We start from the raw sequence: 72,089 nt of genomic DNA, 5'->3' as shown, positions 1-72,089 counted from the left end.
CTCCCTGTATTTTACCCCTGCCACCTTCAGAATTTGAAAGAGAGTATTCCAGTTAACGCCGTCAAAAGCTTTCTCTAAGTCTACAAATGCTAGAAATGTAGGTTTGCCTTTTCTTAATCTTTCTTCTATGTCTAAGTGTTTAACGCTATAAATTTCTTATCAGCATGTCGTCGTATCTTTTCCTTACAGGTTCTTAACACCATACAGTAGATCTTCTCGAAGTATGATTATAATGAATACGCTACAAACCTTTTACTAATGTTTATGGAAATGCCTTTAGCAACCCTTTTTAATTTAAGCTTGGTTTAATATTTGCCACAACAGTACCAAACAAAACAAACTTAGTATCTGTGGCCCTAAGGGAGATTCTCGCGGGACAAAACGTATAATAAATTCTATGCTGGATATTGACTGGAAGCTATATTTACGAGTTTTCACACTGAAGCTCATTGTTCCGTGCAAGAAACGTCTGAATTGAACCATAGTGGAAATATTTCCTGTGAGGCTGTAACATTCTAATTTACTTTAGAGGATACCACGATACGTGTTGTTTCTGACTGCTACAGCTAACAAACTTTTGTTTGTGGATTTTAAATACAAATTTTCTATCGACACGTGCCGGAACGGACACAAAGCAGAAACAGTAGCACTGTTTTATACATTGAAAGAATAGATTGCATGTTATTGTTACAATAGGAGAAATAAAGGAGCAGTATATCTACCTGCAATACAGAGTCGAGAAAAAAGTGCGTACTGAATCTGTTTCAAGCGGGAGTATTGTTCGGAAATGTATAACGGGAACTCCAATTCTGCCATACATAAATGTTTCGTCGCTATTTTATTTGGGTTGCTATTTTCTTTTATACCGGCTATTCGTAAATCATAAACCGTTCTCTCAACAAAGTTCTACGTGACTACACTTCTTTTCTAATAAACATGAACAACAAAAATAAAATATTCTCGGGTTTCAAGCCGCGTCAAGTCGTTTGCTGCCCACGAGCTTTCTGCAGAGATCTCCTCTGCGACTGTCAAGTGGTTGACTGTTGTGTGAATGCCCGCTGCCGAGCGTGCCTTGATGTATGAACACCAAAGTCTGCCTTTGTAAGCTGTGAGTTAAATGGAGCAGTAGCATTTAAAATAACGAGACGATTGGATGCGACTTCCATCGCATATATTGAGGATCACACCAGCCATCATGGTGCCGTTTTTGGGAAAAATAAAAGTAATGGGTGGCTCACCTGGTCGCATTCATGTCTGTGACTTCCTCTTCATAGACTGCACGTCAGTATCGCTGTTTATTAATTTAAGAAGGTTCTATCCTCGATAAATCTGAGAAGGGCGCCGAGATAGAACCCGAAACCCGCTTCTCTGTAACCAATTATACCAATAACTACACTGTCGAAGTAGTTAAATATTTGCCAACATAAACATTAATCTGGGGATGAAATATTCATTAAACATTGACATCGCAAACAAGTTTTGCTGAATATTTACTGATCATCTGCCATCAAATTATGGTGAGAGAGAAGCGTACTCCATAGAGAAAAAAATAAACTGAATACCATCTTCCCTCGGCAGTCACAAATTGCTACAGCATCCAGTAACATTTGCTTTATTGCTTGAAATAGCGGTGGCTTAACTAAACAAATTTTAGATATAGTGTATTTAAGTCAACATTCAAAAGAAGTTAACCGCATCTGATTATGATGAATGCTGTTCCGGAAGGGCTCATAAATAGATTTCAGTGAATTGATACTAATAACGAAAATGATTTAAAGGCTTACAATTTTCTTTTGACAGTCACTGTAGGTCGTACTTTTCACCTTTTGGTCTCTTTTACACCGTACGAAACGTCTCTCAAGTTAGCATAACGATCCAGACAATGCAGACAACACTCACAACATCCCTACACGCATAGAGCTGCTGAAATGAATAAAGAGTAGACTACTATGAGGCTGCCATTGTTTGTCCTGACAAACAGTGCCAGCCTGGTTTGGTTCCTTGGTCATTAGCTGCGTCGCACTAATAGCAGAAAGTTTATTTACAAATTTCTGTATTGCTGTAAGAAGTTGGCAAAATGTTCTAAAATACTCCACTGACGGAAATAATGCAACACCAGGAAGGAGTTGATTGACATAAATGAAAATCTGTCGGCTCTTATCTACATCTGGAAGATAACGTGTATTCAAAATTTCGTGTCAGTCGCCGAAGAGTGGCGCTTGTAGCGTCGCTATGAGGATGTAAATCAGGTTTGCTTTAAATAGACGCTGTAACGGTCGTGAGCGTTACTTACCTTTGAGACTGGACGTCGTGAGTTCATGTTGTTAAAAATGCCTTTAAGGCGACAAAGGCCCCATTATCAACACTTCTCCGAGTTTGAGCGAGGTATTATACTAGGGCGACGAGAAGCTGAATGTTCCTTCTGCGATACTGCAGAAAGACTTGACAGGAATGTAGTTACTATACGTCACCAAATTCAAATGGCTCTGAGCATTATGGGACTTAACTTCTGAGGTCATCAGTCCCACAGAACTTAGAACTACTTAAACCTAACTAACCTCAGGACATCACACACATCAATGCCTGAGGCAGGATTCGAACCTGCGACCGTAGCGGTCACGCGGTTCCAGACTGCAGCGCCTAGAAACGCTCGGCCACTATACGAGACAGATGGCAGCGATGGACTGAAGAATGTACGAACGCTGGAAGACCGGGCTCCGGATTGCCCCGTGTAATTACCGAAAGAGAAGACCATTGTGTTCAGCGTAGGGCTCTGGGGTATCGTACGGCATCTGCAGCAGCGATTTTAGCAGCAGCTGCCACCACAGTGACACAACGAACTGTTACATTCGGTTACCTCAAGGGCAGTTCCGAGCCAGACGCACTGTAGCTTGCGTTCCACTGACCCCAAACCATTGCCATTTGTGACTTCAGTGGTGTCAAATGAGAGCTCATTGGAAGGCACGGTGAAGGTCGGTTGTGTTTTCTGATGAAAGCTGGTTCCGAATTGTAGCCAATGATGGCCGTTAGGAAGAGGCTAGTTGTTGTCCTGGAACCGACCTGTCTGCATGCTAGACACACTGTACCCACACCTGGAATTGTGATCTGGGGTGTGATTTCTTATGACAGTAGGAGCACTTTCATAGTTACCTCACTCACCCTGACTGCAAATTTATACGTCAGTATGGTGATTCGACCTGTTCTGCTGGCATTCATGAATAGCAATCCAGTGATTGTTTTCCAAGAGGATAACGCTCGACCACAAACCGCTGTTGTAACCCAAGATGCCGTACCGAGTGTCGATATGTCGCCTTGGCCTGCTCGTGGTCCACGAACAGCATTAACTGGCCCAGTACTGACCGACCGAGTGCAAGAGGCATACCGCAAACTGACATTCGTGACTTGTACAGCACAATGCATGCACGTTTGCTTGCTTGCATTCAACGTTCTGGCGATTACACCGGTTATTGGTGCATCAGAATTTCCACATCTGCAATGGCTTAGCCCTTGTTTGCATTAAGCTGTGATCTTGCAGTGTGAATCACTTAAATTTGTTACTTAGACAAACGAATTCCCGAAATTTCGTTATTATAGATTAATTATTTTCTGGTGTTGCGATTTTTCCCACCTGTGTAGATACAGCAACGAAACACAATTAATGTCAAAGATGATTTCCAAATGTCTGCGTTTTCACCTAAGTTAGTGTTTTCATTTCCCTGACACCTGGAAACAATCAGTTTCGGCGGAAAAGCCAGAACATCACAATGTCAAGGATGTCTCGCGAAGAATGCTTCAGGATAAGAGGTAGTGAATTTAAAATATTTTTCATTCACTAAGGAGAGAGACAAACTGAAAAATACACATAAAAATACAGGAACAAACGAGTTGTTTTAACACAACGAGAGTTACATAACTTCTTTCTGATTGAGCAGTGAGCGGGTTGATATTATCACGGTACAAAATGAGAATGGCATTAGACAGCATCGATAACATGAATTGCAACAGAAATACGGCGCATCACACAGCTTTCAGGTTAACTATGGCGTAATTTGCAACAGAGAAATCGAATGGCTGAAGAGAAGAATTTTTATTCTCAGACACCTTTAAATACCACTGAATCGTTGAGCCGATGGGACATTAAACCCTAAAACTTTACTCAAAGGTACTAGCAAAGAATTTATAATAGATTTTAAAAGGCCATGGAAAAACAAAAATGACAAAACCATGCGAGAAATTTAGAACATCTTGTGGAAGTTATTTTCACAGGCTACTCGTTGAAATCCTTTCGAAAGGAGAAATAATACGTGACCGTGTGTGAGGGTAGTGAACTGAAATATCTTTGCAAAATCATCAAGTATTAATCTAAGCTTTGTATCGCAAGCTGAATGGAAGCTACAGAGCTCCTGCAGCCTATGCTGAATTGTACGTCATCTCTGTATTTCCAGTTATTCTAGGAATCGGGGAAGTAATTTCTTACCCAGCTCCTAGATTACGATCCTTCGTGTAGAGGGTCTCCTCCGATACGAGTTCAGCGATAGCGGATAATCTGTCGGGAACTTGTAAGTTCTCTCAAAGCTAACAGAATTTTCTTGGGAGAGCCGTTTCGCGGAACGCGGAAAGGTCGATGCGACCGCACAAGGAAAAAGAACCTCATATGAGCGACTGTGTTGTGCTTCACTGGTTTAATTTTTTATGTAACGGTTAGACTCACGCTTCTTAGATATATCCACGTTAACATGCGTCTGTATTTTGTTGTAGATGCATAAGGTGAAGGAGTATTTTTTTATTTATAGAGAAAAAGAGTAGGTCCTGCGAGGTTAGTCATAAAATTTTAATTATCGTCTTGAAAAAATAAAATGAAGCATGCAAAATGGGAACACAGACGTCTAATAGGTAAGATTGACGACAGGTGCAAAAAGGGTAAGGAGTAATGACTAAAGGACTAATGCAAGGCAATAGAAACATACATGAATATGGGAAAGGCAGATGCCGCCTATAACAGTAAGGGAAAGACCATTCGAGAAAAGAGAAGCGGCTGTATGAATATAAAGAGCACAGATGGCAAACCCTAACAAAACAAACGCGGAAGGGACATAGGTGGCATATACGAGGCAACGAGGCATTTTTAGCTAGGGAAAACTTTCGACAATGTTGACTAGAATATACTCTTTGAAATTACTAAGACAGTATGGATAAAATAAGAGGAGCGAAAAGTTGGCTATGACGTGTAGGGAAAGCAAACAGCAGTTGAGAAGAGAGTGAAACAGGTTTGGGATTATTACCAATTAATTCAACGTGTATCTGAGCAAGCAGTAAAAGGAACGAAGGAGAAATCTGAAAGGGAACTGAAGTTCCGAAACAAAAAGTTCTCTCAGAGAAAGCAAAGCACTCGGAGGAGCGGTTGAACGGAATGTATAGTAGCTTGTAAAGAGGTAATAAGTCGAAAAAGAACAAAAGGAAAACGAGGGTAATGGAATGGGGTCCAATAAATTAGGGCAATGTCGAGAGAATTACATTAGCGAATGAGACACTCAAAGTGATAGATGAAGTTTGCTATTTGGGCTTCAAAATAAATGTCGGTGTCCGAAGTAGAGAAGTTGTAAAATACTGCTTCCTAGCCATCTGAGAATACTATAAAAAAATGTACACTTAATAGCACAAAAACGTGGCCACGGCTGAAATTCTAATCAAAAAATGGTTCAAATGGCTCTGAGCACTATGGGACTCAACTGCTGAGGTCATAAGTCCCCTAGAACTTAGAACTACTTAAACCTAACTAACCTAAGGACAACACTCACATCCATGCCCGAGGCAGGATTCGAACCTGCGACCGTAGCGGTCGCGCGGTTCCAGACTGTAGCGCCAGAACCGCTCGGCCACCAGCGGCCGGCGAAATTCTAATCACCCTCCACGTTATGCAGGAGCCAATCACATTACAAGATGTACACAACTGTTCATAAAGGTAAAAAATACTTTTAAATGTGACTGTCGTAGAAGGATTAACACTGTTTTGATACTTAGCATAAGGAGGCACCGTTTAAAAGCACACTAGAAAACTGTGCCGCATCGTTCGTAGTGTTGCAGACCTAGCAAAGGCACTTAATTTCGTGATGTAGAGTCCAGCACGGTCAGAGGTATCTAAATTTGGGGGCTGTAGCATAAGGAATTCTTACCTTAGCGGTAAGGAAACAACCTACTGGCTTGGTTTGGTTCGTACGATGCCTAGTGCATTTTTTGTTACTCCGTAAATTTGTTTAATCTGTACAGGTCACAGATTAGTAGAACAAATAGCTCACGGTTTTTTACTAAAATATTTTTGGCTATCAAAAGAGCAGAGCATAAGACTTCTTTACCACTCAACATCCCGCACAATCCTTCGACTCCAGACGCTTTTTGCAATCTGCAGGGAAGAGTCTATAAAGTAGGTGATATATCTCTGTTTCTGCCACCTACTTCCAGGCAGCTAGGGCCATCACGGGTTCTTCGCGCTAGGTCAGACCAACTTTGTCGCATCGCCTGATTTATATTTAGGCCACGTGCAGAAGGAGACCAGTCAAGAAGAGAAATCTCATTCTGTTTAGAAAACCTCTCCTGCACCATCGCTGACAAGTGTATGGGAGGTTGGTCCTTCTGGAAATAGATTCCTGCCTCAGAACATAATTGTAGCACTGATGGGACTATAATTTTAAACATAACATGCGTCTACGGCCATTGCGAGATGACTCGTCGATACATTTGGGGTCGAAAAGGCACTTTGCGGCATGTGTACTTGTGCAGGACCATTCTGATCCTTCAGAAATGATCGATTCCCGGTAGCCAAACGACGACATTATCCCCGACAAATGCTGGTCTGTAGACGCATCATCAAGGAGAGCTAGGAAAGGTATTGACAAGCGTTCCGGGAATCTGCAAGTCGCTCCACTTTGTCTACTGAATTATGAATATCCATCAGGAGGATTTCTAGTAAAAGTAGTCGGTTTCCTACAGCAGCGGTGCTGGTGCAGATGTTTCTCCAAGCAATGTCCAGAGATATCGCCCAGTGACAGAGCATCTTGCGATGAATACTGCCACTGCTAGGCAGGCTCCAGCGTTTCAGCGCTACCACACAGCCACTGAGAGCGGTGAATTGGTCATCAGATACAACAATTCTGCGTCATACTACTGCCGTTTCTCCGTGTGGGAACTGGATTCAGCACTGTCTCAGGCTCGTGATACTGCGACCGATCACGACTAATTTCACTACATCGTGCTGTGAGACTTGTAGATGGCGTCGAAAACCGTAGTTTTAACACAATATGACGGACAGGACAATTTCCAAATTCGTGGATGGAGACTACTCTGACACCAAACTACGCAAGGGGTGATCGTGTCACAGTAGCTAAAGGAGCGTCACCTTAACGGTCTTTGTAGGAAAAGCCCTAGAGCGAATGGTTAACCGTCGTCTGATCTGGATATCAGACCACACGTCTCTTTAGTCGCTCTCAATGTGGGTTCAGCTGATGTCGAGCCACTGTCGACAACATGACCCCACTAGAGGCTGCAGTCCATCGGGCTATCCGACTTAAACAGCATTGTGCACGTATATTCTTCGACATCAGTTAGGTATGCCACTTTACTTGGATACATTATTCTAGGGCAGCTCCACCAATGGGTCTTTCGTTGCCACCCTCCATATCAACCGGTCCTTCTTAAGTAAATGCGTTGTTTAGGTACAGAGTTGGTGACGTGTCGTCAAATATTTTTTAGCAAGACAACAATGTTCCCTAGGGAAGTGTTTTAACTGTTAAATTCTTTGACATAGCCGTAAACAGTATAACGTCCACGGTAAGGTGTCCTGTAAAATGTTTTAGTGGTTCTCGTTTTTTGCATACGGGGTTCATTATTCTACAATTTAAAGATTTGGTGACATTTCTGGGCCTTATCTGTCGGTCTTGGGTAGCAGACAGCGAGCTTCTGCTCCAATTTTATAGGATTTTCGACATACTGGGCTAGACTATAGATGCACAGTATACGGTTGTTGACACCTTGTGACACGAAGATCACTGACGCTATCCGCCATGAGGGGTTCAGGCTGTCCAAGGATGTTTCCATCATTAGTTCCATATCCACAATACACCACTAACCAACAGGCGGCAGCCTCTCATCGCGCATCAAGTATTAGATCCGCACTGCTTTTGCTCGTCCAGCTATTTGACGCCTTTTCTCCAGTCGTCCACGAGCGAGAAGAACGTTTAGGATCCGCGAGAAGCATATACAGCAGTCACCAGTGCAGACACAAATGTAGGGCATTCCCTAACTGCCACCTTGGTTACTGCGCAGAGTTAGATTAGTGTTGTACAGGAGGGTTATGAAACACGTATTTATTCATTGCCAGCGATGGCGAGGCATGACAGAATCTCTGACCAGAGAGTTATTTATCGTTGCTAGTCTGCGCTTGACCGCGCGAGTGGACAGTTGGAGAGTAGTAGCAGTCTGGTACAGTTGCGTGTACCGAGTCGGCAGGAATAGTTGCGAGTGTGCTCTGCCCACGAGTCTGGTCAGGAATGTGGTGCACGATATGTATATTATTGTAGAAGGTAATGAAGCAGCATTGCGCTCAGCTAATAACGTATGTTAATTGTAATTAATTTGTTCAAAAAAATGCCCCAATAATAATGTTTGCGCACATCTAGTAATGTATGGTAATTGTAATTAATTTGTTCAACAAATGCCCCAATAATAATTTTTTTATAAAGTAAATCTTAAGGAAAAGTAATCGTTTCAATTTAAAGAATTTTTCCACTCTTTTGAAGAAAAAGCATTCATTTCAATTTAAAGAATATTTCCTATGCATTTCCTCCAAGAGTCAAAATTAAATATAGGCCAGCATTGCACGGAGCTGTGCCGAAAAATAAGAGCAGATATAGATGCAGTTTTACTGAGGTAAGAATTTATCAGGTTTAATTATTTCACAGGGCCGAAGGTCAGCGCTGCTGCCCTTATAAAATTTATCCAGTTTAATTATTTCTGTTCAGATGTTACATTCAGTTCATGGTTCATTACTTAAATTATATTATTATGTGGGTTTATGATCAATTATTATTCTAAAATTTTGCGGGGAGTTTACATATGGGCCATTGATAATAAAAAAATATTGCGGGGAGGTTACAAACTTCCTGGCAGATTAAAACTGTGTGCCCGACCGAGACTCGAACTCGGAACCTTTGCCTTTCGCGGGAAAGTGCTCTACCATCTGAGCTACCGAAGCACGACTCACGCCCGGTCCTCACAGCTTAGCAGGAGAGCTTCTGTAAAGTTTGGAAGGTAGGAGACGAGATACTGGCAGAAGTAAAGCTGTGAGGACCGGGCGTGAGTCGTGCTTCGGTTGCTCAGATGGTAGAGCACTTGCCCGCGAAAGGCAAAGGTCCCGAGTTCGAGTATCGGTCGGGCACACAGTTTTAATCTGCCAGGAAGTTTCATGTCAGCGCACACTCCGCTGCAGAGTGAAATTCTCATTCTGGGAACAGAGGACTCCTGTTTACATCGAACCGTGAATGTTGTTGGTGCACATTTAAAATTACGTAAAACAGTGCTTGAAAATCATATGCAGGAGTGCAACTTCTCCTGGCACTCATCGCCCAGTTACTAACATTTCTGTACCATGTATGTGGTATTACAGAATAATGTTCATGAAATTAACTGAATATAGTAATTATTCTCATCATGGGTAATCTTATTACTATAAACAGTGGCATTCACATTGGCCAGTTAAAAAGCATAATTTTTTTTAGTATTATTAAGAAGTCATTATTGGAAATGAGTTAATTATTGGCATAGCATTTATACATAATTAGTCTAATTATAGTAATCATGGGCATCATAGGTAATCTTATTACAATAAACAGTGGCATTCATTGGCCAGTTACAAAGCATCAGAAGTCATAATTCAAAACATAACCTAATGAATGGCATAGTATTAACATAATTCACTTAATTATAGTAATTATTGGCATCATGGGTAATCTTATTACTATAAACAGTGGCATTCATTGGCCAGTTACAAAGCATCATTTGTTTTTGTATTATTAAGAAGTTATTATTGAAAATGAGTTAATTATTGGCATAGCATTTATACATAATTAATAATCATGGGCATCATAAGTAATCCTATCACAATAAATAGTGGCATTCATTGGCCAGTTACAAAGCATTTTTCTCTTTGTATTATTCAGAAGTCATTACTGAAGTGACATACTATTCAGAGCTGATCAGTATTATTCAGAATTCTCTTAAACTAGTAGCATTATTTGGGACTGGTAATTACTTTGTTTGCTTTTCAGTTATTGCTGCAAATGAAGATATGTAACGTCATTCGTCATGAGTCAGCTGTATCAAGATTATAAAACAAGTAGAGTATATGTAATCACATTCATAAATGACATGGGTTTAATGAACAACTGCTTATAGTACATTAATTTCATGAATAATTTCTCCTGCAAAATATACAAAAATGGGTTATTAGACTGAAAGAAGAAACGCATTTTATGCTGAAAAGTAGTGAACTTCGAATTAACAGGTAGTGAAATGTGTATAAAATGTGTTCTCTAGCTGTCCTTTCCAAAACCTTCAGTCATCATACTATGCAATACAACACATACTGTCAAAACGAACTGCAACAAATACTTAAATAACTACAGAGCATAAATACATAAACTTCAACATCATCCTCATCTGTAAAGAAAAAACTTCATTATCCATCACTTCATTATCATAACTCCATTATTATCATCACCTGTAAAGAAAAACTTCATAATCCATATTAGCATATTCTTCATCATTATTCATCACCATTCATTATCATCTGCAAAAAAGTCACTTCATTATTCATTATACAATTATTCCTTACTTCTAGCATATTTCCTCACTAAAACTAAGATGTGAAGTTCTGTCTGAAAGCCTGCATCAATCGCTTCGTATTCTGAAAAAAAAAAAATTAGTTAAGACTGCTATTCTACGATGTGTATAGTATATTCTTGTTAATGCTTCTTAATTCTAATACATTTACTCTTCCTCATAAGGTTTTTGCATCTTCTTTCGTTTATTCCGTAGGTGAAATTCCATTTCTGTTTAATTTATTTCCTTTACACGTTATTTCTTTCTGAAAACGATGAACAAAGATTAATGTCTTGCATTTAATTCATATTCCCATTAGATAGGAACTGGTTTATAGTGATATAATTAAGCATACAGCATAGCATGACAGAAAACGTATTATGTCAAAAAATATAGACAGTGTTCAGATGTAAAAATGTACACAGAATATCAAAAAGCAGCAGCAAAAAAAATGTAAAACAGTCACGATGTAGAGATATCATAGGGCAAAAATGTCAAAGTCAACTGGTGTTTGTTATAAGTTAAATATTTCATAGTACATACAAACAAACAGGAAAACAATCGTACATACATAAAAATGGAAAATATGCACGGTCTAGGGTGTATAACGACAAGAAATGTAATCTTGTTTGTGTACAGCTTGTATGTTGTGTAGTTAATAGAGGCGAGAATTAAAGACTTTAATGGGGAGAGAATTTAATAAAATTAATATGTCACTAGATAAAATTGCATAATTATTCATAAGATACGTAAGTTTATCTGCAAAAAATATGCACAGTCTGATGTGTAACGACAAGAAAAACGACCTGCTAACCTTACCTTGCCGGACACGTGCCAAGAAAAATACGACAATCATCAGTAAGTAGTTAAATAAATATAATTGCATAAGTGGTCATAAAATGTGTAAGTTCATCTGGAAAATATGCACGGTCTGATGTGTAACGACAAGAAAAGCGACCTGCTAACCTTACTTGGCCGGGCACTTGCCAAGAAAAAATGCGATAATCATCAGTAACTATTCACATGAATATAATTGTATAAGTGGTCACAAAATATTAGGAAATGGCATTACAGTGTGATAAATCATAAAGTACAGGGTGTTTCAAAAATGACCGGTATATTTGAAACGGCAATAAAAACTAAACGAGCAGCGATAGAAATACACCGTTTGTTGCAATATGCTTGGGACAACAGTACATTTTCAGGCGGACAAACTTTCGAAATTACAGTAGTTACAATTTTCAACAACAGATGGCGCTGCAAGTGATGTGAAAGATATAGAAGACAACGCAGTCTGTGGGTGCGCCATTCTGTACGTCGTCTTTCTGCTGTAAGCGTGTGCTGTTCACAACGTGCAAGTGTGCTGTGGACAACATGGTTTATTCCTTAGAACAGAGGATTTTTCTGGTGTTGGAATTCCACCGCCTAGAACACAGTGTTGTTGCAACAAGACGAAGTTTTCAACGGAGGTTTAATGTAACCAAAGGACCGAAAAGCGATACAATAAACGATCTGTTTGAAAAATTTCAACGGACTGGGAACGTGACGGATGAACGTGCTGGAAAGGTAGGGCGACCGCGTACGGCAACCACAGAGGGCAACGCGCAGCTAGTGCAGCAGGTGATCCAACAGCGGCCTCGGGTTTCCGTTCGCCGTGTTGCAGCTGCGGTCCAAATGACGCCAACGTCCACGTATCGTCTCATGCGCCAGAGTTTACACCTCTATCCATACAAAATTCAAACGCGGTAACCCCTCAGCGCCGCTACCATTGCTGCACGAGAGACATTCGCTAACGATATAGTGCACAGGATTGATGACGGCGATATGCATGTGGGCAGCATTTGGTTTACTGACGAAGCTTATTTTTACCTGGACGGCTTCGTCAATAAACAGAACTGGCGCATATGGGGAACCGAAAAGCCCCATGTTGCAGTCCCATCGTTCCTGCATCCTCAAAAAGTACTGGTCTGGGCCGCCATTTCTTCCAAAGGAATCATTGGCCCATTTTTCAGATCCGAAACGATTACTGCATCACGCTATCTGGACATTCTTCGTGAATTTGTGGCGGTACAAACTGCCTTAGACGACACTGCGAACACCTCGTGGTTTATGCAAGATGGTGCCCGGCCACATCGCACGGCCGACGTCTTTAATTTCCTGAATGAATATTTCGATGATCGTGTGATTGCTTTGGGCTATCCGAAACATACAGGAGGCGGCGTGGATTGGCCTCCCTATTCGCCAGACATGAACCCCTGTGACTTCTTTCTGTGGGGACACTTGAAAGACCAGGTGTACCGCCAGAATCCAGAAACAATTGAACAGCTGAAGCAGTACATCTCATCTGCATGTGAAGCCATTCCGCCAGACACGTTGTCAAAGGTTTCGGGTAATTTCATTCAGAGACTACGCCATATTATTGCTACGCATGGTGGATATGTGGAAAATATCGTACTATAGAGTTTCCCAGACCGCAGCGCCATCTGTTGTTGACAATTGTAACTACTGTAATTTCGAAAGTTTGTCTGCCTGAAAATGTACTGTTGTCCCAAGCATATTGCAACAAACGGTGTATTTCTATCACTGCTCGTTTAGTTTTTATTACCGTTTCAAATACACCGGTCATTTTTGAAACACCCTGTATGTTCATTCAATAAAGGGTTTGATGTTAGATATGTGGTGGTTTCCTTTCGATTTTCTGGTTCTCAAAGTTTCGACGTGTACAACATTGGGGTGAGGAATGCTGCGAATTCGATATGGACCTGCGTATAGAAGTTCAAATTTACTGCACCTACCTTTTATTTTGTTGGATAAATAGTGTGTACGTACTAATATCTTCTGTCCAACGTGAAAGTCACAGCGTGTACAAACCTGTTTTTGTTGTCTTCTCCGGCATGTTTGATGTTGTACAGTGCAATGTCAATTATTTCATGGTGTCGTAGTCGACGAGATGTAGGAAAGTTTACTAATTCTTTAATTTTGTTATGTGGTTCAACATTTTTCAGTATAACAGACGGAGACAGCATAGTAGATTCATTCGGTATGGAATTAATTACATCTTGGAATGAGAGTATGTGTGTGTCCCAATCAATATGTCTTTTACGGCAGTAAATTCTACACAGTTTACCAATTTCTTTTATTATTCGTTCACAAGGGTTCGAAGAAGCATGGTACCTGGATATATAGATGGGAGAAATGTTTCTGGCTCGTAAAATACGTGTCCATATAGCAGATCGAAACTGTGATCCATTGTCGGAAATTACTTTCAACACATGCCCTACATGAAATAGAAAATGTTTTACAAATGCTTTCGAAACAATTTTAGCAGTAGCTTTGCGTAACGGAATGAAGGTAACAAATTTTGAAGTGAGTTCAACAGCGACAAAGATGTAGCAAAAACCTCTATTAGTTCTGGGAATCGGACCAAAAATGTCTACAGCGGCCATATGTCTTTATTTAACAGGTACAATGGGATATAACGGAGGAATATGTGAAGTCGTGTCTGACTTAGCTTTCTGGCAGATTTTACATGACGCTAAAACTCGTCGAATACGTTTCTCCATATTGGTAAAATAACAGTTCTGTCTCAGTATAAGAAAACATTTTCTGGCTCCGTAATGTGCGTAACTTAAATGAGTATACCAGATTAATTTGTTAACAAGTTCGTCAGGAATGCATAATAACCAATTGTTGTTGTCAGGATGAGAGCGGCGAAACAGAATGTCATTGCGTACCGTGTAATGGTTTCTAATCGAAACATTTTTCCTATCTTGCCAAAGGTGTTTAATCTCTTTCCACACGTTGTCTTTACTTTGATCTTGTGCTATGTCCTGTAATGACGACGAAATAAAATTATCAAATGCAACTTGTTGAATGTACATGACGCTGAAATTTGCTTTGCAGAAGTTGGTTGCGATGTCTTGCTGATTGTTGCCGAGAGAACGAGATAGTGCGTCTGCTACAACATTTTGTGTGCCGGGAATGTGAACTATTGTAAAATTAAATTCCTGCAAGTAAAGTTTCCATCTGCTTAATCTGTCGTGTGTGAATTTAGCCGAAAGTAAAAATTGTATTGCTCTGTGGTCTGTGTAAACGGTGGTATGTCTTCCATAAAGAAAATGCCAAATCTCGTAAATTCCCAAACAACACATAATGTTTCAAGTTCAGTAACAGAATAATTTCGTTCAGTAGGTGACAGATTGCGACTTGCAAATGCGATGTTTTTAATTACAGTACAACCATCTTCTTCAATTTCCTGAAAAATATGTACGCCTAAAGCGGTGTTAGAACTGTCGGTGGCAATGGAAAAATTTCTGGTAAGATCTGGGTGCGATAAAAGTGGTGCATTCAACAAAGCGTCTTTCAGGTTCACAAATTCAGAATGTGCTTGCTTATCCCACGACCAAATAGTGTTTTTACCTGTCAATTGACATAATCTGGGTGTGTCTAAAGCCGAGTAATGAATAAATTTACGGAAAAAGTTAATTAAACCCAAAAAGCTGCGTAGTTGTTTCTTCGTCGTAGGAACAGTAATGTCACGTGAAGCTTGAAGTTTTTCCGGATCAGGCGCAATGCCTTCTGCTGAAATTACGTGTCCAAGAAATTTTATAGAAGTTTTACCAAAGTGCGATTTACTGAGATTAACTGTGAGTCCTTGTGCACGAAAAGTTTGCAACAGTTGTTCTAGAATCAGATTGTGTTCAGACCAATTAGCTTCTGCAATGAGAATGTCGTCTACGTACGTTGTGATTCTGTCTTTAAGTTCTGTCGAAAGTATTGTGTTCAAACCGCGAATAAAAGCTGCTGAAGAAATAGTTAAACCGAATGGTAATTTACAAAATTGATAACAATCCCCAAAACAGAGAAATGCTGTGTACTTTCTGCAGTTCGGATGGAGCTGAATTTGCCAAAATCCCGATTTCAGACCTAATGTAGAATAAACAGCAGTACCGTGAAATTTCTGTAGTAGTTCCTCTAGTGTCTATGGTCGATCTGTTTCATTAATAATTATGTCATTGATGTGACATGAATCAAGCACGAGGCGAAGTGAGCCATCTTTTTTCTTAACAATATGAAGCGGGTTTATGTACGGACTAACTGCCGGTTCAATAATTCCTTGGTCGAGCATATCTTGCAACTCTTTCTTAACTTGCTCTCTATGAATATACGGAATAGGATAATGTTTGGCTTTAAATGTGTCATGATGTTTGACTTGAAATTCATACATAAAACCAGACATAGTACCAGGAATGTTGTCGAAAACTGGAGCTTGCTGTAAAAGAATTTTGTGTAGTTGAGTGCGTTCGTCGTCTGTATTTGCACTGCTTTGTTTAACTTTATTAGAAATCATCTGTATTACGTCATAGTCAGCTTCGTCTGGAGTATTATAGTTATGTACGTACGTATCTGTGAACAATGTGGAATTACAGTCTATGATACGTGATACGGAAATGACCTCAGTACAATTAATTGTTTGTTCTTCTACAGATAAAGAGTGCTGAAATTCTAAAGCCAGTTGTACATTTTCATCCTTCAACATTAAATAAGAATTTTGAAAATCAATAACTGCGTCGTGTTGTACCAGAAAATTAGTACCTAAAATAACGTCTGTTGTCAATAAAGGAACAATCCAAAAATTTGAGTGAAATGTGTGACCTGCAATGCAAAATGATAAATGTGTCTGTAATTTAACGTCTACTCCTTTACTAGATACTGCTCCTTTTACTTTCGTTTTGCCTAATGGTAGCGTAGGATAGGTATTCTCTTTGTTACACTCGTTGAAAGTTTCTTCATTTATTACTGACATAGGTGATCCGGAATCGATTACTGCTGAAAATTTCGATGATCCAATTTTAAATTCGATGACAGGGTGTGAAATGGTTTTCTGAACAACTGGTCTTTCCTGCAAAAGAGTGTCTCGGATGTCGTCAAAAGTAATAACATCTTCGTAAACAACATTCTGCGTGTCAAAAGTAGTGCTTGTGTTACTGGAAGATGCGACCTGTACAGTATCTAGTCAAATTCTATCTGGCGTGTTATTATTTTCTGGAGGATGCTGTGGCATTTCCACTATTTGAACTGTTCTGTTATTTCTTCCAGACGTATTACGCTCTGGATGATACCTACTGTCTGGTTCATTCACGAGAATATGTTCCTGTGGATGATTTCGCTGTTCGTAAGATCGACTGTTATTAAATGTACGTTGAAAATTGTGCTCATTATTTTTACGTCTGTCGTGATAGTCATTCCTATACGGTGCATTGCGATAGGAATTGAAATAGTGTGTTTTCTGTACGTAGTTATTTCCTTGCTGGCGTGCGTTACTATTTATTGTAGCTGGGACTATACGTGCACGCGGCGAAACATTAAAGCTTGGTTGACCTTGTGTATTACATTGTTGGTTAGGTATGCTAACCGGCTGTCTTTCATGCTGTTGCGGTGAAGAACGTCTATTGTTACCAAAATGGGGTTCCTGTTGCTGATAATTTTGACGATACTGATAATTAAAATTTTGTCTGTTATTAAAGTTCTGGTGGTTGTCGTTCCTAAAGCGTCTATTACCTTTGCTATTGAAATTACGTGGCTGATCGTAATTGCTGTACGTTTGTTGACCTTGGTTATTACATGAAAAATTTTTGTTTACAAACGAATAATCTGATTGCTGCACTTCCAAAAGCTGTAACAGATCTCTGAATGCAGAAATGTTTTCTTTTTGCTGACCCGTTAAAACTGACACTCTTAATGATCGTGGCAACTTAGAAATACATAATTGAATGAGTGCATATTCACTATATGCTTCACTTAAGTACTGGTTTTGTTGGGGTGATACTGGGAAAATTTGAGTTCTCATAACTTGGTAAACTAATTAGTTGATCCTTAATTCCGCGCTGTGTCGTCTTCGACCAATACGCTGACAGAAAAGCATTCTGAAATTCTTCTACCGAATAACATTGTCTCGCGATCGGTCTCATACGAGTTGCCGGTTCGCCTTCCAAAAAACTGCAAATAAATTCAAGTTTGTGCGTTACAGGCCAAGTCGGTGGAAAAGCAAAGCTAAATTGTTGTATCCAATCTAGTGGGTGAATCTGTGTTCTGTCATTTTTAAATACTTTAAATTTTCTCACCGATAGAAAATGTTTGTAATCAAAATTATCGTCTCTGTATGTCGGAACAGGTTCAGGATTGAATGAAAATCTATTTGACTGGGACTGTTCGGAATCTAACTCACGTACTCTTTGTAGATTACCTACATTATACTGGCTGTGTGAGTGTGAGAAATGTTCGGAATTCGCCGTATGCTGTGACGTGTTATTAACTGAAATATTTTTTATCTCTGTAACCTCTTGCTGTAAACTTGACAATTTTCTACGTAATGTGTTATTAGACGAATCGATCTCATTGATTGTCTGCTGTAAATTTTGGAATTCAGGTGTTTGGTTAAACAAAATCGGTGCAGTATCGTCTGATTTGCTGTCATTATTACTTTCGATAACGTCAATACGACTGGCCAATTCATCATATTTTTCAGTCAGTATTTTTACCTGTTCATCGTTTCTAGTGTCAGAGGCATTAATCAGTTTTTGTATTTTACGTGTGATTTCGTTCAATTTTTTAACGTCGGCTTTAATGACATCGGAATCCTGTGTTAGTTCTAATTGTTCGAGTCTGTCGGTCACTGTTTGAAAATCTACTGTGTGTGTATCTGTTTTTGATTTAAGATCGGAAATTTCGGTGTTCAACTGTTCGATGGTATTAATTTTGTCGGGCACTGTAGCAATATTGTTGTCTACGTATGTTTTTGCTTTCGCGAACAATTTACGTTTGTCTTCTTGTCTCTGTGCTGTGATTGTTTCCATAACTTGTCGTTTTACTTTATTCTGTTCCTGTATAAATTTACGGAAACGCGTATCACTGTTTTGTAGGTGATGATTAAAACGCTCGTCAATTTGAGTGTTCTGTTGGTTGAATTTCGCGTCTATCTTTGCATCCATTGTGCGCGAAAGTTCTTCTGTCATTAATTTAAACTTGTCGCGTAATTGTGTTGCCTTTTCAGAGCACTGTTTACCGACTGCACTAATTTCGTCTCTAAGTGATTCTGTTGCAGCTGTTTGCATATCCCTTAATTCTTGAGCAACAGATCTAATTTCCTCACTACTTTTCCTAGCACAAGTCTCAATTTCTTCACGTAATTGTTCCTTAGTATCATGACACTGCGCGGCAACGGCTCTAATCTGTTCACTAAGCTGTCTGGAATTGTTGTCTAATTTTTCATTTAACTGTCTGGAATTGTTGTCTAATTTTTCATTAAGCTGTTGTTTGAGATTTTCGTTATTTTCATTAAGTTTTTGTTTGAGCTCTTCTTTAAGTTGTTTGGAATTTTTATCTAATTTTTTACTACGGTTGTCTTGTTTTTCATTCTGTTGTTTGAAATCTTCCTTAAATTGTTTGTTATCTTCAATAATTTGTATGTTTGATTCAAGAAGTTGTTGCAATAATGCCATCATTTGATCCGAGCCAAAATTAGCATTTCTATTGTCTGTGCTGTTTGATGGTGTACCCGCAATTGTAGCGTTTTGTGTATCCATTTGGATATTCTGTGATTCTTGAAAAGGTTTGCTAATCGGATGTTCACTGTTCGTCCCTACCTCAGAATCAAACAAATCTGCCGTACTTTGAGTACACTGTTCGTTTTCATTAGAAAAAATTATCTGTTCGTCACGTAAATCTTGCAAACCGGTTGTGTTAAGCTGGGCAGCGCTCAATGCGACAGAACGCCCCTCGTCATCAATTGTCGTCAAATTAACAGAGGACACAATTAATTTCGTCTGTTCATCACTAGTATCAAAATCAACATTAGTGGTCGGTACCCACTGATTGTCCGCAAATGGGGAATTGTCATCATTATACTGCATATCGCAAGTACTATCGGTCAAGTTATTTAACTCGGTTATTTCATTCACTATACCACGCGATGTACTATTAACAGTTTTTCGCGGCATTTTTACACAAATCACAATTATTCAGTAATGAAACAAAGACAATACAAAATGCAACAAACACAAATACAACAAAGAGCAACAAATTGCCGATGATCTGTGGAATAAAGTGACAAAGTTAATAAAAGCGTTGCGCCAAATGCTAATTATACTAAGTAAATAAGAGCAGATATCTGACTACTTATCAGAAGATTCTCAATGAAATACGATCCTGGTCCGGATGTCGCCAAGTGTAACCTCCCCGCAATATTTTTTTTATTATCAATGGCCCATATGTAAACTCCCCACAAAATTTTAGAATAATAATTGATCATAAACCCACACAATAATATAAATTAAATAATGAACCATGAACTGAATGTAACATCTGAACAGAAATAATTAAACTGGATAAATTTTATAAGGGCAGCAGCGCTGACCTTCGGCCCTGTGAAATAATTAAACCTGATAAATTCTTACCTCAGTAAAACTGCATCTATATCTGCTCTTATTTTTCGGCACAGCTCCGTGCAATGCTGGCCTATATTTAATTTTGAATCTTGGAGGGAATGCATAGGAAATATTCTTTAAATTGAAATGAATGCTTTTTCTTCAAAAGAGTGGAAAAATTCTTTAAATTGAAACGATTACTTTTCCTTAAGATTTACTTTATAAAAAAATTATTATTGGGGCATTTGTTGAACAAATTAATTACAATTACCATACATTACTAGATGTGCGCAAACATTATTATTGGGGCATATTTTGAACAAATTAATTACAATTAACATACGTTATTAGCTGAGCGCAATGCTGCTTCATTACCTTCTACAATAATATACATATCGTCCACCACATTCCTGACCAGACTCATGGGCAGAGCACACTCGCAACTATTCCTGCCGACTCGGTACACGCAACTGTACCAGACTGCTACTACTCTCCAACTGTCCACTCGCGCGGTCAAGCGCAGACTAGCAACGATAAATAACTCTCTGGTCAGAGATTCTGTCATGCCTCGCCATCGCTGGCAATGAATACATACGTGTTTCAAGTTTCAAGAGTACTCTGTTGTTTGCTCTGTTGTTTTCCCTTGATCGTTTCCTTAGAATCTGCTTACCTCAAGAATTCACTGAGTTCGATGCTGAATTAAAGGTGATCTTGAGGGAACTGAAGCAGATGAGATGTGTTGTGACTGCTGAATTCCTCGCCTGTTCCGGCCCTCTGAGTGCCTTTCACTCACTACAGTACTTGTACCCGTCAGATATCCACACCGTCCATTTCCACTACAAGGGCTGGGAAACAAGATTTCTTTCTGCCTGGTGTCAGGGCACGTGGGTATTAAGCGAAACGAAATAGTGGATGTAATACCCAAAGACGCGTGTCGCGATATTTCAGTGTGCCATTCCCCTACATGCTATTACCTCGCTGTCATACGTTGATGGGATGAAGAGTAGCTGGAAGTTACAGACAATAAACTGCGTCTTGTGAAGTCGACAAATCGGCCATCGTCTCTCCGTGTAAGAAGGCGGGATGAAGTCCTTCCCATAGAATACAACCCTCTGACATACGGCTTCAGGCTCCGGAAGAGGACGTTGTGATGTTTGTGGCATGCAGATCACGGTGAACCACATTTTACTTAATTCTGCTATATTTTCAGATCCCAGAGCAGTAGCTCATTTGCCGTCATTTCACTCTATCTTAACTGACAATCAAACGAATGTGGTACAACTTTCACAATTTTGTGAAACTTCCGTCTTGTTCCCTAATTTTATTATTATTATTATTATTATTATTATTATTTTTTTTTGTAAATGATCAGCCAGTCATATTTACCTGTGTCGTTAATATAGATTTCCTGTCGTACTACTTGTGTTTTCACTCTCTATTTATAGAACATTTCACCGATTTTTCGAGGGGCCTTCACTAAGTAATGCAGCACATTTTTTTCTCGGCCAATTTCGGTTGAAAAGAATACGGAATTTCTTGTGGAAAATCGTGGATATTCCAGCTTCAGCTTGTTGATATATATATATATATATATATATATATATATATATATATATATATATATATATATATAGTGTTGATGAAATAATGATGTTTTGTGTGTAACTTGGCGAGAGAATCAGAGATTGAATTATGTTAACAAGTCACTAAATACCTGACATTCTATGGACATGGAGCAGCAGATTAATTTATTTGAGATTGGTAGGAAGCAACATTATCATTTCCACGAGTTTTCATGATCACGATGCAGTCATACCCAGATCGACACTAAGGGACCAAAAGATTTACTGACTTTAAAAGAAATCAACACTACACAATTGAACAGGATTGTTTCAGAGATGATAAAACGATGATGTTTCTCCTGCCTCAATGCTGCATTCTGTCCATCAGCGTGATTGTAATTTCTGGAGATAAACTGATACAAAATGATTAACATTCAAGTAATGAGGAGCTGGAAATAATTAAGGATAATTTGTCTAAATAAGCACACTTCATGAACAACACACGTTGTTTTAACGCTTCGTACCTTTTTATATTACAGTTACAGCAGCTGGTGCGTATTAACAAAAGCTTTGCACATCACAGGCAATACTTGAGATTAATGTCCTCTTGATGGTGCCTGCTTGTAATTAATTACATAAAACTATGTTTTCTCACTGAGAAGACAATTAGCGCATATACAGACTATTTTGCACAAATTATAAAATATAGATTGCGGAACGCATGTCCGCGTCCGCCTTTCATGGAATAGAAATAGCAAAAAGTGAAGCGCTCAAGGCCTCATTTGTCTTGAAACAACAGAATTCTTTTTATATCATTAATCGATACGTGTACATAGAGATTTATAGTCGCCACGCAGGCGTGGCAAACATAAAGAATAATAGAGTCTGCCGCTGCTATGCGACGGTTCATTTCTGTTACATTACAATTGTTTGATACCTTCCCGCCATTAGGCGGTTACTGTTGAGCGTATACTAGTATTTGTGAGGCGAAAATTACCAAAATTACAAGCTCCTATAGTTTCATGAAGTTCCGGTATAGTAGGTGCGCTGCCAGTAGCTATCAAAATGGCGTCTCTAACCTAAGTGCGTTCCAGGCAGAGAGCTGTCATTGACTTCCTTCCAGCGAAAGACAAGAGCATCGTAGATATTGACAGGCGCTTGCAGAGTGTCTACGGAGACCTTGCGGTGAACAAAAGCACGGTGAGTCGTTGGGCGAGGCGTCTGTCATCGTCGTAACAAGGCCGCGCGAACCTGCACGATCTCCCACGTGCCGGCCTCCCGGCCACCCGTAGCTCTATCCCTAAATATAGGGACCTACGGACGCTTTCTTTCAAGGTAATCGACGGATCACAAATACGTCGCTGCACAACTGGACGACTCTGTCGGTAGTGCTAACACATTCGGCCACGGCCACCAGTTGGGATACTCGAAGGCGTGTGACCACTGGATTCCTCATTGCCTAACGGCGGACCATAAAGAACAACGAAGGATCATCTGTGCGGACTAGCTTGCGCGTTACGAGGCTAATCGTGACATTTTTTTCGTCGAACATCGGCACAGGCAATCAATCATGGGTTCATCACTTCGAACCGACAAAAATAAAAAAAAAAAGAACAGGCAATCCCTGGAGTGGCGCCACACCACCTCTGCTACCAACATAGAGATCAAAGCGGCACCCGAAGCCGGTAAAGTCATGACAACGCTGTCTTGGAAGGGGTTATTCTGTGATGTTGGGTTGGGCTGTTGGGTTGTTTGGGGGGAAGAGACCAAGCAGCGAGGTCATCGGTCTCATCGGATTAGGGAAGGATGGGATAGGAAGTCGGCCGTGCCCTGTCAAAGGAACCATCCCGGCATTTGCCTGGAGATATTTAGGGAAATCACGGAAAACCTAAATGAGGATGGCCGGACGCGGGATTGAACCGTCGTCCTTCCGAATGCGAGTCCAGTGTGCTAACCACTGCGCCACCTCGCCCGGTGTTTGATGTTCCTCCTCACGGCGCAATGACCAACTGTGAAGTGCTTTGCGCTACCCTCAGGAAATTGAAGAAACGACTTCAGTGTGTTCATCGCCACAAAAACGCAAACGCACTTCTTCTCCATGACACCATACGGCCTCACTCAAGTCTGCGCAACCGAGAGGAGCTCAAACATCTTCACTACACTGTTCTTCCTCATCCATCCTACAACCCGGATTTCACACCATCCGAGTTCCATCTGTTTGGCCCGATAAAGGACGCACTTCGTGCAAAGCAGTACTATGATTATGGAGAGGTTATTGATGCAGCAAGACGTTGGTTCCGACGTGGACCAGTAGAGTGGTACCACTAGGCCGTACATTCCCTTACAGGTAGGTGGCATATGGCTGTCGCACTGGACGGACATCATGTTGAAAAATAGGTTTTTGTAGCCAAATGGGTGGGGAAAATCAGGGTATTTAGGAATCCAGAGTAAAACCACCCTGCTTTCAGAAAAACAATGAACGCCCCTCATACGTTGTCGTATGGGTTGGGAGTTAAAAAGAAGGAAGTGTTTAAGGGAAATCGATCACGCCCTTTCAAAGGAACCATAGCGGCATATGCTTGGAGAGATTTAGGCAAACCTAAATCAGGATGGTCGGAATCGGGTTTGAACCGTCGTCCTTCCGAATGCGAGCCCAGTGGACTTTTTTAGCCGGTTCCAACAATCCGTCCCTACTAATTTTTGTATGTGCGCTGATAACCTCGTTTTTGAACACCCGTAAACATCAAACACACGCACATACACGCACACACATCAGACACAACACGCGCGAGCGTGTGAGCGCTAATCGGTAGAATCGATGATCATCACAAAGCCTCTCCTTGCACTTCCGCTAAGTAGGCCGGCCTCCCGAAGCCGTCTCCGAACCGTATCTAAAGACCCCGGAAAAACAGCAGTAAAAATGTGAATGTGAGTGAAATCTTATGGGACTTAACTGCTAAGATCATCAGTCCCTAAGCTTACACACTACTTAACATAAATTATCCTAAGGACAAACACACACACCCATGCCCGAGGGAGGGCCCGAACCTCCGCCGGGGCCAGCTGCACAGTGCATGACTGCAGCGCCTGAGACCGTTCGGATAATCCCGCGCGTCAACAACAGTAAGTTTCAACTGCACTATGGTGGCGTGTCGTGCTGACGAGATTGTTTTCTGGGCAACTGTTGTTACACCAAATTCGAGTAGGAACAGGCCTACAGGATTCTCCGGTATCTCGTAACATTTTGTGCACGGAACGTCACAGTGTGCTTCATCCTCCGACACTGTTAAATTCCCTTCCTGCACAAGAGTAATGACGCATAGCCTGTTGAAAATGAATCACGGCACATGAATAACGTGGCACGACTGAAAGCAGTGTGGTGCAGGTATTCCACCATGCTCGTGCACTGTTATTGGCTACTACAGAACGTGTGATGCACTTGAAATTTAAACTCGACGCGACGGACTGTCGGTCTGTTACCGTCTAGTATTAATGAAACAGTGCAAATAATTCTCGCGATTTGTGTCAAATATAGTAAATTTAATCCAAGAAAGATTTTTAAAGGAAATGTGAAAGAGAAAAGTAAAATTCATTGGACGTGTCATCAAACACAAGGCATTCTTCTTAAATATTCTTGAAGGGAAAGTGCTGTGAAAGAAATGGAAAGGACGACCTAGAGTGAAGTATTTGGAAGACACCGAGAGGAGGACAGGATGGAACTGAAACGAACAGCCAGTTAGTCCTGTACAGGACTTTATCTCTGGCGGCGATTTCTGTGGGGCAGTCTTTTTGCTGTCATGTGTAGGATAACCTATACCAAAAAAGAATCCGTTCCCTCCACTCTGATAAATATCTTCTTACTCATGTCTACATATAATACGACGCCTATATTCTCCTCCAAAATCAAAGTCTTCTCAAAGTCCACTATTTGATACACATGTCTCTCTACACCATACACTGTACTCACAACTGGCTCTTATTGGTCATCGCTGAGTCGCTACCACCAATATGTAAAGTATTATCTCCATCACACAGCCACTACTGAATGATCCCATCCAACAGGTCCAGTTGAGCAGCGACGTCTTTGGTTGCGGTCCGTCAATCACCTCCAACGAGAGTGTCCACACGTTTCAACATTGCCATGTACCTGCCAACACACGCCATAGCTCTTGCCACGATCTATATCCGCCACAAACATTCAGTCGCATACGGCTTCCTTACTAATAGAAACCAAACCTTTGAAAAGTTATATAGTAGCTTCCCAACTGAAGCCCCCCACCCCCCCCTCACCCCCTTCTCCCACCCTCTCCCCAGCAGCAGTGATACAGCAACGATGTCCAGGTTTATGCACAAGATGAAATTCTTGACTCTGCCCATACCTGTCCCAACGCCAGTGTCGCTCATGACGCTATTATTGCTTCCCAAGAACTCTTACACTGATCGTCGCAGAAATTGTTTGTTAATTTGAGAACAATATGACCTAAAAGCTTGGAAGATTTTAGATTACATTAAGAATGACTAGGATGTGAAAAAGATTCGGTTTATCACGTGCTGTCAATGGTTGGAAGCTTGTTTCCCAATCTTCAGGTTTCTTCTGCGTTAATTTCGGCCATAGGCTAGCACCGAGCGTATTTCGTTGTGCAGAATTGTTTTTCTGTCCTGAAGATGGGTCACAAAACAAGACTAGCATTTATTGCACCATGAAAGTTATCGGACTTTAATATACAGACTATGTTGATAAAGGTATATCGAACACATGAAAGAAATAAGAACACCGAACAAACGTTGGTCGTCGGTAGCAGACGCTAGAATCTTCTACCTACCTCTCTAGCCTTGAGTTTAGTTTCTTTCAGTATGCTAAGAGGGGCGTTCAACAAATAATGTAACACATTTTTCTTCTCGGCCAATTTCTGCTGAAAAATGTCCGCCCCGATAGCTGCATGGTCAGCGTGGCGGACTGTCGTCCTAAGGGGCCCAGGTTCGATTCCCGGGGGTTTTCTACGCTCAGGGACTGGGTGTAGTTTCTTCCCAATCCGGCACGCAGGTCGCCCAATGTGACGTCGAATGTAATAAGACCTGCACCAAGGCGGCCGGACCTACCCCGTAAGGGGGCTCCCGGCCAATGACGCCAAACGCTCCATTTTTTGTTGAAAAATAAGGAATTCGTTGCGAGACATCGTGGAATATTCCCATCTCACCACTATAGTTTCATCAAGGTCAGATAGGTGGCGGCGCTATACGTAGCCTTCAAAATACCGTCAGTAACAGATGGCTCAAATGACTCTGAGCACTATGGGACTCAACTGCTGTGGTTATCAGTCCCCTAGAACTTAGAACTACTTAAACCTAACTAACCTAAGGATATCACACACATCCATGCCCGAGGCAGGATTCGAACCTGCGACCGTAGCAGTCGCACGGCTCCGGACTGCGCGCCTAGAACCGCGAGACCACCGCGGCCGGCTCAGTAACAGAGGTGTGTTCCAAGCAGAGAGCTGTCGCTGATTTTATTTTAGCGGGAAACAAGAGCACTGACGATATTCGTAGGTGCTGGCAGTGAACACAAGCACGGTGAGTCGTTGGGCGAGGCGTCTGTCATAATCGAAACGAGATCGCCCAAACCTGTCCGATCTCTCGCGTGACGGCCGGCTGCACACAGCTGTGACTCCTGCAATGTTAGAACGTGTGGACACTCTCGTCTGAGGTGATCGACGGATCACAACCGAAGACGTCGCTGCTCAACTGGACGTCCCTATTGGTAGTGCTGACACAATCGTCTACCAGTTGTAGTACTCAAAGGTGTGAGCTCGCTGCGTCCTTCGATAGCTAACAGAGCAACGAAGGACCACTGTGCGGAATCGCTTGCGCATTTCGAGGCTGATCGTGACAGTTGTTTGTCTAACATCGTTACGGGATACGAACCTAGAGTTCATCACTTCGAACCGGAAACAAAACGGTAGTCCATGGACCTGCGCCGCACCACCTCTCCTCCGAAGGAAAAGTTCAAAACCACACCCTCAGGCGGCAAAGTTATGGCGAAGGTCCTCTGGAAGTCTGAAGAGGTTATTCTGTTTGATGTCCATCCACATTGTGCAACGACCAACTGTGAAGTGTATTGCGCTACTCTGAGGAAAATTCAAACGCGCTTCGCTTTCTCCATGACATCACAAGGCCGCACTCAAGCCTGGACACCCTAGAGGAGCTCGCAAAACTTCATTGGACTGTTGTTCCTCATCCACGATACAGCACGGATCTCGCATTTTCCGACTTCCATGTGTCTGGCCAAATGAAGGATGCACTCCGTGGGAAGTAGTTCTTTGGAGATGGGGAGGTTAGTGATGCAGCATGACGTTGGCTTCAAAGTCGACCAGTAGAGTGGTATCATGCTGTCATACATTCCTTCCCAGTAAGGTGGCGTATGGCTGTTACATTGAACATACATCATGTTCAAAAATAGGGTTTTGTAGCCACGTGGATGGGGAATAATATGGTATATTGCAATCCTGAATAAAACCAACCTGCTTTCAGAAAGAAAAGTGTTGTGATAATTATTTGAAAGCCCCTCGTATATCTAGATTAGATTAGATTAGATTAGTTTTTCGTTCCATAGATCCGTGCTGAGGAGGTCCTCGTGGATGTGGAACATGTCAATTTTTTTAAGCTGAAATAACAATACTAATAGTATGAATATATACAATACATCATTTGTTTCTATTAAAAAATTCGTCAATGGAGTAGAAGGAGTTGGCCACTAGTAAGTCTTTCAGGCTTCTTTTAAACTGATCTTTATTTGTAACTAAATGTTTTATGTTTAGTGGCAAATTATTGAAGATAAGTGTTCCTGAGTAGTGGACCCCTTTTTGAACTAAAGTAAGTGCTTTTAAGTCCTTGTGCAGATCATTTTTGTTCCTGGTATTGTATGTATGAACTGAGCTGTTTGTTGGAAAAAAAGATATATTATTTAGGAAAAATTTCATTAAAGAGTATATATACTGGAAGGCAGTAGTATACCCAGTTCTTTGAAGAGGTTTCTACAGGACGTCCGTGAATTTACTCCACAAATAATACGTATTACACGCTTTTGGACTCTGAAAACTTTTGTTTGACTTGAAGAGTTACCACAAAATATTATACCATATGACATTATGGAATGAAAGTAGGCAAAGTATGTAAGCTCTTTCATTTTTATGTCGCCTATGTCTGCTAACACTCGAATTGCAAATACAGATTTGTTAAGGCGTTTCTGCAGTTCTGTGGCGTGCTCTTCCCAACTGAATTTATTATCAAGTTGTAATCTCAGGGCCGGCCGGTGTGGCCTTGCGGTTCTAGGTGCTTCAGTCTGGAACCGCGTGACCGCTACGGTCGCAGGTTCGAATCCTGCCTCGGGCATGGATGTGTGTGATGTCCTTAGGTTAGTTAGGTTTAAGTAGTTCTAAGTTCTAGGGGACTGATGACCACAGATGTTAAGTCCCATAGTGCTCAGAGCCATTTGAACAATTTTTTTGTAATCCCAGGAATTTAAGACTGTCAACCTCTTCTATCTGCTCTTCTTCATACTTTATGCATATGCTGGGTGGAAACCTCTTACAGGTTCTGAATTGCATATAGTGAGTCTTTTCGAAGTTTAACGTCAGTGAGTTGGCTTTAAACCATTTATTAATATCCATGAAAATATCATTAGCAGATCTTTCTAGAACTACACTCGACATACTATTTATTGCAATACTTGAAGGTACTAATTGATGATTACATCCAGTAGCGTTAGCAAATTGCGTTGATATTATTGCTGCCTTTCAGCCGCCATACTTGACTGCGGCAGATATTTTCTACGGAGTTAAGATCAGGTGATTTATAGGTGCAGTCCAAGTGTGGTACGGGATCTGAGAGTTTGTCAAACCACGAACGTACGTGTGCAGCCCCGTACAGCCCTCTAAACGAAATGTTGTCATCTTGGAAGACGGGTGTGTCCATACTATATATAATCATAGCAACACTTGCTCACTAAGAGTTTAAAAGAATCATCCTGGTTCCTATCAACCGTTATATGGACAAATGTGTCCAAGTCATCGTACGAAAAACGCCCCAAAACACACACTTCTTGTCAATCCCCCAACTGGACCGTCGGCACACTCCACGCCTTGCATCGTTTCAAATAAGGATAATCGTTACTCATTGGACCACAATTTCTGTATTGTTTGGATCAGTGATGAATTGCAGCTTAATATGCTGCCTTAAGCAATGGACTTTTGTTAGGTAGCAGACACCCCAGATGTACATGCAGTTTTCTTCGCAATGTTCGCAAGGAAATTGTTTGAAATTGACCTTCGCTCATTGACAGCAACTATTCCTCTGGGCTGGAAACAGGATTGTTATTGACAAGAGGTGACATTCGTCTCCAGTCCCTGATGGTTAGGTTGTTCTTGCGACCATTGTTCGTACTCAGTGTTACATGACTTCGACGGTTATACCATTCCTTGCAGACCTTCGGGAGTCTGCATTGATAGACCGACAAATCGCACATCTTTCACGCTATAGTCATGGGGACATCGAAACGCGTTTGCTTCTTTCTATTATTTGTCAACTGGCACTTACACACTACTTCACTGCTACGGCTTGCGTCAGCAGTGGAGAACCACAACACCGGCTGATGCCAGTTCAACACCTTTATGGTGCTAAAAGGCCCCACTGTGCCTTATTAATGTGGTAACCAATATTTTGTATGGTGAGCTTACATACGAAAAGAAATGTACATTTATTACATAAACGCCCAGTTAATACACTCTCAGGGAAAAAAAAAAAAAAAAAAAAAAACGCACCGTGAAGGAATTATCCGAATGGAATGAAAATCGGTAGATGTGATGTACATTTATAGACAAATTATTACAATTATAGAGAAATTGGATGATTTATTCGAGAGAAAGAGCTTTACAAATTGAGAGCGTTAATAATGCGTTGGTCCACCATTTGCCTGTATGGAAGCAGTTATTCAGTCAGGCATTGATCGTCAGAGTTGGGTGTCCTCCTGAGGGGTGTGGTGGCAGATTCCGTACAATTGACGCGTTACATCGTCAATATGGCGAGATGATTGGAGGGCCCTGTCATAAGGCTACAAAGTTCTCAACTGGGGAGAGATCCGACAACATTGCTGACCAAGGTAAGGTTGAAATGGAAGTGCTGTGTGGCTAGGGCTTCCCGTCGGTTAGACCGTTCGCCTGGTGCAAGTCTTTGAGTTGACGCCACATCGGCGACTTGCTCGTCGATAGGAATGATGATAAGGACAACACAGAACCCAGTCCCTGAGCGGAGAAAATCTCCGACCCAACCGGGAATTGAACCCGGGCCGTTAGGTATGACATTCCGTCGCGCTGACCACTCAGCTACCAGAGGCAGACAAGGTAGAGTTTGCAAGCATGAAGACAAGCAGTAGAAACTCTCGCGCGAGTGCGGCCGGGCATTATCTTGCTGAAATATAAGCCCAAGGTGGCTTGCCATGAAGGGCAACAAACCGGAGCATAGAATGTTGTCGACTTACCGCTGTGCTGTAAAGGTGCCGCGGATGACAACCACAGGGGTCCTCCTATGGAAAGAAATGGCACCCCACTCCTAGCTGTCGAGCCGTATGGTGGGCGGCAGTCAGGTCCGTACCCTACCACTCTCTGGGCCGCCTCGAGTCGGACTGGAATCTCATTGACTGGAATAGAATTGTCTTCCGTGATGAGTCTCGCTTTGAACTAGGCCCCAATGGCCAGCGAAGACGTGTCTGGAAATGCTCCAGACAGCAGCTGGATACCCGTCTGTAGCCTGCAATACTGCCCGATTACCAGGAACTGAGTTACTTCTTTTCTTGGCAGGACTCATCCGCCTCACCATTACAGTACAGCTGCACGTCGCCTTCTTCCACGCCCCTTTTCATTGCCTTTTATAGCCAGCCATCCTTGGCTTACATTTCAGCAAGATAATGCCCGACGCACTCGGCACTTTTCATGCATTCCAAGCCACAGCTTGACCAGCAACGTGGCTAGATCGCTCACCAAACGAGACAGGGCCGCCCCAGCTACATCGGTATTTTGACTAACTAACGCACCGATCGCACAGAATTTGGCACGATCCCCTTAGGAGGACATAGACAACTCTATCAGTGAATGCTACGCTGAGTAACTGCTTGCATAATGGCCAGAGGTGGACCATCTCGTTATTGACTTGCTCAATTTGTGATGCACGTTTTCCTGAATAAATCATCCAATTTCTCTGAAGCTGTAATTTTTCTTTTGTCTGTATATATACATCGCGTTTACCGATTTCCGTCCCATTCGGGTAATTTTTTCGTGGTGTGTCTATCAGTAAAGAATACTACACTCCTCTACATGTAAGACAGTACTTAATCCCGCGTCCGGCCATCCTGATTTAGGTTTTCCGTGATTTCCCTAAATCACTCCAGGCAAATGCCGGGATGGTTCCTCTGAAAGGGCACGGCCGACTTCCTTCCCCATCCTTCCCTAATCCGATGAGACCGATGACCACGCTGTCTGGTCTCCTTCCCCAAACCAACCAACCAACCAACAGTACTTAAGACAAACCTTTCCAGTTTTTCTATATGTCAGTAGTTGCCTGTACGGAAAGACAGCTTGATAAAGCGATCGGACAAAACTATGGAAACACCGTGAGAAATGCATGCTTGAATATAAATACAGATGATAGCCAAGTCTGCAGGTTGCGCTGTTATATTTGACCGCGAACGGTATCTGTGCAACTTCCTCAATATGTTGCAAGTGTCAGTCTTGTTCAGAATTGTGTTCTGTGTAGCTGTGGGTGCACTATGTCGGAACCAACTGAATTTGAACGTGGACAAATAGTTGGTAACCTTACGGCGGGTGCTTCCGTAGCCAAGGTAACTTAATTATTTGGTGTTTGAAGATACAAGGAATGTGAATAGTGTCAGAGAGTCATTGAAAAAGGGTTGTGACGAAAATAATAGAACGACAGCTGCAAAATTCACTGTAGAACTGAACGTCGCACTCGCTAAGCTTGTCAGCACAAAAACAACACGATGGTAGCTCCATAAGCAAGGAATTTCAGGGGGAGCCTGAATTCCAAGATCATTCTTCAGTAATGCAAATGTCAGAGGAAAAGTCATGCCTTAGCCATAAAACCAGGATTATTGAGCAAAGAAATTCGTTTGGTCGGATGACTCCTGTTTCAAATTTCTGGCCGAGTTTATAACCCAAGAATGAAATATGGCTGGATTCAGTGATGATCCGGGTCGCTGCATCGTGGTATTCCGTGGGCTCCATTGTTATTCTGCAAGGCTGCATTACTGCCAACGTTATGTGACTATTTTGGCTGCTCAGGTCCACCCCATAGTACAACATCTGTTTCCCAGTAGTGATACAGCGTTCCAAGATTGGAGGGCCACTGTTCACACTGATCGCATCGTCCTGAACTGGCTTTCTGAGCACGAGGACCAGTTGTCGCATCTCTCCTGGCCAGCACAATTTTCAGATCTCTATATCATTCAATCTTTGTTGACTAGTTTGAGGAGATTGGAGCGTGGTTACTATCCACCTCCATTTTCGTTATCTGTACTTACCGCTATTTTGCAGGGGCGACGGTATAAGATTCCCTTGAAAACCATGCAGGACCAGTATTTACCCAATCCCAGAGGGGTCGAAGCCTGTCTGAACGCCAACGGCTTTGAGAATAGTAATCTGTCGTGTCTCTGGTCTATACCCTGTTTTATGAGGGTTGCCCAGAAAGTAACGCAACCGAAAACAATGATACGAAAGCGAAACGTTACCTACGTACACTACTGGCCATTAAAATTGCTACACCAAGAAGAAATGCAGATGATCAACGAGTATTCATTGGACAAATATATTATACTAGAGCTGACATGTGATTACAGTTTTAACCAATTTGGGTGCATAGATCCTGAGAAATCAGTACCCAGAACAACCACCTCTGGCCGTAATAATAGCCTTGATACGCTTGGGCATTGAGTCAAACAGAGCTTGGATGGCATGTACAGGTACAGCTGCCCATGCAGCTTCAACACGATACCAGAGTTCATCAAGAGTAGTGACTGGCGTATTGTGACGAGCCACCGTTGACCAGACGTCTTCAATTGGTGAGAGATCTCGAGAATGTGCTGGCCAGGGCAGCAGTCGAACATTTTCTGTATCCAAAAAGACCCGGACAGGACCTGCAACATGCGGTCGTGCATTATCCTGCTGAAATGTAGGGTTTCGCAGGGATCGAATGAAGGGTAGAACCACGGGTCGTAACACATCTCAAATGTCCACTGTTCAAAGTGCCGTCAATGCGAACAAGAGGTGACCGAGACGTGTAACCAATGGCAGCCCAGACCATCACGCCGGGTGATACGCCAGTATGGCGATGACGAATACACGCTTCCAATGGCGTTCACCGCGATGTCGCCAAACACGGATGTGACCATCATGATGCTGTAAACATAACCTGGATTCATGCGAAAAAATGACGTTGTGCCATTCGTGCACCCAGGTTCGTCGTTGAGTACACCATCGCAGGCGGTTCTGTCTGTGATGTAGCGTAAAGGGTAACCGCAGCCATGGTCTCCGAGCTGATAGGCCATGCTGCTGCAAACGTCGTCGAACTGTTCGTGCAGGTGGTTGTTGTCTTGCTGACGTCCCCATCTGTTGACTCAGGGATCGAGACGTGGCTGCACGATCCGTTACAGCCATGCGGATAAGATGCCTTTCATCTCGACTGCTAGTAATATGAGGCCGTTGGGATCCAGCACGACGTTCCGTATTACCCTCCTGAACCTACCGATTCCATATTCTGCTAACAGTCATTGGATCTCGACCAACGCGAGCAGCAATGTCGCGATACGATAAACCGCAATCGCGATAGGCTACAAAGCGACCTTTATCAAAGTCGCATTTATCATCCTTACACGAGGCATCACAACAACGTTTCACCTGTCAACTCCGGTTAACTGCTGTTTGTGTATGAGTAGTCGGTTGGAAACTTTCCTCATGTCAGCACGTTGTAGGGATCGCCACCGGCGTGAATGCTCTGAAAAGCTAATCATTTGCATATCACAACATCTTCTTCCTGTCGGTTAAATTTCGCGTCTGTAGCACGTCATCTTCATGGTGTAGCAAATTTAATGGCCAGTAGTGTATTATTTGAAGTCTTCTGAGTGAGCACACCTAGTTTCCGTCAGTTCCGATAGATAGCGTAGCTGTAGGACAATTTCAAAATGGCGTCTGTAGGTGACGTATGTTACAAGCAACGTGCCGTCATTAATTTTCTCACTGTACAGAAAGAAATTGTGGGGAATATTCACAAACGCTTGTGCCAAGTCTATGGAGCATCTGCTGCCGACAGAAGTACAGTTAGTCGGTGGGCGCGGAGCGTGAGGTCATCAGAAGGCGATTTGGGGAGCTCCACGGTTTGCTGTGGTCGGGGAGACCATCCACGGCTGTCACACCTGACATGTTGCACCGAGCTGATGTCATTCGAGAGGACAGACGCATAACGACTCGGCAGTTGGAAGACATTTCGAGGAAGATGAAGCGGTGATTTACACAATGAAGCACTGGCTCCGCCACCACGACAAGTATTGCTACCGACAGGGCAAACACTCCCTTGTTTCGCGCTGGAGGAACTCCATAGAACGGGATGGAGATAACGTGGAAGAATTGGGTGTGTACATAAAACACCATACTTTCGTGTGTATAATTCTCATTATGTACAATAAAGAATTGTTGAAGAAAAAAAAATGTGGTGCATTACTTTCTGGGCAATTCCCGTAATTCGTTGGATGGTATTTCATATTGGAACGAGAAAGTGTTTCGGCACTTTACGGAAGAGAGCAATAGACTGATGCCAGGGTCACACAAAACTCATTCCTTTGCCCCGAAGTCGACATGCCCTGCTTCTACATCTACATCTACATTTATACTCCGCAAGCCACCCAACGGTGTGTGGCGGAGGCCACTTTACGTGCCACTGCCATTACCTCCCTTTTCTGTTCCAGTCGCGTATGGTTCGCGTGAAGAACGACTGTCTGAAAGCCTCCGTGCGCGTTCGAATCTCTCTGATTTTACATTCGTGATCTCCTCGGGAGGTATAAGTAGGGGGAAGCAATATATTCGATACCTCATCCAGAAACGCACCCTCTCGAAACCTGGCGAGCAAGCTACACCGCGATGCAGAGCGCCTCTCTTGCAGAGTCTGCCACTTGAGTTTGCTAAACATCTCCGTAACGCTATCACGGTTACCAAATAACCCTGTGACGAAACGCGCCGCTCTTCTTTGGATCTTCTCTATCTCTTCCGTCAACCCGATCTGGTACGGATCCCACACTGATGAGCAATACTCAAGTATAGGTCGAACGAGTGTTTTGTAAGCCACCTCCTTTGTTGATGGACTACATTTTCTAAGGACTCTCTCAATGAATCTCAACCTGGTGCCCGCCTAACCAACAATTAATTTTATATGATCATTCCACTTCAAATCGTTCCGCACGCATACTCCCAGATATTTTCCAGAAGTAACTGCTACCAGTGTTTGTTCCGCTATCATGTAATCATACAATAAATCCTATCCACTGAAGATCTTCCTGCATTTCGCTACAATTTTCTAATGCTGCAACTTCTCTGTATACTACAGCATCATCCGCGAAAAGCCGCATGGAACTTCCGACACTATCTACTAGGTCATTTATATATATTGCGAAAAGTAATGGTCCCATAACACTCCCCTGTGTGCCCGCATCTCGTGGTCGTGCGGTAGCGTTCTCGCTTCCCACGCCCATGTTTCCGGGTTCGATTCCCGGCGGGGTCAGGGATTTTCTCTGCCTCGTGATGGCTGGGTGTTGTGTGCTGTCCTTAGGTTAGTTAGGTTTAAGTAGTTCTAAGTTCTAGGGGACTGATGACCATTTGAACCATTTGAACTCCCCTGTGGCACGCCAGAGGTTACTTTAACGTCTGTAGACGTCTCTCCATTGATAACAACATGCTGTGTTCTGTTTGCTAAAAATTCTTCAATCCAGCCACACAGCTGGTCTGATATTCCGTAGGCTCTTACTTTGTTTATCAGGAGACAGTGCGGAACTGTATCGAACGCCTCCCGGAAGTCAAGGAAAATGGCATCTACCTGGGAGCCTGTATCTAATATTTTCTGTGTCTCATGAACAAATAAAGCGAGTTGGGTCTCACACGATCGCTGTTTCCGGAATCCATGTTGATTCCTACAGAATAGATTCTGGGTTTCCAAAAACGACATGATACTCGAGCAAAAAACATGTTCTAAAATTCTACAACAGATCGATGTCGGAGATATAGGTCTATAGTTTTGCGCATCTGCTCGACGACCCTTCTTGAAGACTGGGACTACCTGTGCTCTTTTCCAATCATTTGGAACCTTCCGCTCCTCTAGAGACTTGCGGTACACGGCTGTTAGAAGGGGGGCAAGTTCTTTCGCGTACTCTGTGTAGAATCGAATTGGTATGCCGTCAGGTCCAGTGATTCCAGTTGCTTTTCTATTCCTTGGACACTTATTTCGATGTCAGCCATTTTTTCGTTTGTGCGAGGATTTAGAGAAGGAACTGCAGTGCGGTCTTCCTCTGTGAAACAGCTTTGGAAAAAGGTGTTTAGTATTTCAGCTTTACGCGTGTCATCCTCTGTTTCAAAACCATCATCATCCCGGAGTGTCTGGATATGCTGTTTCGAGCCACTTACTGATTTAACGTAAGACCAGAACTTCCTAGGTTCAAATGGCTCTGAGCACTATGGGACTTAACATCTTAGGTCATCAGTCCCCTAGAACTTAGAACTACTTAAACCTAACTAACCTAAGGACATCACACACATCCATGCCCGAGGCAGGATTCGAACCTGCGACCGTAGCAGTCCCGCGGTTCGGGCTGCAGCGCTTAGAACCGCAAGAACTTCTGGGTTTTTCTGTCAAGTCGGTACATAGAATTTTACTTTCGAATTCACTGAACGCTTCACGCATAGCCCTCCTTACGCTAACTTTGACATCGTTTAGCTTCTGTTTGTCTGAGAGGTTTTGGCTGCGTTTAATATTGCAGTGAAGCTCTCTTTGCTTTCGCTTCAGCTAATACGTAAATTTGTGGACTTTGTTTATAGGCAGGTGAAATCATAATTTCATAGCTATGATTCCACAAAATATTACTTCCGAATCAACAGTTGGTGCAAGTGTTGACGAGTAGATTTAAACCTCTTGTAAGTATTACTGTTCGATTCGTGTTACATTGTATGCTGAAACTCCAATGGCCATCGGAACTTCGAATCAGTGAGTCTGCTGTTCATTCGGATTTTGAGTTAGACAGAAGATTAATTCTTGGAGAGAAAATTAATAGAAAAGTGGCGAATTTCTTTGCAGCGTTATGAGACATTCAAGAAGTTTAAACTGCCTTCTTTGATAGGATAGGATTGTTGCTCTAAAGCGCGGACAGTTCAAAAAATGGTTCAAATGGCTCTGAGCACTATGGGACTCAACTGCTGAGGTCATTAGTCCCCTAGAACTTAGAACTAGTTAAACCTAACTAACCTAAGGACATCACAAACATCCATGCCCGAGGCAGGAGTCGAACCTGCGACCGTAGCGGTCTTGCGGTTCCTGACTGCAGCGTCTTTAACCGCACGGCCACTTCGGCCGGCTGCGCGGACAGTGCTGCACTTTTCGAGGAACAGGACAAGCCACAGGTTTTGGAAACTTTGCACTGACAGAAGACGTTTCTCCGGGTCCAACATAACAATCTGGGGCTCGATGAACAACTAAAGGAGTCCTGCAGTGTCCTCTGTTGTGCTGTAATGGTGTCATAAATTTCAAACCGTTCGCGGCTAGCGTGACCGCTACTTCTGCAGTTGTCTGCTGAGCGGGGCGGGTATTTCCTCGCCGCATAAAAAGACGCGGCCGGTAGGGAGCCCGGGAGCTGCAGTCGCAGTTCCTAGAAACGCAGCCACTTGCAGCTCCGCCGCCTCGGAACACAATTACAGGCCAGCTTGTTCTTTCTTTTTCTCATCCCTTTCGCTTTTACAGTGGCTGGGAAGCCCTGGTGAGAGCCTGCAAGCATTGTGTCGCGCAGTGCCGCAGCACTAACCTACCGCACTGGCGCGGGAAATACCAAGGCCCCAGTCCCCCCCCCCCCCCCCCCCAGCACTGTCTACAGCCTTGGAGTCCGCTGCACGCGGAGCCTGCGTTGCGAAACGACACACCAGAGAAATCCACCTGCCGCTCCCTCTCCTATTACGTCCTCTGCTCGCAGCAGTTCTAGTTTCTCTTCTAGTTTCCAACTTCACAGCTTCTTACAGTTTGGTGCAATCCCTTAAAAAACGCTATTGCGGGGTGACTCATAAATCCTATTTTTACTTCTTTCTCGGGCTTATGGTGAAATAACCGAATTTAAGTTTCGAGGGAACTCTTGTTCCACAATGAACTATCAAGGCCCCACCTTCTTTCTAATAAGAGGACTTTCTTATTCTTTTTTTCTATTCTTCGTCTTTCGTTACAGAGCGGTTAAGGATCACCTTCAACCTTCTCCGATACTTACTTCATCTGCATAATCTTTCATTCTCTCTTTCTGTTCATTTTCTATCCTGTCTTATTTGAACTACTTTGTCGTAGAAACCTCACCACCTTTCAAGTTTCTTATATGTTTTATTGTCTTCTTCCTTACTTAAGCCATCTTCTTCTAAGTGAAAATGCACGTTAATAAGGTGGAACTGCCTCTTATTTATTCGAAAGGACATCGGAAGCGGGCTGTCCAGAGGCAGACCTCAACTACTCGCGCTCGTCTTCGTCAGCTGACCATTAAAAACTACAATGAAGAGCCAAAGAAACTGATACACCTGCCTAATATCGTGTAGGGCCCCCGCGAGCACGCAGAACTGCCGCAACACGACGTGGGATGGACTCGACTAATGTCTTAAGTAGTGCTGGTGGGAATCGGCACAATGAATCCTGCAGGGCTGTCCATAAATCCGTAAGAGTACGAGGGGTTGGAGATCTCTTCTGAACAGTACGTTACAAGGCATTCCAGATATACTCAATAATGTTCATGTCTGGGGGGTTGGTGGCAAGCGGAAATTTTTAAGCTCAGAAAAGTATTCCTGCAGCCACTCTGTAGAAATTATCGACGTTTTGGGTGTCGCATTGTCCTGCTGGAACTGCCCAAGTCCGTCGGAATGGACATGAATGGATGTAGGTGACCAGACAGGATGCTTACGTACGTGTCATCCGTCAGAGTCGTATCTAGACGTATCAGGGATCCCATATCACTCCAACTGCACACGCCCCACAGCATTACAGAGCCTCCAACCGATTGAATTGTCTCTTGCTGACATGCAGGGTCCGTTGATTCATGAAGTTGTCTGCATACCCGTACACGTCCATCCACTCGATACAATGTGCGAGACTCGTCCGACCAGGTAACATTTTTTTAGTCCAGTGTCGGTGTTGGGGGCCCCGGCGAGGCGTAAGGCTTTGTATCATGCAGTCATCAAGGGTACACGAGTGGGCCTTCAGCTCCCGCATCGATGATGATTCGTTGAATGGTTCGCAGCAATAAGAGCTGTCACCTCATATGTCTGAAATGCAGCCGAAAATTCAACGATCTGTGCAGGTGCGGTCCTTCCACTCAGGTTTCACGAGTATAATCGGGAAAGGGTCTCATATTGTTCTCCATTGCATATAGTTCCGCGTATTATCGGTGGAGAACGCGAACAATATCACTTTGTTCATTCAGTTGGAGGCCTGCAGCAACTGTAAGAGACTTAATGAAGGAGCGAGGATGTCGCGACTGATGTCGAAGCAGGTGACACAATGACGTCAATTCCCCTACTGCCAGCAATCGAGATTTCTGTTTGTAGTTCGGGACTACCTCACGAACTACTATAAATATTTTGATCTGATTTTCGCTAATATACAGACTGATTCACGAGGAAGGTCGTGTAATTAATTTAGAAATATATCGAGAAAATTAGCTGAACGATGATGAATTAAAGTCCGAGGCCACTGTGAGAGTGATGAAATTGCCATCTAGTAACAGAGCCACCACAACACCAGAGGTCAGCGTAGCTTGCCTGATGTTACAGCCGTACGGTGCGTCTCTGAAAACCGAAAGGCCGCGGAATCGAATCCTGATAGGACCATGAAATTGTCACTCTGTATTTTAATCTATCATTAACCTCTCCATGATGTGGATATTTGCCGGAACCAAAGCTTTGTTGGCATTTCATGTTGAAGATCCATTCTTATAATAAATGTTGACTTACTCGGCTGCAGCCATCCATGTCAGCACTAACCAGAAACAAGTATTACCCAAGGGCAATAAAATTATGGTCCAATTTACGTCTTTTGCAAAGAACGTCGAAAACCGGCCCAAGAATGTAATACAACTACTGACTCACTCAACGAGAACAGAAACTGAAAAGTGCTAACAAATGTGAAATTAGAACGAAGGTCAGCGTTGGTCGTAATTTTGATGGTTTATTGACAGCAAAATCGATTTTCAATCACATAATGATCATCTTCAGTGCTGTAGTGTACAAATTAAAACTCATACGCACTGGTGTCAAGTTAGTATCAGTAACCAAAGCTGTGAAACGATCACAATAACTCGCAGTGATCGTTTCATAGCTTGACGTTCGTGGAGTCTCAATACCTGCTGCGTTCACCGTCACGGCCTATCGTCATGGGTATAACATCTTCATTTAATATTTGTTATACCGGATGAATACTAATAAAATCGACAAACTGAAGAGACGGATTTCTAACTGGAAATGGAGGAAAAAAGGTCTTATGAACATGTGTCCGGAAACGCATTGTGGCCACGGTTGACGACGCTGACGGATGAAAGTTCCTCTGACCACGTGCCGTGTGTTCCGTATGGGACGCAGGCTAAGTCATTGATGAAGCGTACTGTAAGCTTCAGAATGGTACGATATTCATGTCACGAACGACCCAAGACGGTGTTTGTGTACGGTCAAGCAGGTGGAAGCGATCGAAAGGCAACATCGCTTGCACCGCTATACCAAAACAAGTACTTTGACAGTCACCAACAACATCAAGCAGCATTTCAAGCACTTTTTGGGTGTTTGTGTGACCATGGGTTCTTTCAGACTGCACAGGGAGGAGGCAGATGGTGCGTACACCAGATATGGAGGACCGGGACCTACAAGATGCTGAGACGAACCCTTGTACAAGGTCCAGACAAGTGGACTGCCAACGTGTTGTTTGCCAAAGGTCTGAAAAGTGTGAAAGAGTTCAGTATCCTGTTAATGCTTGCATTGCTTCCCATGGCGGTCTCTTTGAACATCTGTTTTGTGCACTGGATGCGATGCAGCTCTGTACTATGTTCTGGGACGATTTGTTGTCGTTGCAAGCACGTACGCACATCGTCAACTTCGGGACACATGTTCTTAGCCGGCCGCTGTGGCCGAGCGGTTATAGGCGCTTCAGTCCGGAACCGCGCTGCAGCTACGGTCGCAGCTTCCAATCCTGCCTCGGGCGTGTATGTGTGTGATGTCCTTAGGTTAGTTAGGTTTAAGTAGTTCTAAGTTCTAGGGGACTAATGACCTCAGGTATTAAGTCCCATAGTGCTCAGAGCCATATGAACCTTTTCCCTCCATTTCCAGTTAGGAATCTATCCCATCAGTTTGGCTGTTTTATTAAAGTTCACCCTGTATGTGATGTATTTTATATTACTATCATTATCAGACCCCACTCTAAATCAATTCCATGTTAATATTTCAGTATAAGTGTCAAAGGATGGCCATATGCTGATCTAAACCGGTAACCAATGAAAAAAATGTTTTATTGCGGCCGAGACTATTTGTAATCCATTTTTAAAGTTCCGTGTGTTTGGTTCAACGAAGGATGCATGCCGCGAGAAGCTCTACATAGATGATGGGGTGGTTATTGATGTTACTGATGCAGCAAGACGCTGGTTTCGGCGTCATCCTGTGGAGTGGTAACATGAGGGCATACAAGCCCTCCCAGTGATTGGAGTAAGGCCGTCGCATTGAAAGGAAATTATGTTGAAAAATGTAACCAAAAGAGTGGTGAACAATGTGGTTTATTGGAATCCTGAATAACAACAGTCTGTTTTCAGAAAAAAAATATGTGTTGCATTACTTACTGAACGCCCCTCACAGAAAATTTAAAACTGCCATCTGTTGTTTGCACAGTCGAATCTCGTACTAGCTCCTCGGAACGGCGAGTCTTGTCAGTTTCGAAGTTGGTGTGAATTAGTTCTACGACTCATATCAGAGCGTGTGAAAGTGGCTACTGCTTCACACTTCAGCTTATAGTTCCACAAGATATTAAGAAAATGGCACAAGCTCGCACACTGCAGTTAGCTGATCCAGACTCACACCCTCAGGAAGATATGTCTATCGAAGTTTTAACTGGTGGTGATCATTGTCACTAACACTCTACCACTCAGCACGTCTAAATCTATTGTTCTGTTCCCCAATATATTTGTTTGATGCTCAATGGGAGCAGATCTGCCGTCCGTGCGATCTTAGTTGCTGTTAACTTTGTACTTCAAGCTTACACGCACACAGAAGACCACATGAGACCATTCTGTGACATAGAGAGCCGGCCGCTGTGGCCGAGCGGTTCTAGGCGCTTCAGTCTGGAACCGCGCTGCTGCAACGGTCGCAGGTTCGAATCCTGCCTCGGGCATGGATGTGTGTGATGTCCTTGGGTTAGTTAGGTTTAAGCAGTAATAAGTCTAGGGGACTGATGACCTCAGATGTTAAGTCCCATAGTACTCACAGCAATTTTTGGGATATAGAGACATTTGGTCTAACTGCGCATACAGGAAGACCAATAAAGATTATCTCCGACATCACGAATTTCTGATATCTTAACTTGTACGTGGTCATCTAAGAGTCGTGCGTCCACATTACAAAATCATTATTCTACATTCAACTATCCGGTTGCTCGCAGATAATAGATTTCGTACTTTACATAAAATACTTCTTAGCAACGATTCCTAAGGGATATTTACTACCAACGTATGTCAGAGTTTATTATAAAGAACTATGTAGAACTCGCTCCTCCTGAAGACCAAAGTAACACCATGTTCTGCCTTCCGCGTTAGGCAATTAAGAAGGAGACACTTGGTAAAATAAATTGGAAGATCGTTTTCGATGAGTCGTCTCACAGGATCAACGCACACTCTCCAGGCAACATGTCATAGGCGGGACAAATCTTCTACTAGAAATACTTGCTGTTCTCTTACGATTCCGAATACATCCCGTGGCTGTTATTGGTGATATCATGCAAGCATTCCGGCATTTTTTTACACGAAGCCGACAGGGATTTGACAAGATTTCTATGACACAACGCTTTTCGAGACAGTCACGAAAAGACACGACGAAGAAGTAACGCCTTGCCGTTTCACTAGTGTCCATTCATCCTGGCGTTCAGTCCATTCTTGTTCTTGGCAACGATGGAAGAACACGCTTATAGACATTAGACTGCATTTTCCTGTGCCGCATTGATACAAGCCAACACTCTGTTCGTAGATGGCTTTTCGTTTGGCGCAGATCACGAGAGTGAAACTATCACTGTGTATTATGAAGTAACGGCCCTCATGAAATTACTGAACTTTCAGTCAGTGAAATGGGCCACTACTTCAAGTCACTTACAAGAGATACGGAGAACAGAAGGGCGAGAGATTACTACCGATACTCAAGTTTTAGACGTGTAATTGGAACACGACAATTGATAACTTATTATTAACACTGATGATGTCACGGAAAAATTGCCTGACAGCGCTACCACCAAAAGGAAATAATTACAGACTGTAGCAAAATTTTTCGACACAGCAGGACTATTCTCTCCTACGTAAATCATGGCAAAACTATTATCCTAAGAAACGTGACGTGGGGAAATGACAGGAATGAATTGCTACCAGCCGCGCGGGATTAGCCGAGCGGTCTGGGTCGCTGCAGTCATGGACTGAGAGGCTGGTCCCGGCGGAGGTTCAAGTCCTCCCTTGGACTTGGGTGTGTGTGTTTGTCCTTAGGATAATTTAGGTTAAGTAGTGTGTAAGCTTAGGGACTGATGACCTTAGCAGTTAAGTCCCATAAGATTTCACACACATCTGAACATATTTTTTAAATTGCTACCAAACGATCTGGCATACATTGTAATACTTGGGTATCCATCATACCTTCATTGCCGCGATGGACATCTCTATATATAAAAAGTCAATTTCACTGACTGACTGATTCATCGTCCGGCCCAAACATGTGACAGAAACTTGAAATTAGGAGAGGGTCTTGACCTTTATACTAGGTTCCATTTAAGAAGGGAATTTTCGAAATTCCAACCCAGCTGTTGTGGTCTTCAGTCCAGTGACTGGTTTGATGCAGCTCTCCACGCTATTTAACCTTGTGGAAGCCTCTTAATCTCAGAGCAATTACTGCAACCTACATCCTTCTGAGTCTGCTTAGCGTATTTATATCTTGGTCTCCGTCTACGATTTTTCCTTTCGACGCTTTCCTCCTAAACTAAATTGGTGATTCCTTGATGCCTCAGAAAGCGTCCTATCAGCCGAACCCTTCTTCTAGTCAAGTTATGACACAAATTTCTCTTCTCCCCAATTCTATTCTGTACCTCCTCGTTAGAAACGTGATCTATCCATCTAATCTTCAGCACTTTTCTGTAGCTTCACATTTCAAAAGCTTATATCCTCTTCTTCCATGTTTCACTTTCATACATGGCTACACTCCATACAAATACTTTCAGAAAAGATTCCTGACAATTCTACACTCGATATTAACAGATTTCTCTTCCTCAAAAACGATTTTCTTGCCATTGCCAGTCTACATTTTATATCCTCTCTACTTCGACCATCATCAGTTATTTTGGTCCCCAAATAGCAAAACTCCTTTACTACTTTAAGTGTCTCATTTCCTAATCTAATTCCCTCACCATCACCCGACTTAATTTGACTACATTCCATTATCCTCGTTTTGCTTTTGTTGATGTTCATCTTATATCCTCCTTTCAAGACACTGTCCATTGTGTTCAAGTGCTCTTCCAGGTCCTTTGCTGTTTCTGACAGAATTATAGTGTCGTCGGCAAACCTCACAGTTTTTATTTCTTCTCCATGGATTTTAATTCCTCCTCCAAATTTTTCTTTTGTTTCCTTTAGGTCTTGCTGCATATACACACTGAACATCATGGGGCATAGGCTACAACCCTGTCTCACTCCCTTCTCAACTACTGCTTTCCTTTCGTGCCTGTTGATTCTTGTAACTGCCATCTGGTTTCTGCAGAAACTGTTAATAGCCTTTCGCTTCCTGTATTTTACCCCTGCCAACTTCAGAACATAGAAGAGAGTATTCCAATCAACATTGTCAAAAGCTTTCTCTAATTCTACAAACGCTAGAAACGTAGGTTTGCCTTTTCTTAACCTAAGATATGTCGTAAGGTCAGTACCGCCTTGCGTGTTCCAACATTTCCACTCAATCCAAACTGATCTTCACCGAGATTGGGTTCTACCAGTTTTTCAGTTGGTCTGTAAGGAATTCGTACTAGTATTCTGCAGATGTGACTTACTAAACTGATAGTTTTGTAATTGTAATTTTCACGTCTGTCAACACCTCCTTTCTTTGGGATTTAAATTATTATATTCTTTTTTTAAGTCTGAGGGTATTTCGCCTGTCTCATACATCTTACTCACCAGATGGAAGTGTTTTGTCATGACTGGCTCTCCCAAGTCTGTCAGCAGTTCTAATGGAGTTTCAGAGGGATCGTTATGCAACAGATGACCAGAACGGCGGAAAGGAATAGAGTGGTAGAAGAACAGATAGCTTTGAGGGATAAAGTAGTGAAGGTAGCAGAGGATCAAATAAGTACAAAGACGAGAGCTAATAGAAATCCTCCGGTAACAGAAGAGATGTTGAATTTAAATGATGAAGGGAGGAAATATAAAAATGTAGTAAATGACGCAGGAGAAAAGGAATACAAACGTCTCAAAAATGAGATCGCCAGGAAGTGCAAAGGCCGCGAGGGGTAGCCGCGCGGCCTAAGACTTAGGTCTTTCAGTGCTCTGTCAAATACTTCACGCATAATCATATCTCCCATTTCATCTAAATCTACGTCATCTTCCATTTCCATAATGTTGCCCTCAAGTACATCGCCCTTGTACAGACCCTCTATATACTCCTTCCACTTTTCTGCTTTCCCTTTTTTGCTTCAGACTGTTTTTCCATCTGAACTCTTGATATTCATGCAGGTAGTTCTCTTCTCTCCAAGTATCTTCCTAAATCACCTGTGGGCAGTATCTACATCCTTACATTTGCCCTCTATCCATCCCCTGCTAGCCAAAATGGAAATTTGGGGGAAGTTCTTATGGGACCAAACTGCTAAGGTCATCCGTCCCTAAGCTCACACACTACTTAATCCAACTTAAACTAACTGACGCTAAGGACAACGCACACACACCCATGCACGAGAGAGGACTCGAGCTTCCGTCGGGAGGGGCCGCGCAGACCGTGTCAAGGCGCCTTAGGCCGCGCGGCTACCCCTCGCGGCCTTTGCACTTCATGGCGATCTCATTTTTGAGACGTTTGTATTCCTTTTCTCCTGCGTCATTTACTACATTTTTATATTTCCTCCCTTCATCATTTAAATTCAACATCTCTTCTGTTACCGGAGGATTTCTATTAGCTCTCGTCTTTGTACTTATTTGATCCTCTGCTACCTTCACTACTTTATCCCTCAAAGCTATCTGTTCTTCTACCACTCTATTCCTTTCCCCCGTTCTGGTCATCTGTTGCATAACGCTCCCTCTGAAACTCTCAGCAACCTCCTAAACCTCTGTCTAACCATTATATAATCAACCTGGAACCTTCTGGTGTCTCCAGGTCCCGTCCACATATACAATCTTGTGTTATCATTCTTTAGCCAAGTGTTAGCGATGATTTAATTATGCTCTGTGCAAAAGCCTATCAGCGGCTTTCTCTTTCATTCCTTTCTCCCCAGCCCACGTTCACCTATTATTTCTCCTTGTCTTCCTTTTCCTACTATGAAATTCCAGCCCCCCATCCCAGTTAAATTTTTGTCTCCTTTAACTATATGAGTAATTTCTATTATCTGATCATTCATTTCTTCAAACTCTTCATAATCTGTGGAGCCAGTTTGCATATAAACTTGTACTAATGTGGTAGGCAAGGGCTTCGTGTCTATCTTGGCTACAGTAATGCGTTCACTAGGTTGCCAGTAGTAGCTTATCCGCATTCCTATTTTTTATTCATTACTAAACCAACTCCTGCATTGCTGTTATTTGATTTTGTATTTATAACCCTGTATTAACCTAATTAGAAATCTTGATCCTCCTGCTACCAAATTTCACTAATTCCCACTATATCTAACTTTAACCTATCCATTCCCCTTTATAAATTTTCTAACCTGCCTGTCCGATTAAGGGATCTGACATTCCAGGCTGCGATCCGTAGAGCGCCAGTTTTGTTTCTCCTGATAACGACGTACTCCTGATTAGTCCCCGCGAGGAGATAGGAAGGGGGAACCATTTTACCTTAGGAATATTTTACCCAAGAGGATGCCATCATCGAACCACGCAGTAAAGTTGCATGCCCTCGGGAAGAATTAGGGCTGTCGTTTCCCTTGCTTTCAGCCGTTCGCAGTACCGGCACAGCAAGGCGATTTTGGTTGATGTTACAAGGCCAAATCAGTCAATCATCCAGACTGTTGCCCCCGTAACTACTGAAAAGGCTGCTGCCCTTCTTCAGGTACCACACATTTGTCTGTCATCTCAACAGAACCCCTCCGCTGTGGTTGCACCTACTGTAAGGCTATCTGTACAGCGGAGGAGCGCAAAGCCTCCCCACCAACGGCAAGGTCCATGGTTCATGGAGGGATTCCAACGCTAATGGGGTGAAATAGGAGATAAAGGGTTTTTTAGAAATATGTCACTATTAAGGCAATTTTGAAGCTAGACATACGAAAATTGCTATTTGGTTTCTCTGTCAGAAATAAAGAAATGGTTGCTTCAGCATGTTGGAAATTAAACCCTAAGGAGGTGAAATAGTGAATTAAAGCTTGTTTTTGAAAACTTATCATTATTTAAGAACTACTAAAGTATTTTTAAAGCTACATCTATGAAAATTGGTATTTGACTTCACTGTTACAAATAAAAAAGTACGTGTTTCAGTGTTTTTGGAAATTGAACCCCCAAGGGGGTGAAATGGGGGATGAGTTTTTTCTGATGAAAGTGTTTTCTTATGAAAGAATTTTTAAAGTTAAATCTATGAAAATTTAAATTCGCTTCACCGTTAGAAATAAAACAATAGGTGTTTCTCTGTTTTTGGGAATTCAACCCTTATGAGACTGAAACAGGGGATGAAATCTTTATGTAAATATTTCACTGTGCAAGCATTTTTGAAGCTAAGTCTATGAAAATCTGTATTTGGCTTCTCTGTTACAAATAAAAAATACGCATGTGTGGAAATTCAATCCATGAGGGATGAATTAGTAGATGAAACGTTTCATGAAAATATTTTATTGCGAAAACATTTTTAAAGCTAAATCTTTGAAAACTGGTGTTTGGCTTCTCAGTTAGAAATGAAAATATATGTGTTTCACCGTTTTTGGAAATCCATCCCCTAGGGGGGAGAAATAGGGTCGAACTGATTCACCGATTCATCATCGTTCAGTCCAAACAGCTAAGGATAGTAATTTGAAGTTGTGGATCTTATACTGTATGCATCGTGTGAGAAAAGATTGTCCGAAATTCCTCTTCTAAGGGATGGGCATGAAAGGATATTTGAAAGTATGTCGCTATTAAGGGAATTTTGTAGATCGAACTAAGAAAACTGCTATTTGGTTTCTCAATCGGAAAATAAAACATACGTGTTTCAGCATTTATGCAAATTGTCACTAAAGGGGTAAAATGTGGGTGAAAGCTTTTTTAAAAATAAATAATTACTGAAGAACTACTAAAGAATTTTTAAAGCTACATCTGTCACAATTGGTTTTTTCGGACAGAAGTTTCAGTCTTTCAGTGTTTCTGGAAATTCAGCCGCTAAGCGGGTGGAAAAGGGACGAAAATTTTTAAGAAAATATTTAATTACATTAAAAACATTTTCAAGTAAATTCGTGTAAATTGGAAAGAAATATTTGTTAGGGGTTTGAAGGTTGCTATGGAGATATCTCCCCAAGAACGTAAAAGGGCATGAGTAACAAAAACTTTGGACACCAGCTACCAGAATCGCTTTTTGGTCAGAAGTACATTCGGAAAAGACCATACTTATATGGCCTTAATAAAATTAGAGCGAAAAGCTTGGACAGTGTTACAGTTTGTGAACAACATATAAATTTGATTAAATAAAAACAAAAACAAAAAATCTCTGCAGGCCATACAGTATACGTGAGCGAAGCAGCAGGCGCTAAGCTAGGCATCTACTAAAAGTCAGGATGTTCAGAGTCACGTATTTTGTTGTGCTGCGGAACGAACGTGTGGAGCAGTTCTGCACGTGCGCAGTGTTTTGCAAGGCAACACAATGATTCGTTTAGCTTGCAGGAAGAACAGACTTCGACCTGTCAACAAGATAACAAACCACGTGTCGAACGTCTAGGTGCACTTGTGGAAGCACGATCACTAAGTTATTTCTGCGCAGTTTCAGAGTACGATAGTACTCACACAGTGCTTTGAACGGACGCTAGAGTAAACTGTAGCTGGACAAGTAGTGATGCTAATCGAAGGAAGAGTTTCATTTCTAACAGCGTGACAGAAATTCGTACACATATATCGCCTAGTCAGTTGAGAAATTGTCCTGGACATGATAACCTAGCCGATTACCTAACCTTCTAGGCAATCATATCCAATCTGCACTTGTTTCGTGGAAATCACCGCCATGGCTTGCACACACAGAATAATACTGGCCATCTGGTACTCAAAAGTGCGTCATGACCTCCCACAAGAGAGAAAGAATGTAAAAGATGCGATGGCAGTTACTAGACCTCCAGACGTCAAGGAAATTTCGAAATTCTATTCCTACTGGAGACTAATTCGTACAACAGGCCGAATCCTTCGCATCACACATAAGATTCGTCACAAATATAAACTTGCTGGAGAGTTGACAGTAGTCCAGCTTGCAAACGCACGGGCTTAATGGATCGAAGTAGTTCAAAAAATGGCTCTAAGCACTATGGGACTTAACATCTGAGGTCATGAGTCCCCTAGACTTAGAACTACTTAAACCTGACTAACCTAAGGACATCTCACACATCCATGCTCGAGGCAGGATTCGAACCTGCGACAGTAGCAGCAGCAAGGTTCCGGACTGAAGCGCATAGAACCGCTCGGCCACAGCGGCCTGCTAGAAATAGTTAAATGCCAGTGCTTTACTCAGGAAATTCACACACTCCAGAACGGTAACCTGTTGGCGCAAAAGTCTAAAATTTGACGTCTTTATCCATTAATTGATAAAGGACTTCTCCCTCTGGGAGCTATATTACAGTTTTCAGACCTTACCAGTGCGCAACGACACCCAACACCACTTGATAGATCACATTGCTTCCGAGGCTTCATGGAGGGATTCCAACGCTAATGGGGTGAAATGAAGGGTTTTTTTTTAGAAAAATGTCACTATTAAGGCAATTTTGAAGCTGAACATACGAAAATTGCTATTCGGTTTCTCGATCAGAAATAAAGAACTGTTTGCTTCAGCATTTTGTAAATTTAACCCTAAGGGGGTGAAATAGCGTATTAAAGCTTTTTTTGAAAATATATAGTAGATCTTTAAAAAAAAACAATGATCTTTATGATATTGGTGCCCGAATTGTGTTATCCAAACTTCGAAAAGAATTTGGGATACTTAAAGGTCGTCAAACTATGAAAAAGGTCCTGAATACATGCTTGCCTTGCAAGGTCAGAAGACTCCAAAAGTTCGACAAAACGAAGCCCCCCGATCTACAGATCGAATGAGACCATTCAACCTTGTTACTGTCACTAGCACATACTTTGTAGGTCTTCTCTACCTCAAAATAAAAACAGGCATAAGTATGGACAAGGCCTATATAACACTATTCACTTGTGTAACAACGCCAGCAATACATTTAGAACTCTGATCCGCCATGAATAACGACAAATTTCTGATGATTTCACAGAGATTTGCTAATAGATTGTATTGCCGCACACCGTCTGCGTAGACAACACGAAGGCCTTTTACATCATCAACACACAACAGCCGGAACTATGGAAGCTCAGAGAGCTATAATAAGAATGTAGGGTAACTTATAGAGAAAACTGTAACTCCTGTATACGTAAGAAGTGTTATGAGTGAAGTCTGTGATGATTTCCTAAGAAACTTTATGGTCAATGATCTATCAAAAACCGGTAGAAATGTGTGGTGTTATATAAAATTTTCATCCAGTGTGTTCCATCAGGCTGATGTTTAAAGATCAGCCTGAAGCCAAAATACGAAATTTTGTATTTAGAAATGCATTCCTGCATGATCATTCTACTACGTGACCATCTCACAAACTCACAAATACGTGATATTGGCACGAACGTTAACCGCACTGGAAAACAATTAAGGCAACTCAACTCACACTGAAACCTCACCCTGACGGAATTCCTATGTTTCTTTACATTAAGCTCCCGAATTAACCCACTCCTTGGGTCATGTTTAGTCGAAAACGTCTCGCACAACGAACAGTCCTACACTACCGGAAAGAGTGGCGGCCACACACTTTTGCAAGACGGACAACCAACTACACACGCTGGACTGCACATCAATAACTGTAACATCCGAGATATTGTGAGTTTGAATAACGAGATTTTTATGAAGGAATTACGTTTATGTCAAGTAATTAGCTATCTTTCAGGAAATACAGCCCGTTCTTTTCAACTATAGCATCTTGGAAATGGCAGATAAAAACGAACAAGTAGATTCTGTCTTCCCAAGTTTTTCGAAAGGTGATCTACACTGTTGCACTGGCCACTGAAAGGAAATACCTGTACGGAACTTTTTCACAAATATATGGTTAGAGATGGTATAAGCCACAGAATCCAGTAGGTAATGCTTGGTGGCTAATGCTCAACAAAAGCGAAAGTAACATCGAATGTACTCCAAACAACCATGGTAGAACCACTGATGACCTCGATACACACAAGCAATTGATCAGATGGAGTCAACAGCACTCTCGTACTGCTCACAGGAGATACTGTTATCCACAGGAAAGTATTGTCGCAGCAGTGTTACAAGGAAGTGAAAAACGTCCCACACTCTCTTTCCGCTCGATATACAGATGTGGAGCCGGGAGTTTTAGCCGAGCAGTTCTAGGCTCTTCAGTCTGGAACCGTGCGACCGCTACGGTCGCAGGTTCGAGTCCTGCCTCGGGTACGGATACGTGTGATGTCCTTAGGTTAGTTAGGTTTAAGTAGTTCTAACTTCTAGGGGACTGATGGTCTCAGATGTTAAGTCCCAGAGTGCTCAGAGCCATTTGAAATTTTTTTTTTCACATGTGGAAATCAGTATCAAAGCGTGGATATTTGTAGGAAAATTGACATTGTCGGTTGGAATAGTTGCGCACAGTATATATGGAATAGTATTAGATCCAGTATAATGACAAATGCAGTTAGATGGTATCGCGTTTAATGTCAGCAGTGCAGTATACAACAAAACATCAACGATTCAAGTGGTAGAGGGCAGAACTCGGTATAAAGTGAGTCGGTTCTGTGCGGTGTTAGTGTGTGAGTATATGCCGTTACTGCAGATAGGAAACAGTCACCATTAGTGACATTGCGTATTGTGGACGTAAACCACGATTGTGAAATAGCCACGTGGAAAAGCATAATGCGGTAAAAAAGTAAAAATCTCTGTGTAGAAGGGCATATAGCTCTCTAATCGTCAAATCGCCAACAGGTTGAACCGTTCAAGCACAGTGATTTATAATTACCTCAGATTCACATATGATATGGACAGAACAGAAAATATGGGAAAAGTTGAAAATTATCTGAGGCAACGAAATGGTTACTTTTGCGCAAAGCAAGAGCCACAAACAGTTATTCTTCTCAACCTCTCGCTGATCTACAGATGCCAGTAAGTGCCGGACGTGAACGACAAATTTTGTCAAATGAAAACAGCTCGCATTCAACAAAAGACTGCAGAAACTTACCTGAAGACCCAAAAATAGGCAAGAGCGGAATTTGCTGAAAAATATATATCATGGACTTGAGAATGGGATAAAATGATTTTCAGTGATGAGAAGAAGTTTAACCTAGTTGGACTGGGCGGATTTCAATATGATTGGCACGATCTGAGAACAGAGCAGCAAGTAAGAATGAGAATAAATTTTGGTGGTGGAAGTCTTATGATTTGGACAGCGTTCTGTACTAAAGGTAAATCATGCTCTGCTTGGGTGAACACTAGAATGAACTCTAATACGTACGGTGAGATGCTAGACACAGAATGAATGTTTGAGGACCTAGGAGATGAATGTTCCAACAATACAATACGTCTGTCTTGGTTTCTGCACGACAAAAAAGTGGTTTTAAATAAAGATGTTAATGTCTTGTTCCGGCCTGCACGTATCGGATTAGAACCCTGTGGGGAACCTTTGGGAATTACACGCAAGGTGTGTTTATCGCAACTGAAGGCAATTTCAGGCCGTATGTGAGCTGAAAAGGGAGAAGCGAGAATTTTTGAGTTTATTGAGAAGAACGGAGGTTGGTTTGTGAACTTATCATTTCTGAGAACGCATACTGTTACAGCATGCAATAACACAATAGGACAGTGAGTGCCCTTATGCCAAGAAATTCAATCACTTTTTGTTTCTTTTTCTTTTTTGTTACTCGTGATCTGAAACGAAATAAGTAAGTCGGATTTACGTCTCATATATATGGTGCGTCAAAAAAATGTATACACACTTTGAACTGTCATAGACAATTTATTTCCCGTTCTACAAGGTTAAATATCTGTGAGAAAGTAATGTTACGTTTCTTCAACAGGTGGCAGCAGTGGCAAGGAAGTGACAGCAACATGGCGGACGTACCTTTGAGCTTTGAAGCGCGGAAGCAGATACAAGTGGTACTGGAAGTTTGAGAATGTAGCTGCGGCTCCAAGACAGTGGAGAAGTGAGTATGGTAAGGAACCACCTTCAAGGTTAAAAATTACACGTCTACGAGACAAATTCGAAATTCATGGAACAGTGTGTGATGTACATAAAGGTCGATCAAGGCGACCTCGTACAGCTACAATCCACAACTGCGGTCTTGGAACTGTTTCAGCGTTCACCTCAAAAATCTTCAAGGCAAGCGGCACGTGAGTGTAAAGTAAGTGCTAGTAGTGTGCTACGCATTCTGAAGAAATAAAAGTTTTGTGTGTACATTCCAAGGCTGGTGCAACAGCTAAGTGACGACGATCCAGATCGAAGGATAGAATTTTGTGAATGGGTTCAGGAGATGGTGAGACGTGAACCGGGATTTATGGGTAGCATAATTTGGTCAGATGAAGCCCAATTATCAATAGGCACAACTGTGTGTACTGGGCTGAAGATAAGATAAGCCTCACATTACAGTTGAAAAGGCTGTGATTTTGCCTGGTGTAAATGTGTGGTGTGGTTTGCCTGCAAGGGGACTCATTGGGCCTTTCAACTTTGAAGGTACTGTTAATGGAGAAACGTACCTAACAATGGTTGCTGTGGATCACAATCTGCCAGGCCAGTGGATAGGACACAGGGGAACGCAGGGGACCAATCGAGTTTCCTGCACGCTCTCCAGACCTCACGCCGCTGGATTTCTTCTTATGGGGCACAATAAAAGATGAGGTGTACAAACGTAAACCACGTAACCTGGACACACTTTGGAATGAGATTCAGGCGGTGTGCGCAAAAATCTCATTGGACACTTTGGTATGATGTACAGAATCAGTGGTGACTCGTACTCAGAAATGAATTGATGCTGAACCCACCAGTTTGAACATTAATCACATTTGCAAAGTACATTTATTTTTCCAATTGGACTTTAAGCTTTCCATTTCCAGAAATTTAACATTGTAGAACGGGAAATAAATTTTCTATGACGCTTAGAAGTGTATATGCATTTTTTTTTGACGCACGCTGTATATCTACTACTTTCACAATAAATTCGATACTGAATGTTTCAGACATTATACAGGGTGGTCCATTGATAGTGACCGGGCCAAATATCTCACGAAATAAGCGTCAAACGAAAAAACTACGAAGAACGAAACTTGTCTAGCTTGTAGGGGGAAACCAGATGGCGCTACAGTTGGCCCGCTAGATGGCGCTGCTACAGGTCAAACGGATATCAACTGTTTTTTTTAAATAGAAACCCCCATTTTTTATTACATATTCGTGTAGTACGTAAAGAAATATGAATGTTTTAGTTGGACCACTTTTTTCGCTTTGTGATAGATGGCGCTGTAATAGTCACAAACACATGGCTCACAATTTTAGACGAACAGTTGGTAACAGGTATGTTTTATAAATTAAAATACAGAACGTAGGTACGTTTGAACATTTCATTTCGGTTGTTCCAATGTGATACATGTACCTATGCGAACTTATCATTTCTGAGAACGCATGCTGTTACAGCGTGATTACCTATAAATACCACATTAATCCAATAAATGCTCAAAATGATGTCCGTCAACCTCAATGCATTTGGCAATACGTGTAACGACATTCCTCTCAATAGCGAGTAGTTCGCCTTCCGTAATGTTCGCACATGCATTGACAATGCTCTGACACATGTTGTCAGGCGTCGTCGGTGGATTACGATAGCAAATATCCTTCAACTTTCCCCACAGAAAGAAATTCGGGGACGTCAGACGTCAGATCCGGTGAGCGTGCGGGCCATGGCATTGTGCTTCGACGACCAATTCACCTGTCATGAAATATGCTATTCAATACCGCTTCAACCGCACGCGAGCTATATGCCGGGCATCCATCATGTTGGAAGTACATCGCCATTCTGTTATGGTGTGAAACATCTTGTAGTAACATCGATAGAACATTACGTAGGAAATCAGCATACATTGCACCATTTGGCTTGCCATCGATAAAATGGGGGCCAATTATCCTTCTTCCCATAATGCCGCGCCATACGTTAAGCCGCCAAGGAAGCTGATGTTCCACTTTTCGTAGCCATCGTGGATTTTCCGTTGCCCAATAGTGCATATTATGCCGGTTTTGCCGGCCGCGGTGTTCTCGCGGTTCTAGGCGCTCAGTCCGGAACCGAGCGACTGCTACGGTCGCAGGTTCGAATCCTGCCTCGGGCATGGATGTGTGTGATGTCCTTAGGTTAGTTAGGTTTAAGTAGTTCTAAGTTCTAGGGGACTGATGACCACAGATGTTAAGTCCCATAGTGCTCAGAGCAATTTGAACCATTTTTATGCCGGTTTACGTTACCGCTGTTGGTGAATGACGCTTCGTCGCTAAATAGAACACGTGCAAAAAATCTGTCATGGTGCCGTAATTTCTCTTGTGCTCAATGGCAGAACTGTACACGACGTTCAAAGTCGTCGCCATGCAATTCCTCGTGCATAGAAATATGGTACGGGTGCAATCGATGTTGATGTAGCATTCTCAACCCCGACGTTTTTGAGATACCCGATTCTTGCGCTATTTGTCTGCTACTGATGTGCGGATTAGCCGCAACAGCAGCTAAAACACCTACTTGGGCATCATCATTTGTTGCAGGTCGTGGTTGACGTTTGACGTGTGGCTGAACACTTCCTGTTCCTTTGAATAACGTAACTGTCCTGCGAACGGTCCGGTCACTTGGATGATGTCGTCCAGGACACCGGAAAGCATACATAGCACACGCCCGTTGGGCATTTCGATATCGACGTCTTCCGCAATTGGTAAAAGGTCCATTTTAACACGTGTAATGTATCACGAAGCAAATACCGTCCGCATTTCGATATCGACCTCTTCCGCAATTGGTAAAAGGTCCATTTTAACACGGGTAATGTATCACGAAGCAAATACCGTCCGCACTTGTGGAATGTTGCGTGATACCACGTAGTTATACGATGGCGACTATTACAGCGCCATCTATCACAAAGCGAAAAAAGTGATCCAACTGAAACATTCATATTTCCTTACGTACTACACGAATATGTAACAAAAATGTGGGTTCCTATTTTAAAAAAAACGCAGTTGATACCCGTTTGACCTATGGCAGCGCCATCTAGCGCGCCAACCATAGCGCCATCAGGTTTCCCCCTTCAAGCTAGACGAGTTTCGTTCTTCGTAGTTTTTTCGTTTGATGCTTATTTCGTGAGATATTTGGCCCGGTCACTATCAGTGGACCACCCTATATATGACTATCGTAGGAACTCTGCCTTTTTACTGATTTCCACTTCTGCACTTACCAACAGCTTCCTGTAAATGAAGTCAATGCAATATTATGTAAATAATAAACAGAAATAATAATATGCTAAAAATTATGCTAATAATATGCTGAAAATTTATGGATTACACATCGTAAAGATGTATTGTCGTTGAGGTTTGAGTCTGATCACTGGTGTGATGCAGTTCTTTCCGCTAGTCCATCATGTGCAAGCCTCTTCGTCCCTATATAGTCGTAGTTACTGCATGCAGCCAACAGCGATTTCAGCCTGCTCTCTGTAGTTAAGACTTTGTCTCCCTCCCCCCCCCCCCCCGATCCTCCCCCCCTCCCCCACCACACACATTCACTTCCTTCGATTATGACATTGACTATTCCTTTACAACCTAGGATTCAACCTATCAAAAGACCCCTTCCTTTACTAAAGATCGTTGCAGACGTCCTTGTTAGTTATTTACCCATCCAATGTTCAACATTCCCTTCTTGTCTGAAACGCTTATCGTCCATGTTTCATTTCCGAACAAGGCTACAATTCATATGAAACTATATGATTCCAGAGACCTTTTCAGGTCTCAAACATCTATGATGTGTACGTGCAGACCGAAGCAAGGAATGAAAATTTGTACTGGGCAGAGGTTCCAACACTACGCCACTCTGGCACAGTGGCCTGCACCAACTGCATGTACTGCCTTAGCACGCCTCCCTCCGCAATCCACATTCTCAATCATGCCTCAGTCCTCTTGGTATTCTGCCTAAACTCGAACAGCATTGCAGAGGCTTTGCAACTATATTGGAATAGCACCTCAGCATCGACAGAAACAGGAGATGCTTACTAAAACCTTGGAATACGTACTTTAATTGAATTGTATGGGAATTTGGATTGTGAAGGGAGCGTGCTATGGGAGTCCGAGCAGCTGTGCAAAGCCACTGCGCCAGGGTGGCGTAGTGGAAGGAAAGACTTCCTGACATATTTATATTGGGTGGTAACAAATTTCTGTTTTTCAGAAATGCTTTCCTGATCGCTACCAGTCTTCATTTTGTATCCTCTCTACGTCCTTCATCGTGATCAATTTTGCTGCTCGTATAGCGAAACTCATCAACACTTTTTATGTATCATCTACAATTTTTAGTGTATCGTTTCCTAATTCATTTCCCTGAGTATCAGTTGATTAAAACAATGATAATGGAAGGTAGTCGAAATAACTTACGTTGATTTTCATTTTATAAACTATGTTCAGGACACTATTCATTCCGTTCGGCTGCTGTTCTAACTCCTCTGCCGTCTCTGACAGAATTACAATGTCATCGACAAACCGCAAAGTTTTCAGTCTTCTCTCTGAACTTTAATTCTCTTTCCAAATTTGCCGGCCGAAGTGGCCGTGCGGTTAAAGGCGCTGCAGTCTGGAACCGCGCGACCGCTACGGTTGCAGGTTCGAATCCTGCCTCGGGCATGGATGTTTGTGATGTCCTTAGGTTAGTTAGGTTTAACTAGTTCTAAGTTCTAGGGGAGTAATGACCACAGATGTTGAGTCCCATAGTGGTCAGAGCCATTTGAACCATCTTTCAAAATTTATCCACTGTTTCCTGTACTACTTACTCAAAGCACAGAATGAATAACATCTAGCATAGACTGCTATACTGTCTCAGTCCTTACTCAGCTAGAGCATTCCTTTCACGCCCGTCCGTCTGGTTTCTCTACAAATAGCATATTACATTTAGCTCCCCGTGTTTTACCTCTGGTAGTTCCATATGCTAAAAGTGTGTATTCCAATCAACACAGTCGAAATTCACAAATGCTGCAAACGTTGGTTAGCCGTCATCTAAGATGAGTTGCAGGGTAATTTCTTTGGAATCCAAATTCATTTTCCTGGAGGTCGTGTTCTACCAATATTAAAATTTGATGTACATAATTCGTGTTAGTATTTTGCAACCATGACTTATTGAACTGATGGCTTGGTAACAGGAACTACTACATTGTCGCTAACGGTGTTTCGCCTGTTTGTTATATCTTACATACAAGATGAAATTGTTTTGTTTAGTTGGCTCTGCCAAGAGTCTCAATAATTCTGAAGGAATGTCGTGTACACCAGTGGACTTGTTCCATCTTCCGAAACTCTGTTAGATCCTTCTCGCAGTATCAAATCTCCCGTCTCATCCTCATTTACTTCCTCTATTCTTTCTATAACATTTAATTGTAATTACGCTTCACCTATACAGATCCTTTTTTTATTCCTTAATCCTTTCAGTCTTCCTTTCTTTGCCTAGTACGGGCTTGTCGTTTTAGCTCTTCACATTCATACAATTGCTTCTCTTTTCTCCGAAAATCACTTCAGCTTTCCTATATGCTGCATTTATCTTTTCAATAGTTGTACATGCTTCCACACCCTTGCGTTTCTCGTCTTGCCATTCGGACTTTATCAGTTTGCATTTCATTACAGTGACATTTATATACCTCATTTATATCGAATCCGATGAACGCTGGCATTGGAAACACGTTATAAGTAGTTAGGAAAGGAGGAAGTGCGAAAGTGCAGTGTATCTGTCAAGGGAGGTGAAAGAGTTGTGTAGTTTTGGTCCACTCTTTGGAGGCGTTATCGTGTAGACACGGCAGGAGACAGCGAATGAATTAAATGACACGCTCCGACGATCGTAACAGTAACGGGTCGATATAGAGTACACAAAAGAGCAAAAGGGAAGCCCAGGGAACTTAAACGGAAAGCTATGGAAGAAAGCCGACTTCGTTCTATTTTGACTCTATTCGATAAATTTAGGGAAACGGTATTGGAGAAAGACTGTGAACCAGCTATGTTGCCTCTGTCTTGCAATTCGGGTGGTGATCAGACGTTTAGGATAAGTTTGCGTACTTCGATAATTTCCCTTCGCTCCATAAACGAATCTCTTGTTTGTTTTCAGTAACTGCACTTAATGATGAGAATTTGGTAGACCGAAACCGGTCGTGGATTTAAAAATAAAAACCTTACAACTGAAGCGGTAATTTCCATGTCCGTTACCGTTAGTCTAGGTGAGATCGGGTTACAAATCTTCAACTTATCAAAAATAATCTGAAAAGGAAAAATTAGGAGCCTCACATATATACAGTTACTAGAAATCTCGAAACTTTGCTCCCGGAGTTACTTAAAATAAACATTGTGGTGGACAGTTGACTGTATGATTTCAATATATATTTACCTAAATATATGTGTAATTTATAAAAGGGGAATACAGTTACCGAGAGTTCAAAAAGTAATCGACAGAGTTACTTCAAATTTTAGCAGATCTCTCTAATAAACGTTTGGACTAATACAGGATATGTATTTTTCTGCAGTACATAATATATAAATATATAATATGAAATACATGATAATGGCAATAAAAATTTACAAGGCTCATGGTGAGGGTGGGCGAGGCGAAAGAAAATGGACTTAGACAGCGGGAAGAGGACTTGGACAGAGGTACAGGACGGGATGAGATAGAGAAGGGGGAGGAGAGGATGGATGGAGAGAGGGAGTGAGAGGCGATAGAAAGAAAGAGAAGGGAGGGGCAAGGAGGAGAAGATGGACAACGAGAGAGGGAAAACATGGACAGAGACCCGGGGGGAAGAAGGAGATGTGGACTTACACATCCAATTCCCATTCTATCTAGAAACGTGTGTTTTCTCTTTTCTTGCTTTTCCATTTAACCAGAGTGATTAACGAAGAAAAACGCACCAAGAAGGAAACATCCGAACGGGGCGTAAATGTATAAACAAACAGATGATTACAGTTTTAGAAAACTGGAAGATTTATTCAAGAGAAAGAGTTTCGCAAATTTAGCACGCCAGCCGGGACGAGTGGCCGCGTGGTTACAGGTGTCCTGTCACGGACTGCGAGGCCCTTTCCGCCGGAGGTTCGAGTCCTCCCTGGGGCATGGGTGTTGTGTTGTTCTTAGCATAAGTTAGTTTAAGTATTGTGTAAGTCTAGGGACTGATGACCTCAGAAGTTTGGTCTCATAGTAATTCACACACATTTGAGCATTTTTTTTGAGCCCGCCAAAAAGGCGTTCTTCTTACTCTGACCGTTATGCAAGCAGTTATTCAGCTTGGCACTGATTGACAAAGTTGTTGGATGTTCTCCTGAGGTATGTCGTGCCTTATTCTGTCCAACTAGCACGTTAGACCGTCAGAATCACCACATGGTTGGTGACCCCTGCCCATAACGCCCCAAAAGTTCTCAACTGGAGAACTGGGGAGAGATCCGGCGACCTCACTGGCCAACTTAGGGTTTGACACCCACGAAGGCAAGCAGTAGAAACTCTCGCCGTGTGCGAGCTGGCATTATCTTGTTGATATGCAAGTTCTGGATGGCTTGCCATGAAGGGCAACAAAACGTGGCGTACAATTTCGTTGACGTAATGTTGAACTATAAGGGCTTCGCGGATCATAGCCAGACTGAGAAGCATTGCTGCATGCCGCTAGCCGTCAGTGCAGGGCAGGACGCACGCCAGTCGCTGCTGGAATACTGTTTAGTTTTAGTACTTTACTCTCTCTGTCGACATATATATCGATAAAATTAATATCGCGAGACTAGCCTGGGGCCATTCTATCGAACGGGCACGTAAAATTCCCTTTCAAAAACCATTCTGTTTGTAACGGGAAACAAACCGAAGCTTTCCGTTGACACTGGGCGTCGCTCGTAAAACGTGATGATCGGTATTTGTTTGGGTCGACTCTAGTTACACATTCCAAAAGCGAAATTACAAATATCTGCGGAAACAATAGGATGACTCTTACGAGAGACTCCCATATATCGTGGTACTGGGTGTTCTCTACATTCATTATGAGTATGGTTATTCGCTGCTGTATTTTTACGCACAGATAGGCCAGAACATTACGACCACGTACATAATAGCCGGTATGTCGACCTTTGGTACACGAAACCACGGCGACTTGTCATGGCATGGAACAGATGAGGCCTTGGAAGGTCGCTGTCGGGAGTTGGCACCCCATCTGCACACACCAAATTCCCGTAAATTCCAGGAAGGGGATGATGAGCTCTGATGCAACGCAACGTTCAATCACATCCCAGATGTTTTCGATCAGGTTCAGTTCTGGCGAGTTGGGGGGGGGGAGGGGGGTTGGGGCGGAGGGTTGGCAGCAGACCCACTGAAATTCGTCACTCGAACCAGTCCATCACATTGTTGACCTTGTGACATGGCGCATTATCTTGTTGAAAATGCCACTGCTGTCGGGAAATATGGTTATCTTAAAGGGGTGTACGTGGTCTACGACAAGTGTACAATACATCTTGGCCGTCATGGTGTCTTGATCGTGCTCCACTGGACCCATGGGTGTCCACGTGAATGCTCTCCAGAGCACAATGGAGCCGCCGCCGCCTTGTCTGCTTCCCGCAGTACAAGTGTCAAGGAGCGGTTCACCTGGAAGACGACGAATTCACGCCCTCCGAATGGCATGATGAAGATACGCCCTCGTCCAGCGCCGATGGTCACATGCCCATATCAGTCGTAGTTGCCAATGTCGTGATGTAAACATTGACACATGCACGAATCGTCGGCTGCTAAGGCGCATCGTAGGAATGTTTGATGCACTGTGTGTTCAGACTCACTTGTGCACTGCCCAGCATTGAAGTCTGATGTTATTTCCGCCACAGTACGCCACCTGTCCTGTTTGACCAGACTGCCCAGCCTACGATGTCCGACGTCTGTAATGAGTGGTGGCCGCTCGACCCCACGACATCTGGTCGTGGTTTCACCTTAGTTTCGCCACGTTTTGAAGACACTCACCACAGCACTCAAGTCGTGCATTTTCCGAAATGCTCGTTCCGAGCTCCGGGGCCATCACAATCTGCCCTCAGCCAAACTGAGGTAGATCGCAAGCTTTCCCCATTCTACTTACGGACAACACGATCACTGATACTATATGCACCGTGCGTGTGTCTGACTCGGAGCCATTCCTCTCCAGGTGATGTAGGTATTGCCGGGACGAGTTTATATCGCTAGTAATTCGGTGGTCATAAAGTTCTGGCTGATCAGTGTATATTCCTTTGTCCGTACAGTTCACTGTAGTAACAGAGCCTAGCAACAGGATCTGATAACTATTGAGGTAAAATCACGGTCATGAACAATTCTACACTATCTCAACGACAGGTAATTTTTCCCTTTCTTCATAAGAAAACTGTTATCCCTTGACGTATTTGTGTCACATACACTTAGAAACATTATTAAGTGTAACGCATTGTGCCAGACTTAATCTGACACAGAGAAAAATAATGTGAGATTCAGTAAAAGTAAATTGTGCCCCAGAAACTGTAATTCGATCTGCTCCTGTGAGCACGGTCTTTGTATTCTCAGTAAATAAATAAGAGAGGAGATTCGGGGAGTTATAACTACTCCTTGTGCTCTGGGGTAAAGTAAATTGCGCTACAAATTCTTACTGGCGCTTGTTTCCAAGTTGCAGTGCGGAAAGTTTAATGCGCCAGCAGACATTTCACTGCCGCGAATGGTGCCAGGGCGGAATAGTTTAATAGCTGCGAACACTGGTGGTGTGAAAGTGAAGCACAGGTCCCGTCATATACCGGAAAGGTAAAGGTGTTATTTAAATGCTATAGGGTGAATGAAAATTTTCATTGACATGAAAGTGTAGATTACTAATGACGGAATATACAGGGTGAGTCACCTAACGTTACCGCTGGATATATTTCGTAAACCACATCAAATACTGACGAACCGATTCCACAGACCGAACGTGAGGAGAGGGGCTAGTGTAATTGTTTAATACAAACCATACAAAAATGCACGGAAGTATGTTTTTTAACACAAACCTACGTTTTTTTTAAATGGAACCCCGTTAGTTTTGTTAGCACATCTGAACATATAAACAAATACGTAATCAGTGCCGTTTGTTGCATTGTAAAATGTTAATTACATCCGGAGATATTGTAACCTAAAGTTGACGCTTGAGTACCACTCCTCCGCTGTTTGATCGTGTATCGGAGAGCACTGCAACATACATCGCGTTTCTACAGAATGATCTACCAACGTTGCTCGAAAATGTCCCACAGGAAACGCGTCGACGTATGTGGCATCAGCATGATGGTGCACCTGCACATTCCGCAATTAACACTAGGCTGACCCTTGAGAGGATGTTCGACGGGCGTTTCATAGGACGTGGAGGACGCATAAATTGGCCAGCCCGTTCTCCTGATCTTACACCTCTGGACTTCTTTCTGTGGGGTACGTTAAAGGAGAATGTGTACCGTGATGTGCCTACAACCCGAGAGGATAAGAAACAACGTATTGTGGCAGCCTGCGGCGACATTACACCAGATGTACTGCGGCGTGTACGACATTCATTACGCCAGAGATTGCAATTGTGTGCAGCAAATGATGGCCACCACATTGAACATCTATTGGCCTGACATGTCGGGACACACTCTATTCCACTCCGTAATTGAAAACGGAAACCACGTGTGTACGTGTACCTCACCCCTCATGGTAATGTACATGTGCGTCAGTGAAAAAGACCAATAAAAAGGTGTTAGCATGTGGACGTAATGTGCTGTTGCAGTCTCTTCTGTACCTAAGGTCCATCACCGTTCCCTTTGGATCCCTACGTAATTCGGTGCTCTCCGATACACACGATCGAACAGCGGAGGAGTGGTACTCAAGCGTCAACTTCAGGTTACAATATATCCGGATGTAATTAACATTTTACAATGCAACAAACGGCAGTGATTACGTATTTGTTTATATGTTCAGATGTGCTAACAAAACTAACGGGGTTCCATTGATAAAAACGTAGGTTTGTGTTAAAAAACATACTTTCGTGCATTTTTGTATGATTTGTATTAAACAATTACACTAGCCCCTCTCTTCACGTTCGGTCTGTGGAACCGGTTCGTCAGTATTTGATGTGGTTTACGAAATACATCCAGCGGTAACGTTAGGTGACTCACCCTGTATATTTTTAGGAATGTTCGAGGCAACAGCGAGCGGCAGATGGAATTTCTATCAGTGGAACATAGCCGAGGCGTCAGACGAGAAATTTCTTCCACGACAGATTGGTATAAACTCCGCAACGCCATCAGATATTCTTAGTCTATGAGGTTTCCAATCATCATTTTAGTAATGGCAAGCCACCGTTAGTTGAGCCTTTGGCGGCAACATACAATGGTGTGGTGGCTTACGATCAACTTATGCTGGCATCGCGAAAAGGTACGTTCTATGATAACCAAGTGCTACCTTCGAGCGTAAAGTTATTGTGGAGGCTGTACGAACTTGGTTACAAGTACAGATACCGCGAAACGCTGTTACGATGCCCCATAAGTATGCACAGTACTAGTAAGTAAACATCTCACAACAAATGTAGATAAACAAAGAGAATAATAGTCTGCTACCTTCACTTTTCTTATAAGCAGTCAGGTTTATCATAACTGAATATTTTTTAAAAAAAAGTCTGTAAAGAGTTTGGCAGACGACCTTGCTATGTATGGTTACCTAAAACTGTTCCTTCTTAGAGCTTTAAACGTATGAAAATTTTATACTTTTGGTGCATCGACAATCTGTCAGGCGTCCTCTTCTCCGAAGCTTCTTCTATCCCACAGTTGATGCGACGTGAGCTCTCTGTCGTCTGGGCCAGTTTTGGCCACATCTTATACAGTGCCTGAGCCGTTATGGGCAGTTAGTTAATACAGTTCAAACTGTTGCCACTTTGGGATGTATATTGCCAAATAACTAATTGAATAAATAAATTTTACTCTGTGATAAAAAAAGTCGCGTAATCATAAAAGACAGCTATTTGATCGGTTAATAATCTTATCCTAGACCGTTAATTTCAGTAGAAAGTTCGACAGAGTACAGAAGCATTTATTTATTTAAAAAATATTTCAGCTCGCAAGATAAGGGCTTCAGTTCCTCTGTCGCATCTAACCAGACTTCTTCTGTATCATTTAAATATATGTAGTAAAAAAATGTTCAAATGTGTGTGAAATCTTATGGGACTTAACTGCTAAGGTCATCAGTCCCTAAGCTTACCCACTACTTAACCTAAATCATCCTAAGGACAAACATACACACTCATTTGGCAAAATGTGTTAACCACCCCAGAACACACTCCATCGAAATATACAGTATTACTACTTGGAGACTTTAATACACAAAATTGCAAAGAACGTCAGCACAAATCCATAACAGAAAATTCCCTGCATGTAAAAGAACCACCGCAAACGAATAAAGACTCTTAAGCTGTTACAGACAATATAGCACAGTACTAATATTCACATTCTTCTAAAACCTTCCTAGAAAGCAAATGACATGGGTATCATCAAATCCGATTTGAGGTGAAAAACAACTTGATCACGTTCCTGTGAACAGACACTCTGAAATGGAAGGACTCAACGTAAAAGTTGACGAAAGTTTCAGTTTGGATTCAGACCTCTACCTATCCATCACTTAATTCTAGTTTAGACAATTATTTAGGAAAAGAAGCAATACGAGTCCAAAAAGTCTGACATACAGAAGTTATCCGGAGAAAATGATTACAAAATGCATCTGGAAAAATGAATACCTAAATGTTGGGAATGATATAAAAAGAAATTATTAAGACTGCAGAAGAAATTACTCCTATCAAAAAGGAATGGAAACGTGCCTGTTGCAATGAGAGAGAACGAGCTTGGAATATCTGGATCGCAAACAAAAATGATAAGAACTGGGAAAATTTTGTAGAAGCGAGGTAACGTGAATGAAATGGTCTCAGAAAGATCAGAGTACAGCATATAAAAAATCAAATGACCTTAACTGAGTCATATTTTAAGCATAACATCACAAGTGACTGTTAGAAAACATTCAAAAATAGTGTAAAGAAGTACACAGCACCAAGTTTAGAGTTTATAAGTCCAAAGACAAAGAAACTGAACGTAATAGTTCTGAGAACTACAGAATACTTGCGGACTACTTCAAAGAACTACATAGCTGCGATCCACGAAAAGAATAACTTCATTTTGGAAACGTAATCCAAATACAACCAGACTCAAAGCCATCAACAGTTGGGGAAATAAGAGAAATCATAAAACAACGTTAAATAACAAATCATCAGGCAAAGACAACCTTTAAGCTCAATTTTGGAAACGCTATAATGGCAACATTATTCTGTGTCTAACTGAAATCATTTATGAATTGTGTACAACAAACAGATTACCATCAGAATGGACATCAACATTAATACATCCATCAGATAAGAAAGGGAAGAAAACTGATACATCAGTTACACAGGAACCTCCCTCTTCCTAGTGATACACAAAATCCCGTCTTCCAAACTTTTGAAGAGAGCTAAAGGATACAATACATAGCAGGAATGGAGAGAACCACGAACTTGAAAAATATGATAAGTTTTGTAGATTTTAAAAAGCATGTGACTCAATAGAGAGCAATGCACTAATCAGCTTTATAAAGGAATTGGGATTCGTTAACAAAACAACAGAAATAACTAAAGGAATTGTTACAAAAACTACATCAAAAGTAAAATTTATAGGCGAATTACCAAAACGTATCGAAAAAAAATCAAGATTATGATAGGGTGATGGTTTATCACCTCTACTTTTCAACTGGGCATTAGAGAATATAGTGAGAAAGTGGAGGAAATCCATCAGTACTAAGGGTGTTCAACTAGCAAGGCTAGGCTCTGAGCACTATGCGACTTAACTTCTGAGGTCATCAGTCGCCTATAACTTAGAACTAATTAAACCTAACTAACCTAAGGACATCACACACATCCATGCCCGACGCAGGATTCGAACCTGCGACCGCAGCGGTCGCTCGGTTCCAGACTGCAGCGTCTAGAACCGCACGCCCACTCCGGCCGGCTCAACTAGCAAGAAATCCAAATAAAATCACTATAAATTGTCTAGCTTTTAGAGATGACATGACATTAATTACTGACTCACTTGATAGTACCAAAGAACAAATCACATTACTACAGTAACATTGGAAGAAATATGTCCCCTCAGATTTGGTTTACCATTAACTAAGTTGATGATTGGGATTTACTAATTACAAATCAAGAGCTTGATATAGGTAAATCCCAATCTTTATTGCAGTTCTCAGCATGCACTAATTTGTAAGGGACATTACAAACCAATAAACCATACAGCAAAAGCTTAAAATAAGACACGAAACTAGTTTATTTTAAGGAATGGTGTGGTTCGAAGAGATAATTTGATGGACAAACAGAGTTCGTACAAATCAACTTTCTGTTCTGTTAATATCGTACAACATAACCGTGAAATGAACCCAGTAATTACATAGTTCTGGCAGACACAGAACATAAGATTACATGCAGCTTGCCTGTCCGCCTAGTCATGAAAAGCCGGCATGAATTTACAGCAATGATAGCAAATATTATCTCTGTTTACCCTAACCAGCCAATGCGAACAATTTTTCTCAACATTTTGTGCTTGTGAGTGTTCGGATTGACTGATGCACATGGATGTCTTACCCCAGTCTGCTCTTCAAGTGAACTCCATCACCTCCAAGTCTACTGTCCATTTGCTACCAGAGTGAGGTCCGCTACTGAAGGGAACGAAATCTGCTGTTAGAATGATGCTATTGCGCTGAAGACTGCAACTAGAGTGAAAAGAACCGACATCTCCTGTGTATGCTTTGCTCAGAGTCTCCCAGGAAAAAACGTCGCCAATCAATGACCGCAACGTTCGCTTGGTGCTGGCAATCGTATAGTTTTTATGTCTGCTAAATTCTCCCACTATGGACATTCTAAAAATCGTCCTCCAATCACCCATTCTTCCGCTCGCAACGTTCTGAAAATCATGGGAAGCAGATTTAAGTCAGAGCTTCATTTAAATACCAACCTTCATTCTCCTTTCAAAAATTTTGGATAACTGTCAGTGACCTCTGTTTCTTAACTGTCCTTTACAGAAGACCCAAGTCATAGCTTTCTTGACCCAGGGATGGGATATAGTTTTCTCCACCTGCCAATTCGTCAGGTAATGGACAATCCCCTGAGCAGAAATCAAGACTGCCAGAAGGGACACATCGTAAAATGACCATTATACATGAGGGAAGTCGCCACAGATTTTCTTTTTAGTATATTCACCACCTGCAGTACTTCGCATCCCAAATTTCTTGGAAAGAGCCTTCAGAGTCCGCCTTGGCGATGCCAGGAGAATAGTCCGCGCAGAATACCAGGCCTGTAGATGCTCAGACGGCAGGGTAAGTGTGGACTGAGTGGTAGTTGTGAGGGCTGCGGGCAGGTGGTGTAGGGAAAATTCCGAGTAGTGGAAGGGAAGTGCCGTGCTAGACTGGAGCCCACATTCACATTAGTTTAAAATGTTAAGCGGGGACCCTCCACGCCTACATATGCATGGTGACGATTCGAAAAGATCTGTCAACTCTTCTTTGGTTAGCATCTAAAAAGAATTCAGCAAAAAATGCAGCGATTTATTTGCGCCTGGCTTCTTAACCGTTTGTAACTTTCAGAGAAGTATTACAAATGGCGAAATTTGAGTAAACCCTACACATTTCTCTTGTTCCCATGTTAAAATTTGCTTCTTTTGCCAAAACACAGCGAAGTTTGCATAATGTACCTCACTAACATATGCAGATGTAATTGCGAGAGAATTCTGAAACAGTGGTTTATTACGGTTATTGAGTGAGGAACTGAGGAAAAGTGAGATCAGTATCTTATGAGAAAGCACATACTCAGTACTACATAAATGTGTAATGTCTTCACTTATGTTATTCCAAAACCCGTAGCATTTCTCATTTCACGAGCTATCGAATGCCCCTAAACATAACATTCTCTCATCGAAAAAGCCTGTAGTTAGTGGAATAACGCAGCAGATAATTACGTTTCGCATAATAACATACGGAGCGATGTTCTCACCCCACGTCCCTCCTATCCACATCCTCCCCTGGGGATGACACGGCGGTCGGATGGTCCCGGTAGGCCACTAGTGGCCTGAAGACGGAGTGCTATAATATACGGCAATATACTCTCCTCTTAGTGTGTTATCACTTGCCAAAATGGTACGGTCGCAGGTTCGAATCCTGCCTAGGGCATGGATGTGTGTGATAGGTTAGTTAGGTTTAAGTAGTTCGAAGTTTAGGGGACTGATGACCTCAGCTGTTAAGTCCCATAGTGCTTAAAGCCATTTGAACCATTTCTGAACTTTCCAAAATTTCATTTCGATATCTCAAACCGTTTATGAAATATGAGGAATGTTGCAGATATTTCACTCAGGTTTTATCATTGGCGCGGCCCGACCGCAAATGAGTGTCCTATCTGAGACCAATTTTTCCGAGATTGGTAATAGAGAGGGACCTCCACCCAAGTCTAAATAGAAATTCAATATGTTAACTAAATTTCATATGCAACAACATATTATGCCATGTGCAGCAAACGCAAAATCGTAGCGACCGCTATTTTTCATTGTAAACTTTGTCGCATTTCGAACAGTGCCTTACTTACACATAATTGTCACAATAACTATGACCATTAACGAAATGAAGGGCACATCTTAATGAACAGGACATATAAAGCTATAAGTAACAAAAAATAAGTTTTTTTACCGATTAGTTTATGTAATGTCGTTTGAGAAAGAATGTAGGGCGTACACTTCGATTCTGTCGTCGCCAATCGACCGAAAGAAGAGCTTCCGAAAAAAACGAATGAACTCGCCCAGTGCTTTGGACGAAATCTGGTCACTGTACATCGGCCACCGTATCCTCCGCTGACTCTCCAATGAGTTTTCAGAGTACTTGCCTTTGGTTAGCCGGGAGGAATTACCAGTGTGTTTTCCATTAGGAACATTACCAAGAGGGGATGTACTTAATGCCCATGCTAAA

The sequence above is a fragment of the Schistocerca nitens genome, chromosome 4, assembly GCF_023898315.1.
Source record: "Schistocerca nitens isolate TAMUIC-IGC-003100 chromosome 4, iqSchNite1.1, whole genome shotgun sequence".
Taxonomy (NCBI): domain Eukaryota; kingdom Metazoa; phylum Arthropoda; class Insecta; order Orthoptera; family Acrididae; genus Schistocerca; species Schistocerca nitens.
Note: the sequence above shows the minus strand (reverse complement) of the source record.